We start from the raw sequence: 62,814 nt of genomic DNA, 5'->3' as shown, positions 1-62,814 counted from the left end.
ATGAGTAAAAAAAAAAAAGATGAGTGTAGCAAGATGAAAGGAAAAAGCAGGACGAAGAGGGAGGGAGAGAACGAGATGCTGAGTCCAACATGCCTCGGTTGATAAGCAGCTGGACTGGCGCCAGAATACTCCCCCCAAAACACACTCACAAACACCCCACCCAGTGGCCAGCTTGACCCCCTCCTCACCACGTACACACACACACACACACACACACACACACACACACACACACACACACCACCACCACTCCAGTGACGTCTGCCGCTCGCTATTCCTCTTCATTAGTGTTCCAGAACGAGATGCTTGTCATGTAATTAGCAGAGGAGGTTTTCTGAATGCCTGTGTAACACACGCTCTCATTAGAGGAGTGAGAGAAGGCTGGAGTGAGAGCGGAGAGGTGGAGAGGCAGGCCTGGGAGGCAAGTCGAGGGAGAGCAATCAGTGAGACAGATGGGGAGAGAGAAAGACGGGGGGTGGACACAGAGAGGGAGCATGCCAGAGAAAAGTGTTGATACCAGCAGAAAAAACTGACATGATGAGGGGCGAGATTTTTGAGTTGAGTGCGCCAACTAGGGACGTGAGTGACAACTACTTGGTCTGGACAAAATTATAACGACTTACCTCAGTCAGCTGGCACGCTCATCAATATTCAGAAAATCTGGAACAGGCATTCAAGCTAGCCTTCGCCCGGTTTTCCTGCAGTGTCATCAGATTTAAATGTGATGATTAATGAGAAAAGTGAACGGAGATAAAAGGACATAATAAATATAATGCATCTGCTGTAATACTCAGGCTATTTTCTACAAAGAGCTGAAGATGATTTTAGTAGTTTTCATCCATTAGGCGGCATACACCTCTTACACTCACAATGATTACAGCTCTTTAATCTGAGTTCACTTTATGTGAGAAATAATTAAGGACCTGTTTGAGGACCTTGTAGTATCTCAGTATTTCCCCAGTCACTTGTTGTGAGAAAGAGGTATCATTAGCTCCACTTCACCCCCGTTGTGTTCACACTGATAACAACATCAGCGCGCTAGTAGACCTGTCGGCTTTGTTCAGTTCATCCAGCCGGTGATGAGGTGTGTGGTTCAGGCAGCAGAGGAGGGCTTATCAGGGTGATGAGAGGGAAGAAGGAGCTGCTTGTCAGTGACTGGTTTTCAACAGAGCCTGCGTTGTGTCCAGTGTCTGGTCTCCTTCCCTGCCTTACATACTTCTATTTCAACATTACCTCCCTACCGCCAGACCTGGATCATTAAATGTCTAAAAATATATCTTATGCTTTGTTTTTTAACCCACCAAGGTGACAGATGGGTGGCACTAACTTTGAGTAAATCTAAAGAAAATATTACGAAGTCCAAGTTCCAATTCTGAAACAAATGCTACAAGCTGTGTTTACCTGACCCACGTCTGCACATGGTGCCACGCTATTGTTCCGACAGCCCAAAATTCTGAAGCCCCATTTGTCTGAAAAATGTTCCATTGGACTGAAAGACCATTTGTCTAAAAGCCCATTATCCCCAAAACAAACTGCCATTTCTCTGAAGTCCCGTTTCTCCAAAACATACACACACCCTGCATTTAGTCTTAGAGTGGCATTTGAGCCCCTGATCCCAGCTCTTTTCGCCGACCCTTCAGGCTGTTTGCCAGCAGCGTTAGAGCCACCAAAACCATATGTTTTTCACTGCCCCGTCCCTGTTTTTACAGCAACTTCTGTGCCACCAAATGTGGGTGTTTAAAGCCAAAACATGATCTTTTCCTAACCATGACCAAGTGGATTTTGTACCTTAACCTTACCACACATCTATCACAGTGTTGTTGACAAATGTAGAGTATTTGTGATTTACAGAAGTGTACAATTCAAGCATGTTTTTCTGGTGGTTTTTCAGTTCAATGGGACTTGCAGGAATAGGGCCTTCAGAACTTTGGGTCAGCACAACGGGCAGTACCTGTATTCCCAGCAGTTTAGAAAAAATATTCTCACACAGCGACACCCCAAGATGTTTCTAAGACACTTTTACATATAAGTAAACGTTTCCTCCAAAATTGCATGACTGGCATTTAGTACAAACTTGTTGGTAACTTTTTATTTAATGTAACCTGTGTCTTTAAAGTCTTGTCATGCCATCATATAGCCTACTATTTACAAAAAATGTCTCTCCCCTAGATCATCTAACATGGTCCATATAATGTGTGATTCTACTCACCATAAATCCAGCAGTATGTGGTTGTTGCTCACTGGCATCCTTTCTCAGTAGTCAGATGCCACTGGTAGCTGTTTAACTTCCCCAGTTTATCAAAGAAGTTTAGCTCAGCATTTTGCACAAATGTACCAAATTCATGAGCATGCTACAAACATTATGTCCTCTGCACGAGCATGTTTGTGTAACAAGAAGAAACAGCAACCTGGAGACTTCTGACTTTCTTTAGCAGTTCTTTTCTTTTCTCTACACCTCATCAGCTTCACAACAACACTTCCCCATCTTAACTCACATGTGACTGAAGTAACCAATCACAAGCTAGGAGGACTTATGGTGCGTTCGTTTTGTACTCGGAGGTCGGAAATTCCCAGTTCCCACTCGGAAGTTTAAACTCGAACGCACCCTGAGATCGGATTTCCAACTCGGAAATTCAAGATGGCTGCCGGTCACATACATAGTGAGTAACTACTCTGCTAAAGTACTGTTTATAGCAATTTTATCTTATTTGTTTTACATTAGGTCAGCCTCATCTGCGGCTTTCATCAGTTGGAGTGCATGATGGTTTTGAAGCTGTCTATACTCCAAAAGTGCAAGGGCAGCAAAGGCTTTCTTGCGGGCGTCCATGTTTTTTTCCGACTTTTCCACCGTCGTCAACTAGAACGCAAAAACTGTTGTCAACTCGGAGGTGATGTCATTCCCACTTCTGACCTCCGAGTACAAAAGGAACGCAGCATTAGACTGAGGTGACTGTGAGGAAAACCACAAAGGTAGATTCAGCCTGTTATTGTAACTGTTTTAAACTTGCTGCTGAAAATATTTAAACATGTAAATATGTAAATAGTTAACTGTATAAACATTGTACATGTGTTTTACTGCATTAACTCAAATATATGAATTAACTTTACATCAAAAGTTCCATGAGAGCATGTCGAGGTCTGAAGGCCCTGCCACACCAAGCTGACGGTCGCCATCGGTCAAAGTTGGGCAATTGGTGAGCGTCTGCTGACCTGGATGGTGCGGTGTGTTCCCCTTGTTGACCCCTGTAAGCTTTTTGTTGGCTGAATCAACATGTTGAATTGCTGTTGGCAATAGCTGAGCCCGTCGGTGAATGAAATCTCTCTGATTTGCAGTTCAGCTCAGTGCGTGAGACAAGAAATGGAAGTAAGGAAAGTAATCAAAGGGCTAAAGTGAAGTCAAGGTAAGGCTCTTCTTCTTTAGCCACTGAGCTCTTAAGCAGAAACATTTCATGATGGTTTGTGTGACTGTTCACTGGCGCACAGAAAATACGCTACATTCTTTCAGTATTGTGATTGTGTTGTTGATGTGCTAACTGGCTAACTAACGTCAAGATGGTTTTCCGGTTTCCTTTTTTGAATGAGGATCACAGACTTCCGCTATCTGCTGGTGTGGACAGATATTTCCTCTCATGCATGCACAGAACGTATACTGGTTGACCGCTGGCTGTAATCTTTGTGGTGTGTTCATGGGCACCTTTTTTGGCTGAGACACTGCTATGTCACGCAACGCAGCAAGGGGCCGTTATCGCTAGTTCTCTGGTTTGGTGCGTCTGGGCCTTGAAAGTACTGGAGAGGACAATCACAGACTCCAGGGAAATCCATATCAGATCCAAGGGACTCAGGCCTTCCCAGTGAAGAGAAAGTTTTTGTTTTGATGTATTAGATAAATTTAATCATGCAAGTTCTCCAGAAACATAGGAAAATATGCTGGACACATTTTGTCACACTGTTGTTTCTGCTGATTGTGGGCACAGTTTCTGTTCTATGCAGCAGAGCTGAGGGCTGACCAAAATTTCTGGGTCATCAGAAGACCCTGAAATATAAAATAAAGATAAAGATCAAGGATTGAAGCCCTCTGGTGATGTGAGCGTCTGTCTTGAAATTCTAGTTTCAGGACTTTATCTGCAGATGGATGACCAGCTACTGAACCTCTGTGCAGCAGATGTGTTTTACAGCATGAGATACAACAAGTTGATGCAGCACTGATGTAGAAGATGGGTTAAAAACAAAGTCTACTGCCATTTGCTGTTTTTTTTTGTCTCCCATGGACTTTCTCTTCTAGTATGACTTGCCAGTAGCTACACTGAAGGTCTCAGAATTAGCGCAGGAGGAGGAGGTGTAGCTCGAAGTGGTTTAAAGTAGTTCCCTTTAGGATTCTTCCACCAGTTATGTGTCATCAGTGTAGGGTATTGCACAACCAAAGTAAACTCAAGTGGTGGCAGATCACACTGACTACTTCCTAGCTTTTGTTCTAGTGTTACGGATATTCGGTTTAAACCAAAAAAACTAGCATTGGCCAGCTATTAATTAGACAACTGCACGCTCTTTTATTCTGATGAGTTCTCACTTGACTTCTCCATTGTTGCCTTCTCAGTCCTCTCTGTCCAGCCCGTAGAGTATGAGACAAATACTAATATGGTCACAGTTTTACACTTCAAACCTGCTACTTTGTGGTTCCAGCTGGAAACCAACTTTTCAGGTTGCGAACCAATTTAATTAACTCGTTCCATGTTGGTGGAAATGGGGTATCACTGTTAGTTAGCAAAGACACATCACAGCAGGCGGCCACCTCATGTCCTTTTGGGTAATAGAGGAATTTTCATGTCCCACAGTTGCAATATTTTGTTTTTGGGAATAGAGAGGGCATGGTGTTTTCCCAGAAAATCCCAACGTAATATGAATATCTGGCAAGCACCTCTGAGAACTTCCTGCTGCCACACATGTTTTTCCGAGTCTGATTCAAATGGGTTACTTGCTTAGTATGTCCAGGCACTGTGAATCAACTGAACGAGCTGGCACAGAGGAGACAGGCGGTCATGGGGTGTTTTTTTTTCAAGGCTGGATGAGGGTTTTGAAAATCTTTGCATAAAAATGAAGCCAGAGTGAGGAGCTTGACATCAGTTGGCCTAGGACCAATCATGGCTATTTTCTCAGTAGGTAGACCCCATGTTCTCTTTACCCATCTTATCAATTTTTGATTGTATGGTTGGGTCCAAGCTGGCAGCAAAGCATCAGAATTTTCACCATCTAATGCATTGTGGTCACATTTGGGGAATGACTTCTACAAGATGGGTGATGTCTGCACTCTACACATCCAAACTTTACAAGGGCAAGCATTTATAAGGAAGGAAAGTCAGGGTGTACTTTGGCCCAAAAGGTTCTCTGATATTCTACTTTACTAAATCATAGTCTCTCTGGGCTAAAGGAGAGGAAAGCTGTGCCAAAACAGAAATGCAGCTTCAAGTAGGCAAGTAGGGAGGATGGAGTCCATCAACGCAGACAAATCTGCATCAGGTCAAGTCATAGCCTGCACTGCCACGTCAATACACAGTGATAACTGTCTCTTTGGGGTCTAGATTGAGATTCTGTCTCCTCCACTTTCACTCCCTCTCTATCTTCCACCATCTTTGTCTCTGTCTCACACACATGCGCAAGCAGCCACGCAATCTCTTGCCTATCTCTCATCACCACTGCCTGGCAGGGTGGTGTTTCTTTGTTTCTCCTCAACTTTTCACTCCAGGTCTCATGCACCGATTCCCATTTCCAATCGCCAGCTGCCCCAACTCACCCACACCTCACTCACCTCTACTCCCACTCCCACCTCTTACTGTGCAGATACAGGGTTATTTTTAGAGCTCAGTTGATGGTTTAAGGATGTTAAGTCCACATTGTACCATGGACTTTCGGGGAGGAAACAGGCTGTTTCTCTTTTTGCCCCCTATAACCTCCATTTCATTTCCTTCCCTGCATCCTCTCTTTCCTTCTCCGAAGCCCTCTCTGCAAAACACCCCCTTTCTAACACACTTTTTTTTCTCCCATACCCTAGCCTCAGCCTCTCTCTAACCACCCGATCATCGACACAACACCACACCACCGCCATGCTCTCACCTCCCTCCTCACACCTACACAATTCTCTAATTTTCTCGTTCGCCTTCTCGTCTTCTTTCTCTCACTTCCTAGCAGTGAGCTGTTTTTCTTCCTCTACATGCAATCTGGGCCTGTCATCATTCAGAATGCTCACCCACTCCACTGTCTGTCTATGGATGGAAGATGCTTTCAGTATGGCACCTCACAGTGCTGTGTTACCGAGCATTGCATTATACAGTTTGTGATGTACAGAACAGAACATCCCCGCCAAAAAAGAGTGCACGCACAATACTGTATACAAGAGTGGTTAAATTTAGATTTGACTTCCAGGCTGTAAATGCAACTCTGGTTTTGCACAATTTTCACTTGGATGTGCTAATTTCTGCCAAGTTTTAAATAGCTTGAATTAAAGATATGTATTAGAAGGTCTCAATACATGAATTCTAAAGGTCCAAATCAAATGACCTCATGGGAACTATTATTTTGTTTAACTTGGGACTGTTACAGTCAGTGTAAAGGCTCCAGGGAACTGATACAGTAAAGATGACGATGCCCAAATTTCATATTTTAGCAAGTTTTCGTCATTGATTCACTCAGAGGTTTGAAACTTACTGAGAAAAGTTTCAAGCACAAGCCTGACATGACACACTTCTGCTATCACACTTGTTTCACAGCTCAACTCTGCCCTCTATCACTGGATCTCTGCAATGCAGATACAGTACATTATAAAGCATCATTTTTAGCAGTAGCATGACAGAAGCCAAAACTAAATGTCTGCTTGGCTTTGAATTAAAAAACATAATCCTGTTGTGAAATTTTGATGGGATTTTTGGACATTTTTCAGTTTCTGTCACTTTGCCAAATTGAAAGACAAATCTCTTTGCATTCTTTCCCCAAAACACTACCTGACATAGTTTAATCTGTTAAGGTCTCCTGTCAGAATGCAGTCAGAGAGCTGGCACGGCCACCTACTGGCTTCTGTGCGTCTCACCAGCCATCTCAAATAGCCTTCACCATATGTTAACACTTTACTCCCCAAATATACCCATGATGACAGCGTCGCTCTGTCTCTTTAAGACCCGGCGTGGAATGCTGTGGTTTTGCCTAGGCGTTTGGGGTAGTGCCCTCACCCACACATAAACACAACCCTAAAAGTGACTGTGACTCACTCTCCTTCTCACTGCTCTTCCCTACTTTCATTCTCAGATGCCTCCTTATCCTCGTCCGCTCGTGTGAGGATGTTTCTTGTGTTGTTTTGGCAGCTTGGACTTACATTCTGCTTCAATTGAGCATTTAAAAAAAAAAAAAACAATGTCCTATCCTCATCTGGCTGGCTCTGAGTCAGAGCACGGCAGCATGCGTATGTTTCCTGTTTCACATGTTTGTTTGTGCCACAGGTGAAATGGGAGGGTGCTGTTGTTGTCTTTGGCCTCAGTAACCCCACAAAGCTTTTTTAAGCTTCAGATGGTCCAGAATAGCAAACAAACATCTTATCTCAAAGATATTTGTATACAGTATGTCTTTGGATGAATCACAGCTACAGGTATCCTAATGCAAACTAATGCAAACTAATGTTGAAAAATGGTTTCTCTATAGTCTTAAACACTTATTAAAAATGAATCACCTTAGCTAATTTACACAAAAAAAGGTTGATGATCACAGCCTGTTCATAATGTCTCCCATTCTAAACAAAAGGGTACCAGAGTCCTCAATGAGCCGCTTCTAGCTTGAGCCAGAGAGCCCTCAAGTGGTAAGAGTTGGCATTAGCTTTCCCTATGAATAGGATCAATAGGCAAGCTCCCTTTATTAGATCCAGATTTGACCGTCTGAAGGCACAGATGAATGATTTTTGTAGTCTGGTGAGCAGCCCACATCGAGTTCAGCCTGTCAGACATGTCTGGGGGGACGTGGGGGAGGAAAGAGAGACGCGGGCCTCAAAAGCCTTGAGAATGCGGGACAGGGGTAAACCCTAAACCTGAGAGCTCAGCCCGGGCTAGCAGCCTTCCAGGGAACAACACTTTTCTTATTGAGCCAGCGGGCCAGACCCAAATGAGAGGTGACAGCATATTCATTTCACTCAGTGTTTTTCTTTAAGGGCTTTTTAAAATGCTGCTGAATGATGAGCGGTCAGTGGATTTATAGTTCAGGGGATGATTTAGGCTTTCTAAATGGCACTGCTTTCCTCCTGCTCTGCTTTTTTTCCACGGGAGCAGTCATTTTCAGGGGCTTTATTTCAGCTCCATGTTGTTCATGTAGGGATGACTCCCCCTGGCAACCGAGATTGATTTAAAATGTAAAGTGAGCACCTTGTTTCCCATGCCCAGTCTGGACTACAGGCAGGGTGTGTCCACACTTACAGCTGAATTGACACAAGATAAGTGGTCTGGGAAATCCATGTATACACCCTGCAGAAAAGAGATATTCACAGTATTTTGTAGCGTTGTGAAAAGTGAATATACGGCCACACACTGTAGATGCATAAAGCACAGACACGCACACTAACCACTGACCTAAATACACTCTTTGCACTTGATTAACTGCATACCAGAACATATTATATATAATGATAACATGCATTTTGTCTCGACACCACATGTCCCTTCCACAAACATCCACTCTCCCAAGCTCTCATCTCCCCACAACCCCTGAGGGCAAGAATACCAAGACTGAACAGATGAGGTCACACAGTGGACGTATCAGTGGTTGGCTCTGGACCTGATGAGTGGCAACACATCAGGAGGCATTGGGAGGTCGTTAATTTATAGGGATGCTATTACCTTCATAAATGCTTGCCTCATAAAATGACTGCCTTGCTTTAATTTAATACTTCCCCTTGCTAATTATCACCACACACACAAGTGGACTGCTGTCTGCACTCTGTGTGAGCTATTTTCAATGGACAGGCAGAGTTGTGGTAAGTTTCTTTGAATTTTGTTGTTGGGAAGTGTTAAGTAAAGTTGGGAAAACCATTCCAAAACCCTTTTTATTATTCTCCTTGCAACAAAATAAGTTTGTCATATGTGTCAAGAGGGGTGTCACAGTTGTGTTATTATGACTATCATGGGATACATCTCCTTGGTTACAAATATTAAAGTGAGAAAACTTCTTTTGAACATGAGCCCTGTTCTTACATGCTGTTCCATGTCTGCCCCATGACTGCCTGGAAGCTTGCGTGAAAAGATTTGATACTCTGCCCTGCCTTCCCTGGTGCCACACTGCCATTTTCTCTCTCCCTAAGGAGTAACAAAAAAAGCGGGGTTGGAATGGGACCGATCTCCATCTCCAGATCATCTCTCGGTAGCCCCTTCGACTAAATAAATAACTCATTACAGTTCAGAGTAAGGAGCTTCATTTACTCTAGGCGATGTAATCGCAGATGTCTGTATGTTGCCCACATCATCTCAAATACAAGTGTTTTTGGTAGAGTCCCAAGAGAAGGAGCTCTGAAATGTTAACATACCAGCGAGGAAAGACTGGCAGAGGACTGCATATGGGAAGCTGTTGATGGCAGATTGTTTGGCCTCGCTGCGTAGGAGGATTAAGTTTGCTTTATAAGTACAGAAGGAGATTCTGTTTGCGACAAAATAAAAGCAAATGCATGCTAAATAATCATGCAAAACAATTGTTAGGGATTCTGGTGTAAGCCGTTTGCAAGACACATTATCACCTCACAGCCACATTCCACATTTTAATGTCAATACCATGGCAAAAAACAAGAAGTCCTGGATGGTGCAAGGCTTGATGAAACAACCAGACAGAGGCATTTGCAAATATATTGTTTTTTTTCACCACATTAAAAAGCACAAGACAGAGTGTTACCACACAGGACAAAGCAATCAGGGCCAGAACATTTAGACAGTTACAGCAGATCTATCCAGCGACATCTGATAACTGACATGCTATTGACGGGGTTCACATTGGTCCTTTGTGAATTTGAGGGCAAAAAAAAAAGGCCTTGATTGTTTTTGAAAACAGAAAAAACAGACATGGGTCACTGAAAGTGCTTAAATTAATATTTTTTTGTCAATTAGAAATTCAAGTTATTATGCAGCACAGTTAAGAAGTGTTTATACAAACAAACCTATCTATTTTTTAATTATTGTGAGCGTCTGTAAAGCACTCTCTCAGCGATTAACCTTGATCCATGTCTCAAAGTGTGCAGTGTTTGGTCCTGGAATTTGGAAGAATTAGGCCTGGAAAGTCATTAAAAAGCCATGGAACTAGGTGTGTAAGATGGTTGCTGCTATCTGAGGTTACACAAGTGCTAATAATGAAACTGCAAATATTAATTAACTTAGTTTAGGTCTAGTACTGTAGCCACACAACAGTGGATGCTATTTTCAAACAGTTATATCCAAATGCCTGACTCTTCTTTGTCTTGTCAGTGCTGATTTTAACAACCCCTGATTTCCTCTCATTCTTAATTCCTTCCACTGAAATAGATCTAACCTAATAAGTGATGCCGTCAATGCTTATGGCACATTTAAGAGTGAATTCTGGTGGAAAATCTTGTGAGGTTCCCCTTTAAAAGCTGGCTTTGGGTAAATGGTGACACTTAACTTTGTCTGTGTCCCTTTAAAAAATAGTTTTAATATCAGCTAATATGATACAACATAATATATTTCTTTTCTTTTTTTTTTTCTCGAGCATTTAATAGTTGCTGTTCAAATGTGTTAGAAAACTTCTTCTACTGTATCCTGAGGAAGGCAACACAGCAGGCGCATGAATGCCATTTTTCAGTAAAACGGATGTTGGGATTTCCGTCCATTGTTTCGTGCTGGGAACACTATTATCAATGTTGTTGTTTTTAATCATTGCATTAGGAAGCCGTGCCACAAACAGAAGGTCTAGCCGGTGATGAAAGACGACATTTTTACCAGATTACCCCCCCCCCCCCCCCCCCCAAAACACTGTAAAAAAAAAAGTGAAGTCAGTCAGTGTAATATTTCTTCTTAGGGCTGTGCTGTTTTTATAAGTGATTGTTTTACATAATGGAGTGTCGTTAGGCTATTTGATTTCTCCCAAACGTTTCCAGACCTTTTTGTTATGGCTTTACCTCAGTGCTTGACAGAAAATATCACATGATACAAAGTAATCATGTGCAAGAAAAATGCATCTTTTTTTTATAGTGGATCCTTGCTACAATAGGCCTAAACCTCTCACTCATCTCCTGCATGTCTTGTAGGCTCTCCAATGCAAAGAGAAAAAGTTCCAGGGGCTACTTCTCTGTTTCACTTTGGTTGCTCTGCGTGAAATAGCGACCTTGATGAGGCTATAAAACGCCATGGTTGGGCGACTTTCCTCACCGTGAATTGCCCCACATCCTTTGAGGGCGACTCTTGGTCGAAGATGAGGGCGAGCAATGTAAAGGAAATGAAGTTAGTGAAGTGAGTGGGGTCAACTGAGCAGGAAAAGGCAGAGGAACTCGTGCTGCTGGTTGTATTCCTGCGGGAACTGTCACCATGAGGACAGACAGGAACACGAGTGAACATTGCAGAGAGTCCTGAGTGGATGCTGCTGGTGACTATTAAAATGTATTGTGCTGGGTTAAAGTCACTACAAATGTGTGTTTTCATCATCAGTGTAACCGACGGAAATGATGGTTTATTGTGCATGTGGAGGTGTGAATATTATGGAGACGTGTTTTCTAGAAACACCCCACATCAAGCTAGATCTTTATTAATGATATGGTATTTGTCAGTTACAGTGTTTTCTGTAAGGGCTCATTTGCAGAAGGAAAGTGAGAGAAAGTGCAATCACATTTATTGGATCAAAATTTGTTTTGCAATAATGTTTGGGGTGCATTTGAGGTTCTCTTACTGTACACAGAGCAGTCCACCCACATACACCACCGTTGCTAAGATTTTTTTTTTTTTTTTTTTTTTGCAGTGTTGCGCATGAACTTAATCACAAATTAAAGTTAGTAACTGTTTTTTTAAAAATGTGCAAAAAAAATCTGAAAATCTATTTTACTTTTTTCCACGCACTGTCCTCCACCAAAAAAACTTTTAAAAGCAGATTTATGACGCTCCTTCTCTCTCTCTGCTTTCCCCTATTTCATGCTTCAGTGGCCTCACACGGCAGGCAAGGGGAGGTTTTCTCTCGCTGCTCATTGGTCGCAGGTCTCCCCATCTCAGCCAACATTTCCATTCATACACCCGGCGCTCCTTTTCAGCCCCTTTTCAAAATAACTCACTGTCATCATCATTGGAAAACGGCGTTGCTTGGACGGGACTAATTATTTAGAAACTGACGGAGGGGTGATTAGATCGAAAATTAAAGACCAAACAACCGACACACGAACGACAGGTGAGTGAGAAAAATACCGTCGTGTTTGCTCAGGATCCTGCTCAGGCAAACTCTGCAGGGTTTGGTGTGCATGCAGGAGGACAATAAATCATTTCCACTTGTTTTATTGCTTTTGTTTATGCGCAGTCACATTGTAAAAAAAAAAAAAAAAAACCTATTTGCACCTCAATCGTTTCGGAATGACTCCGATGGTGAAATGAAACTGCAGCCTCCATCTCAGTCAGTCTTGCTGTTAATGTTTGTCTTATTGCATCAGACTTGTTTTGTGAAGTTTTACTTTATTTAAGGTGAGTTATGTGTGAGTTTTGCAATCGAAAATACTGCACTTTTGTCAGCTCACCTCTGCAGAATGGCTATCCATGTAGGAGCTTAAGGGTATATGTGAGGAGAAAAAAATGCAATGCGTATTAGCAGAAAATCAGTTGGCTCTCGTTTATGATGGATAACAGCAAGGTAAGATGCTTAAAATGTAACACTAGAGGGGTCCCGGCCCACGGGGCTGTCTCGGAGGGAGGTTCACGCCGTTATTCACCAGTCCTCCTCTGCTTAATTGGCTGCAGATGCGGTATCCTATGCTCCTTCTACCGCGTAAGAAATTGGATGCATTTGGGGAACTTTATGAGGCGAGCCCTGCGTTTGCTGCCTGCAGGAGCCGAGAAGACAAAAAAAAAAAAAAAACATTGGTCCTCTACAAGTATTTAAACCGTGCCACGTTCATATATAACCCCCTCTTCCTTGGCTAATTTATCATGGGGCAGGAATTTAGTGAAAAAAATGCGCTGCAAAAAATCGTAGTGCTATTAAAGTCTTAATCGTGTGTAGGAAGGTAGAAGTCCCTCTGTGTTTTTTAATGTTTCATTTTTCCTTTTTTTTTTTTTGTTGAATTCCCCTGTCAGGTATTGGCTTCAGATCACAAGAACGCGTGATCTGCATCCGCCACTAATTACGCTCAAATGCAGAGTGAGCTCATGATTGTATATTTATAATCCTAACAGGTCAGAGCACACATGCTACTGAGCAGGAGAATGATGTCCCGTGGGCACTGTTAAGATATGTTGAACTTTAAGTGATGCGTCCTCATTGCCAATATAGAGGTCCATATACGCTCATGTGCTTTATCACAGCCATTTGTGATGGTATATACCACCGCCTTCCTAATAATTGCACAGGGAGGGAAGGGCTAAAGACACCGTCCTCTAAGTGCCCTTTCACCCCAGACTTTGTAAGCTGCACTTATTAAAGCGAAAAGTGTTTCAATATGTGGTAAGCTTTAGGGGAAAACGTGATGGGGGTTGGGATGGGGCCCTCTTCTTCTTCTTCTTCTTCTTCTTCTTCTTCTTCTGCGTCTTGCTGCCCAGCTCCTATTGGGCGACTTGGAGTCATTCATCCATGTTGCCAGTAGGTTAGTAGTGGTGTAGAAGTTGGTGTTGTTAATGTACTGACAACAGTAATTAAAACCTACCCGTATCAAATACCTCTGACCACTCTGGAGAAAAATGAGGCCGCTATGGATGAATCAAAGGATCATGTGTGCAGTCAGACATACAGGAGGGGGGCATTAAGCAAATTTGACTTGCCCTTTATTTTGGTGGAAGTGGTAACCCATATGTGGAAGTTCACAAAACCCGCGGTTGGCTACTTTGTGGGTGTTTGCTGTGCGGCAGGTAGCTGTCAGGTGTTAATTGAGGTCTTGATGACAACAAGGAAATGTATTTAACAGGTATTTTACGCATACAATTTAAGCAGACTTTCATTATAATAATACATGTACAAATTAAATTACATAGGCTATAATAATAATAATAATAATAATAATAATAATAATAATAATAGTATTTTTTTCTTTTCTCAGGGCCCATTGGACACTGAGCACCCTTGGGCCTGTCTGTCAAGTAGACATGTTTCAAACTGTCCCTGACACGTCGTCTTACGTCAAGGTAAGACACCACCGTCTCTTCGATCAGGTAATGTTGGAGGGACAAACTTTGGGGTCCTTTCATTATTTTTTCAATCAGGTTGTGAGTGTCAAGTGCAACAATTCAGTTTCATTCTGAGTGTTTAAAGCAGTTATAAGTGTATTTTATTATTTGCATTAGACTCAAGTTGAATTAAATGTTTGGGTGATTTTATAAAAGAAAAAGAAAAAGGATTTGCTTCTTGCAAAATTATAATACAAGTTCAACACCTGTAGCTTTACGCAGATGCCAGGCTTGTTGCATTTGATTACCACCGTCTTACTTTCTCCTCTAGTTGAGAATGTCTGCATGTTTATGCTGTAAAATTACTTGCTGAAATGTGGCTCTGCTGTGGTCGACCTGAGGTGCCAAACTCGACTTCGATCTCTTTGTCTTCAAAAAATGCTGCTGTTATGGCTCATTATTATGTCTGACGTCATGAATCTGTCCCTCTGTCTCTCCTCTCCCTCTCCCTCTCTGCAGTCCAGAGAATGTAAATAAAGCAAACAGCGCACATCTGGTTTTCACATTAAAAAAAAAAAACTGCATCGCGTCACATGGCGCAGCGTGAATACCTGCAACTGCTACATATCACAGGCACTGAAACCATTAAATATTTTATATAAAACCATATATGACTACACGGTGTGTAATGTCAAGTTCAATGTGCACTTTTCTCGCAGTTGTGTCAGTTAATTTGGCTGCATGACGTTTACTCACATCCATCATCATAATGCTCTGACTGCTCGGATTGTGCCTCATTAAAATGAGCCATTGTGCAGAGGCGGGCTTTGGTAATATCTTCATAATCAAGGTATTTTTCCAGGGGGTGACTTGTTAATGTTTTGAAGACTTATTTGCCCTTTGAATAAGGGCTCTTTTCATCCAGCCACAGCGTTTGTGCCATTGCAGAGAGACTCGGCGTTTCAGGGGCTCAGAACAATTCCTGATTTGTTGTGAGAGAGTTGAATAGCGCGGAATGTTTGAGGAGAAAATATGCTTTTCAATGCGTCTTTCTGCTCCCTAAAGAAAGTCAAGAGGCCAGTGAGGGACAAACAGAGGTATGGAAGGAGTTAACCTTTAATTTGACCGTGTTTGCATCTCACAGCTGCTTTGACTTGCTCGGGAGAGGCACACTAACTTATTTCTGTTTCTTCTGATTCCAATAATGTTATTATTATTTTTTTTTTATTATTATGCCCGGATTCGGGGTTAGCGTGTATGTTTTGCGTGCAAGTGCTGCACTCACTGGCTCACTCACACTCAGGGAGATATTGGTCAGAATGTGGCACGCCTCAATACAAAATTTAAAGAAATATTCCTCATTCAAGCGAATCCACGGCCCAACATTTGGTTTTGTTTGGTTAAGGCCAGGCGAGACTGGAACTCTCCAATAAAAATAAATCTCAAATTAATTATGGCCTAGAGCGAGGGGCCAGACAGTTCGTGCTTATATGTGCTGCAGACTCCACTTTTTGCCCTCAGTATTTTGACTCGGGCTGTCTTTTAGCCGAGGGAGTAGGGATGATGTGAATACAAGTCTGCTGTCTAATAAACAGAGAAGTTAGCAGGCTCATGTTGACTGGGACTATTTCTTTTTTGGAATAACATTCCGCTGAAAAGTTTCTCACAACACTCACTGGAGCAATTTCCCACCTCAGCTCTGATCACATGGATTGCTCATGTGCAGCCTTAAAGACTGCACTATAAAAATATTTTTTAGAAAGTGCAAGGAAAATATCACATGCTTGTTTACCTGTTTTAAGAAAGTGTCAGCACCTTGGCATGAAACAATGCACTCAACACACTGTTAAGATAAAGTGCCTGATTAAAGAAGCCTCTTAAAGTTTATGCCCCCCTTTATATCCCCCCATTTGACAGATTGTTTTCACTTGTTAGGCCTTAAAATGCTTCACTTTATCTCATTATCCATATACACTGAATCTTTGCGATCTTCCTATATGCTAAGAAAGAAAGGCTGGGCCTAACAATTGCAATGCTGCTGAACATAAACTCTGTATAGTGTCCGCCCACCTCTGGCTGGTTGCCCCAGCGGAGAGACAGAGGAGCTACTGGCTCGTGGTGTAAGGAAGAAATGTCTGGCTGTCTAGTTCCAGCGTCAAGCCAGATGTTCTGTGGTTCACTGTGTAAACCAACTTGCATCTGTTTATTGGCCTTCCAAAATGTTTGTTACCGCTGTATTCATTATGGTCTTGGTAGGTCCTGGACCCCCAGTCTTCCTAATGCGCTCTGTGAGTGGGGTGGCAGGTATTTTAATGCAGAGAGGCAGAGATCTTGTCTGAGGCGAGCTGCTGGCGAGATGGTGTTTAATTAGAAAATCAGACTTCTCGGGGAAAAACATGAGGGTTTTGTGTAATTTGAAAAGCATCCTGGAAATTTGCAGGAGTGTTTCGTAACACTGCATTTAAATTATTTACTCAACCAAAACTAATTTTGGAAGTTAAAACCTGATGACATAAATCCAAAGACGCACATCATGGTATATAACTAAGAAAGAATGGGGTGTTTTTAAGAGATGTGGTTCTATTACTGGTCATAAATCCCTGTATGGTGAATCACCAGCTTGAGGGCACATCTTAAACACCTCTTTAATTTGCCACCAGTTTCCCTAAAATAAAATGCATGTATGAAAACCTCAGACACTGGAATGTATAGAGAGAGAGAAGGAGAAAAAAAAGAAACCAAACCAGTCACTGAAGAGTTAAACAAGGTGTCTCCCTTAATTACACGAGTCTGAACTGGCCTCAGGCAGGAGAAGCCTTGACCCTTAGCAGGATCCAGATGTGGTGGTCCCTAGGGTGGGGGCTCTCAGCCCCACCAGACCCCCAAGTCGAAAGCAGACAGGCCGGCCCTGCTGTCAGTTGCTGCAGCGGCGCAGTCTCTGTTTGGCCACTTTCATGACAGAACTTCAACACTGCAAGAAATATTCATCATCACCAAGAGCGTAGGTTTTGATTCAACATTTGGGGGGGACACAGAAGAATTTGGGAGTTTTGGGGGTCCTCCTCCAAGAAATCATGAGAACAACACTAAATTTCCTGCAATCTGGTGAATTTTTTACTCATCATATTTTGCATTTTCTACATTAATTTATCATGTAAATGTCTTTAATTTCATCTGTAATCATCACGTTTTCATGGGGGTACATGTTCTAAATATATTGAGGGGTGCATGTCCCCTGCCTTCTCCAGAAATCCTCATCTATTGTCATCGCCATTTCAATTAAGTTCTAAACATGACAAATACTGGTAGTATCATGCAAAGTAAAGTCGTTTCTGATCAAATGATTTTCTCAATACCGCTGGAATGATCAGTATTACTCTGAGGAAGGCTACTCAAGCTTGATAAAAATCTTTGAAACAATTGACATAATACAATCTGGGTTAAAGTGGATTTCCTTCAAATCTCTAAATCTAACTTGATAACCAGATTTGTTTTATTTGTCTTCAAGAAAAAATGACGCTGAAATGCAGAGTGTGCTGTAAAAAAAAAAAATGGAAGTTTCTTGCAGTGTTATTGGTCTGCTCACGTTCAGAGCTGGCTCCATGTCCCGCATCTGCACTGAAATTATGCTTGAATTGATGAGGGCAATTTCATAGGGCAGACGAAAAGAAAAAAACTATGTGGGGGTGGGGATTAGGGGGTTTCTTTCTTTCTTTTCTTTTTTTTTTAAAGCTCGAGCGAGTAGGAGGAAAGGAGTGAATAACAATAGCAAACTCAATAATGAAACCGATAACAAAAATAATAATATTTATTTTCTGCAGTCCTCCTTTTCAAATGTGTCTTTGTTGACGCAGGCTGCGTTTCATCCATTCAGTCCTGCGCGGAAGAGCAGACGCACACGTGTAGAGCAGACCCTCAGACTGTAGTGCGGTTAGGAGCTGAATGCTTGGCTTTTATTAATGGTGTCTCAGGAAAACTTCACAGAGAGCTGTAACAAAAAAGACAAGGTTGCAACAGCTCCTGCCATAGGTGTTCAGGCTTCTCTCCTGCTCTGATTTAGAGCTCCATCAGCAAGTCCGAGAGAAACATCTGTCCGTATTCAAAGATAAACTTTATTTCACGTATCACTTTCACTATGAAATATAGGATAAAACAGAGAATAGGCTGATTTACAGAGTGATGGAGGCATGGCCAGATGCAAGCCCGAAGTGTGTAGGCGTGAACCAAAAGCGCTCTAAAACACTGGATCACATAACTTTAGAGTGTCCTGCGACAAAGCTCAGACCCGAAAACCCTCAGTTAAATGTGTGCAGAAATATTCATAAGTCGGACAAATAGTAAACTCTTCCACGCAATCTGTGACACTACTGGGAAAGCAAAACACACAAGCCTATTCTACAACAGGCTACACAGCAATGGCTGTGCACAACGCAGGCAGTCATCCTGTAAATATTTCCGAGCAGAAAAACATAACAGTGGAGCGAACACTCAATTGTTTTCCCTGCTTATCTCTCTGGGACAGTATCCTGCTTTTTTGAAGGCAGGGCTTTCGGTGACACACAGCTTCCTTCGCAACCTTCTCAACAGTGGTGACTTCACTTCCCAAATTTAGAGGAAAGAAAAAACTCAATCCGGTAAAAGTGTCTCTTTCTCTCCGCCACATACCGGGGGCTGGAATTAATTCAGGAGCGTGTCATGTTTGGGATATTGTCGGGGTCCGCTGAAAATTGCGCAAAATGGACGGAACTATTAAGGTAAGGGTGGAGAACGGGGTGTATGAGTTTGTGGGAGACTGCTTTTTCGGAGTTGCGCCTCCTTTTTTTAAGCAATGGGTTGAAATGCCCCTGTGTGTCGGTCTGTGAGCTGGGACCTCCAATCTGACGACGATGAGCGGCTTTTTTCTTTCGGTCTGAACGCGGTAACCAGATTTCCTTCTTTTTTCCCCTTTCTTTGAAAGTATCCACTCTCTTTTTTTTTTCAATAAGCCGCCTGGTTGTGAGGACACGCTTCGGTGTGGATTCAAGGCTAAATCAGAGTCACGCTTTGGATTTTGTGGACCAAGCGCACAATTACGCACGTCTGGAAAGGCAAAAAGGAGTGGCTTTTTATTTCAAAAAACCGGCTGTTAACTTGTATATAGGTATAGGTAATCCACGAGTTCAACGTTTTTGGTTTAGTCTGGGCAGCGGGGATTGAGCAATAGCCCATGACTGGATGTACCGCTGGATACGATGTGTCGAGCTGCGCAACAGCGGTGTGGCACATCGCCCGGCTCGGTCCGAAGATCCTGTCGTGGGTCAGAAAGTGTGGTGGTTTTGTATTTACACAAGAAATGATATCTCTGTCTTTCATCGTTGCTGTTGGTTATCGTAACGTCTCTCCCTCCGTCGCACAGAGAGTTTTGTGAAAGTGTAAGGAAAGCTGTCATTTGGTAACTTCATGCGGTAACTGCTCAGTTTGCAACACTTAAAACCCACAGGCTTCACAATGATACCTTGGCTCGCTTTTTGTGTAGTTACACAACTATTTTGAAACGGTATGTTGGTAGTCAAGAGCGCTGGTCTACATTAACTTTGGCTACTGGCCCCCGACAGTCAAATTCCAGATGCATTATGGCTGCAGCCACCAGATGTTGAATGGCAAGTCCCTGTTAGTTCACCCTGCGACGCGTTCAGTCTGTGTCCTCCGGTTAACAAGTGTAAGCTCGGAACAATGCAGCGTCTGCATTTGCTCTTATTGTTGCTGAAAAGTAAAACGACGTGTTTTCTTTTGGAAATTTAAAGTGGCGGGTTTGTGGCGGCTGGGTGTGGTGTGAGTTTGGGGAGAGTGTAAACGTTGGCCAGACTAAAAAATGTCAGGCTGCATATAGTCACTTAAATCCCGTCATTCAGCGCTCACAGCGCTGTGATTGTTTTGCTATATGTCGGGGATGAAAGCCACGCTGCAGGAGGACATTAATGTCCCAGCCTGGATGTTTGTAACAAAGCAAGAAGTTTTGACAATTAATGTAATCATAATTGAATCCTTGGGTGTAAATGACTGGCTGCTAGCTGCATTCATGCTCGCTAAAAGAAAGGAAGGGCTCTCTAGCCATGAGAGCTTCCTGCTGCACACAATCTTTTCCTGACAGGTTTCCTCTTCCTCCTTAAACAAAAGACAGGAATGCCCCCCTCTGGGTGGCTCCTGATGGCTGTGTGTGAACGCCAAACAATCACACGTGTAGTCTGGATGTGGAGCTATTGCATGAATCCAGTGTACTCCAGACGCGTCGTGACGCATTTGGAGAGATAGACGTGGTTGATGTAAACAGAACAGAGGTGGCTCCCAGCAGGTGTCACACTCACACAATGCTTATAATAGTGCCTGTAGTTTAACAGCTGAGTTATGTTTTAATTGATGTTTTTTCCCCTTGGCTGTACAGAAAGATATATTACAAAAATAGAATTTGGATCCTCCTTATGCTTCCAAAAATGTTTTTAAAAACTAAATGATGTTTTTTTTAGGCAGAATTTTCAGAGTGTATGTTCAGATATGGTCCTCTGGGGGGAATTAATCTAGATTGTTTAAGAGTGGAGAGTTATCTGTGGACATTGTGAGACAGACAGAAAACAGAGAGACAGAGTGTAACTGTGTAGCTCTCGCGGGCAGCATGTGTGTGTTCCCTGCAGATACTGGAAAGAAAACATAGGCAGTGGTCTGTCATCCTTTCAGCTTCTCTCCACGAGAGTGGTGTGATCCTATTTTTAAAAACCCTCTGCAATCTTGATAGGCACACACCACTTGCCAATCATGGTTTCTATTGCACAGGCTGATATGTCACTGTAAATATAACGTGCAACAGTCTTAATAGCTCTGTAAGTCCTTATCGGGCTGTAATGAGACATTCCCTCACTCTTCTACACTTTATCATCCGCAGACGAGCTGGTGTGCTCTGCTCAGATAGTGAGTCCCGCTGCCAAATTTCAGACTATGATGGATCCACTGATGAAATCACTGGAAAATCTAATTCTGGCGAGATGGTTAAATGCTCTGGAGAGGTTCAGCTTCTTTTTTTTTATCCACCCATTAACCTGAGGAGTAGTGCCTTATTGAAGTGGTACATATAAAAGTTGTTAAAAGACAAAGCTGACTAACTGAAGACAAATTAAACAAGATAGTCCTCTCGTTTAAGAATAAGTTTGGCTTCTCAATCCATTCTTCATATTAACACAGTTAAACAGAAGGTGCCTTTTATTCCAGGGTGTCTGTAAGCTGTCACACTTTTTAACTCTTTGTATCTACACTTTATGTTGTGTGGACACAGACAGTAGTGGGTCTGTGGTATTACAACAGAGGGCACTATAGTGCAACTACAAATTAAAACCTTTTTTTTCCACTGCAAAGGTCGCCATAACCTGAGATGATACACAGCAAAGGCCTCACATGCCACTTTCTTACATCAGTTTTAATGCACAGCATCTGCGATGGTTTCAAATATTATTTAGAGTGATTTCAACTTTAGTAATTAAGGAAATGTGCAGATTGAGTGGCTGCTAATCAGCACCAAAGTATGCATGGTTCAATATTAGATCAATTCCTGCCATAGAGATTATTTATAATGAAATAAATGTATATGCAATTCTATTCATATTTCTTGTTTGAGAACTCAGATTTACTCAAAGCATGCAGCATCATTTCTTCTCTTTACATAGATAAGTTCAAAGTTAAATCAAGAGTCATTTAGTTTGTGTTTATAGTGTATGAAGCAGCTATATCTGCTGTAAAGATAGCCAGGCTGTGATTATTGTATTTAAAGGAAATTAAATGTTAACTTAAAAGAAAGTCAGTCAAAATGGAGTTGGTGAAAGAGCATCCTTGCCGTTCACAGTCACCGTATTGTTTTAAGGTATGCGCACATTGTCACAGTCAACCTCTAGCTGTATAAATGAAACCTTGTGCCACAACAGAGACATTTATCATCCAAATAGGGATAAGTGAAAATGCTCAACTTGCATGAAATGTCTTTGAATGGAATGATACTGAAGTTATGTGAGATCACAAGGATTTAGCTTTCATAAAAGCTACATTCTAGAGAATGCAAACGGCTACATGTTGGAAATACTGATCAATGAATATCAAGTAGCATTTTCCCCCTGAAGCAGATATGTGGCATTTTGGAATGAAATAATTCAGTCCTGGGGAATTAGACACGTCTCGGTCTAAGCTGTGCCATCAGATCCTATCAGATCCAGATGTGCATCAGACCCGAGCCTAATCCCCAGCAGAAGCATATGACTGTAATGATTTCACTTGATATTCTGACTTGCTTATTGTTTTTTTCTTTATTTGTTTGTTTGATTGTTGTTCGCAATGATGGATGGAGCAATTATAACAAAGCCTGACTGCCATTGTGTGCCAGCTGAACGTTGCCTGGCAGCGCTCTGAGATGGTGACATTGCCCGACTCTGTTCACTGTCCAACACTAAGCTGTGACATCTGTGAACATAACTCACCGGGTACACAACCCGTCCTTTACTTTCAAGACATTACACGTGGAGCATGTTGGAAAGCACGTAATATCTTGGCCAGCCGCGAGTTTCTGCGTTTGTTTTCTTTAATAAACTTACATTGCTCCAGCTGAGCCACAGCAGAGGGGTCAGTGTAGCCGTGACCCCCCCTGCTTCTGTTGAGTCTTCAGCTGTGGAGGGAAGCCTGACGCTCAGACAAGACAGACACATCAGGGCATGACGGTGGACTTTTAGGTCTAATGAAGGAAGATGATAGATGAGAGAAAATCATCACACAAGCAGGAATATGGAAAATTTAGTGCAGAATATTTTCATTACAGTCAACGAGAGAATCTGAGACGCTATTTTCAGTTTTATTTGTGAACCTGTGGGTCATTACTGGTGGAACCGCTGTGCGTGTTGACTGATAATGTCAGTAACCTAGTGCCCTGTTGGCGCCCAAGCCTTCAACTCTGTCTTACTCCACTGTGGGCATGTTTGAAGTCACCCTAACATCAACAGGAAGCTACAGTTGCTACGTGGGCTGTGTACACAAACTACTTAGGATGCCAGACTGCGATATAACCCATAACTGCACATAATTGCTGTAAACAAAAAAATACACAAGAGATTGAAAATTTGACATCACAAGTTTCCGGGTAGTGTCAAATGAAAGACTGGAGTTGCATCTGCTCATGTCTGAGCGTTTGTTTTTATCATTCTTTATACAATGACTATGTCTCACCACTTGAAACGGTTTGGACATTTTGGAGAATACGCCTTTTTGCTTTCTTGCCAAGAGTCTGTAAAATATTAAACTACAGCCACCAGATGGTTAGCTTAGCATAGGGAAACAGCCCTGTGTTGATATAATATGATAATGTGTTAATTAGTGAGTTTTAGAGCTGTTGGTAGGTGTATTTTGTTCCAGTTGGATGGAGCCAGGTTAGCTGTTTCCACCTGCCTCCAGGCTTTAAGCTAAGCTAAGCTAACCATTTGCCAGCTGTAGTCTTACTTGAAAGGAATGACCTACCCTCCCAAATAGCCACTTGTATATCAGATTCTCACCCCTCGTTATGTTAAAGAAAACTTTGTGAGAAAGTTTTCAATGAATTAAATATCACGAACTCTCAAAGTACTCCTGCAGTATAATCTCATTTATCTAGTTGTATGCTCAGTGCTTCCTAAACAGGCGACTATTTCTGATGGCAAACTGAATGGAAAGTGAAACTTCATCTATGCTGTCTTCAGAGCCAGACTCCATTGACGAAAACAGTAATTTTAACTCACTGAAGACAGGAGCTGCCGGTGTACCTCTGCCTCAATCAGCCAATTTATTTCTGCTACTGTGTGACTTCGGCGTTTTAAAGGGTGCGTTCAGATTCATCAAAGTCACACAATAGCACCAACAAACCACTGATGGAGGCACTGGTAAACCAGCAGGTCCTGTGTTTTAATGAGGTAAAATTGATGTTTTTGTCAGTGGAGTCTGGCTCTGGCTGTAGATTATACTTTACACGTTGTGTGAGAGTGTTTTGATATATTTTTACTGTTGTTAAAAGTGGTAGTGTATGAATTAAAGTTATCAAGGACAAGGACTCACAAATCTAGCATAATACAGGCTGAGTAATTGAAATACAAACGGTCATTTGGGGGGTGAAGTGCTCCTTTAAAGGGACACTTAAGTGTGGTATGAATCTTCTTATCTAACTCTCTGAAACAAAGCAAATAAGCCTATTTCCCAAAATATCAAATTTCTTGAAAATGTTTTTTAGTTAGGATGGCCTATATACGATTTATTCGGAGTTTGCTCGCATTACCAGTTCGCATACCAATTATTCGCTCCTTCCACCTACAGGAGGCGCTATCAGTGGTGAGTGAAGACCAGTCCCTATTTGAGCCTCCGTACGCTGCTGCTGCCCCTCTCCCCAAGACAGATATGACTGCATCTGGCACACAGGACTACGGCCAGACCCACAAAATCAACCCCTTGCCCCCACAGCAGGAGTGGATCAACCAACCAGTGCGGGTCAACGTCAAGAGAGAATATGAGCACATGAATGGATCCAGGTATGGCATGACAACCACTTCCTGTTTCTTGTATTTTTTTTAGTGTTCAGTCAGTTTTTTATGCATCTTTTTTAGGTGTATTAGACATTTAGTGTTTATCACTACAGCTTCTGCTATAAATGCTGTCATTTGTCTTTCAACAAAATGTTTCTCTACCACATCTGACTTTCACTTTTTGCCTGTAATGCTAGATAAACTTGGCCAGCGCAGGGCTTGAAAATCCCCTGCCAAAGTCAATGAGTGGAAAAGAAAACCAACAACACCCAATTTATCTGCTGATAATATTTTTACAACTTTCTTGTATGTGTGTGTTTGTGCAGCAGGGAGTCTCCAGTGGACTGCAGTGTGGGTAAATGCAATAAGCTTGTGGGGGGTACCGACGGGTCTCAGATGAACTATGGAACCTACATGGATGAGAAGAATGCCCCTCCCCCAAACATGACCACCAATGAGCGTAGAGTCATTGTACCAGCAGGTATGTAATAATAATGAGCAAACATATCTGACATGAAATGGAGGAGGTGGATAAGGTTGAGTGTGTCGTAAAACAGTGTATCTGAATATTTACTGCATATTTATACAGGTGCTAATTGTCCTAGGTGTTTCTCTGTGCTGCTGCTGCTGCGATTACAGACGGAATCACTGTTCTGTTTTGGTATAATTTTGCCAGTGCTGTAAATTTTTTATGAGTCCCATTTCTATTTAGCTGGTTTGTGGGGTAAAGCATTGTTCCAACATTTTACATCTCTCAAGGGAGCACAGCTGAATGCGTGCAGGTAGAGATGTCTGTTTTCCTGCCAGACCTTTATATTTCTTCACTGTTTACACAATTCTGAACTTTCAGAATGTGAAATAACACAGTTCACAGACTAACAAGTGCAGTTTCGGGGTTAGAGCCTTTAGAAAAGCAATTTTAACACGTAAGTTGATTACGTTGTTACACGTAAGCCAGAGAGCCAAAGAGAATGACTGTACTTTCCCAAAAATGAGCACATGTAACTCATTTAATTAAAATTGAATGGAGCCTTGGTGAAGTTTCCATTTTAAAGGCTATTCAAGTGTTAGCTAAACTGGTGCAAATGTCCACTCATCTATTAACCTAATGGAGCTCCACACTGAGGCCACTCCTTAACCACAAGCGGTAAGTTTAGGGTTTGGTTTCCAGATTGGCTATGCAGTGTATTAGACTTGTGTCAAGTAGTACTTTCAAATACAATGCAAAATAAACTACACTGTTTGAATCACAGGGAGGAATTTCAGAGTGAATTCTCTCTGAATGATAACACGAGTCATCTGGTAAATCCTATTCATGTGGTTAAAACAAAACAAAGAATATTTACGAGTAGCTGAAAGAAGTCTGCCACTGAAACAAAATTCTGTTTCCAATTTGTTCACTACCCCCCTCCTTTTACCTGAGTCAGATACAAGGCTCTCCCAGCCATCGTCCCTGCGTCTTTCCAGAAGCTATTCTTATGGAGTCAATAAACTTCCTCTCTCTTACTCTTCTATCTTCCTTCAGACCCCTCATTGTGGACCCAGGACCATGTGCGCCAGTGGCTAGAGTGGGCCATCAAGGAGTACGGCCTGTTAGAGATTGACACGGCCATGTTTCAGAACACAGACGGCAAAGAGCTCTGCAAGATGGGCAAGGACGACTTCCTCCGGCTCACCACCATGTACAACGCCGAAGTGCTTCTCTCTCATCTCAATTACCTCAGGGAAAGTGAGTACACTTTTTTTTTTGCAATTTTAAGGATTAACAGAGCAGTGTGTGTAAGATTTAGGGGGATTTAGTGGCATCTAGTGATGAGTATTGCACATTGCAACCAGCTGAAACTTCTCCCAGTTAGAATTCTTTCAGAGTTCATTGTTCGGGAGGTTTTTACTGGAGGTCTCCTCATCTCCAAAACAAATGGACCAGGTGGTTGAAATAGTAAAAACACACAAAATAAAGCAATTTCACATTACAAATCCAACACTGCTCAACTCATCAGAGACTGTTAGCATAGCATCTGCTAATGTGTGCTCACCTTTTGCCTCTGATAACTTAAGATCCAGGTGTTCCACGGAGGTCTCCTCCTGTCTAAAACAAATGAACCTGGTGATTTAAACTGATTTAAACACTGAATGATAATAATAATAATCCTTCTGATGCTGCTCATTGTGTAAGGTAACATAAACATGGCGATCCTTATATTCTGGTGATTATACACAAAAGGAAACATACATATATTCTCATATTTAATTCCATTTCTGCCAGTATATCCCCTTAAACTCTACGTACTGGTTCTGTAATGAACAAAAAGGTGAATCAGCTGGGTTAGTGGATGAAAATTAATTAATGGGTTATTTGAACAAATTGCCAGCCATGCAATTGTTTTTTGAATTGTCAAAAAAATCCCACCTTCCCGGTTCCAAATGTCTAGAATATTGGTTGGATTTGGATTTTTTTACATTAAAATGACAGTACGAGGAACATAATTTTAGTGAAGTGCACTCTTGTTGAACATCCTGCTGTTTGTGCTTAAGTCAAAGTCTGCACTGGCTTCCATCTGTGCCAAAGAATGGAAGTGAAAATCAACTTTCAGTCGAGACACAAGCCTCTTTTCATATACTTTTCTCTACTTCTGGATGAGAAGTGCGAGTGAAAAAATGCCAAACCCGGGCAAACAACATGACACTTTCTTTTTTGTCACCGCACTATACTCATATTACTGTCAATAAACAATGAAATTGCTTTTACTGGAAACTCATTTCTCCATAATGGCTACCCAGCTTGAAGCAGAGCTGTGGAAACCGAGGGGGTTTCTCTCCCTCCTCGAGATAACCATCGACTACATCCCCCCACTTGACTTTGCTGCGCCTTATACCACATGGTCCAGAAAGATGAAGCCCAGGTGCATTGCCTCAGGAATCACGCTAGGCCCGTGTGTTCAGCACAGCAAAGAAAGTTGATCTGCAATTTGCAATGGAGGCAACTAAATTTGAGCCTCTTACCTTTGAAGAGTTCCTCGGCGCAATCCTGCTTCATATGTTTCGGCGGGGAAACAAAGCCAGTTTTCTGAGACAGTATGCAAATTACATTTTGATATAAGATGTAACATCTGGCATGGCTGCTGCTCTGAATACACAGTGAGCGTCTGGTTCAGACAATAGGTACGTCTACTGTTTACTGTAAGGAACAGCGGATCAGGAGCAATGTGATTGTTTGCATACGGAGAACAGTTTGTCCCTTCTTTGAATTCTTTGCATTCTGTACTTTAAAATAGTTAGAGCTGCTTCTGCTGCGGCTGCAGAATATCATGACACCACGTTGGGTGGAGTGACTGATGGCTCAACTAAATTTAACATTACTCCCAAAAAGTTGCGATGGGCCTCCGCGTGATGTAATGGGAACTGTATTTTGTGGGTGTCAACAGTTTTCTCTGAGCACGGCGTCTGGGCAGAGAGAGATGCTTGTCATGAGTATAACAGCCTCATTGTGCAGCGCTGCAGCGGGTGGATCTGTCTGACCGCCACTGGGCACACTCCGCAGAGCAGTTTTCATTATGGCCACTGGCTGCGCGACTTAGCCACGGCTTAGGCGTGCTGCACCGCGACTCTGCCCATTGCTGCCCTTTTTTTGATTTAGACCTTGTGTGTTTTGGAGACAGAGGAGATGTCTCGGGAATCCTCTCCACTTGCCAGTTGAAATTGCTTTGGATCCGTTCCCGACAATCAAAAAGATGAATGCTACCGTCCCGTGCCTGGACTGACTGACCTGTTTCAGCTCTCTGAGAAGCGAGCAGTATGCGATATTGACACTGGGAGCCTAAGGGCAAGAGGAACCATGTTAGTAAATGAACGTCTAAGGAAGACTGAGAAGGAGGAGGAAGAAGGTTGAGGCTTTATGCAGACCCTGCAGGGTTGATGATTTGGAAACTAAAGCCGCTCTTTCGTTTCCCCCTGCAGCACAAACAAACACAATCATAGACGAAGAGTAACCCCGTCCAGAAAATAGACCTCTGGCTTCACTCACGAGAGTTGGAGCTGAGCCGAGCTTCCAGAATACAGAAAAAGAGAGAGCAAGGGAAAGACTGAGCCAAGCCCTGGAAGTATTAGTGATTACAGGTCATGTGATGTCTTCCTCCAACCCCATTCACCACTCTTATTACCCCCCATTCTTCTCCAAAAAAACAAGACGGTCCAAGGGGCTACTGCAATCATTTCATACACATCTGTGTGCATCATGTGTGTGCTTGGTTCTGTTTATTGAACCTCTGATTAACATTCCTCAGAGTCATTAAGCCCTGTACGTACACTCGGCACGGGGCAGGGACACACTTCCCCACCCTACAGCCATACCATAACAAAACATTCCTGCCACGTCATGCGCAGAAATATCACTCAGACACCCACAATGGTGAAACCGCGGGCACAATCTGAACATCTGTCTGGCTACCCAGCTGTTTGCAGTAACAAGGGTAGTTGCCCATGCATTATTTTGGCCTCATTGCTGGTCACTTATCCAGATTTTTATAAGTAATGGCCGCCCGCACCCCAATGTGCTTTCAATTTGGGGTGCAATTTGAGAATTTGTTCAAATTAGTCTGTCAGGGAGGGACCACGGACTGTTTGCTTTATCGCACCCATGTAGGTCGGTTTGATACCACATGTGCTGGAAACGGAGCGGAGCAAGAAACCTCAGACAACGAGAGGCTGTATCCTCCGACACACAGAGATGTGAGAACAGACAGGAAAAAATGAAAGGGGAGTTAGGAGGGAAAGAGCACAGAGAACTGAGAGCATGTCTGCTGTGGATCGAAAGAAACATAACAGTAGAACGTGGATGAGGACGTATATCCTTGACTGATAGATTTTACAGTAGTTATTTGAGGACATGGGCAAGAGGGTGTGAGCAAGAGAAACAATTAAAGACAGCGAGTGTGAGGTTGAAAAAAGAAGTCGGAGGGGGTGAACTACTTTTTAAAAGTGCGTGGAAACGGTCAGAGGCAGTCATGATTGAGTGTCGTTGGAGAATAGCAATACTTCTGTTTCCCAGCTGTCGCCGTTGCTTGTGTGTCTGGATGGATTTACAGTGAGGGAGTCAAGACAGAGAAAGAGAGAGGGAGAGAGTGATAAGTCTGGGCTTCTGCACTGCTGCTGCTCGCTCCAGAGTGGGGGACATTCTCGAGCCCTCAATAGTTTATACAGACCATAAACATCTGGGCTCGAAGGCTGAGTAGGGAAAAAGGAGGTCTGGAGAGTTCGCTCTCTCTCTCTCTCTCTCTGTCTCCCTCTCGCTTTTCTTCCCTCACAACATTTTTATTGAGCTCCCCTTGCATTAGTTCCTTCTATTGGCAGATTATCACTGGTGCACAGGGGCTCAACAGTCTGGCTCTACGCCCTTTACTGTTAGCCGTCTGCTGTTAGCCACCATTACGGAGCAGTCTGTGGCTGCTTATGTGACTGCTGGGGTTCAGGCACTTAGCACTACAGGAATTTATGTACATATCACATTAGCATAAGTGGAGGTGGATAATAAGCGGTTGCTATTCATGTAAACACTGAGATGAGCTCAGCTGTAATTGAAGATTCTGTAGCTGCTCAGAGGTGCATAATGACTGTACTCGCAACCCAAACGCTAGTTAAGAATGTTGACATGGGGCAATTCTGCGAAATGTTGAAGTTCAGTCAGTCAGCCAATTCTCACTCCCAGGGCATCAAAATACGCCACCCCCGTGTCACTATAAAGATGGACTATTTAGCGTCATTATTACACATTCAGAGGAACGGGCATAGATTTAAGAGGACAAAAGTCCAACAAGGAGCTCAGTGGACTGGTGTTTGTGTGCTGTGTGAAACTAAAAGTAAACAATGATTTATTTTGTTGCATCGGTCGTTAGTCACAAGAGCTGACTCACCGAGTAACATCAACAACGATCTTTATCTCGCCCTACATAAGTAGTTATGTTGGCTGAACCCAACCGTCGACCCCCTCTGAGTCAAGATCTGCTGACCTTCTGCATCAAAAAACAATGCAAAAACTGCCCCTGCCAACATTATAGTAACGCTGGAGGCTTCTGCCCAACTGTCAGAATGTGAGGAGTAAGACGAGATCACATTGTTTTAGCGTTAATCCCAAAGTTTTGTGAAAATTCTCTCTACACACCATTCAAACGTTCGATTTTGGAGTGCTGCGTCCAAACATTTGTGTAACTTTAGGATACTGACAATCTGAAATTTACACCCACTTCATGCAGCGATTAGTCTTAGCCTACTTTTTGAGGTGGGAGAGGCAGCAGGGTTTGGCCTCTTTTTTCATTCTTCAAATAACTATTTCTGGGACTTTCCTGAGCATTAGCTTAGACAGTAAAACACACTTGGCCAGAGTTAGGGAGATTTCAATTATGGTCCTTATTAGATCATCAAAAACAACGTTGAACATTGGTAGGGGGTGGCATGTGTACAGAAACCTTCATGTCAAGTTCACACACATTGCTGATCGACCCTCCGCCACAGCTTCCCCACTAAAAGGCTTTGTTGAGCTCTAACGTCATCACTCTACTTTGTCCTGTCATTTTAGGAATAGAAACAAACAATCCATAATGTCGTTCTCTGGTGCGGGCGAAGAAGAATGAGAAGAATTAAAATACGTATTGGACAGCTCTGCGCAGCAAGATTTATGTCCAATGCCAACATTCGGTGCCAATGCAGGAAGTAGTGTACCCTTTATGTAGCAAGGCAGGAGGCAAAGTAAAGGTCATGGTGTGAGACAAGTGTGTAGCGTCCAGTCTAAATGAATATTTGCTTTAAAGCCAACAAACACTCAAACAAATCACAGCCTTTCCTTAACCTTACCACCTTACTAAAGTTTTGTGCCAAAACAAAACCAAACCTTAACTATGATGGTGGCAGATTAGAGTGTAAGGGATTCTGGCTCTGAACTCTGAAACGTTTTGATACTTTGGAATTTTGTGGGTCGGTGTGTTCGCTGTCTTACTGGGTGTTTATTTAGGGATGGATACCAGTTTGATCCCCCCTGAGTTCATTGGATATTTCAGCCTAGCACAGGGACTGGAGGTAACCTTTGTAGCTGGTCTGCTAACATGGAGGTGGTACGCCTACATTTACCCTAGGGGTCGACATTAGCAAAGGCATGTTCAGTGGTAGCTGATGAGGTGTATCTACTACTAGGATAATGGGTGGCTTATAGAGGAGGAAGTGGGTGTATTATCCTATATATTCCAATGGCTATTTGGCTTATAGGTGGGTATACTGTAAATGGCCAGAACAAAAGAAGTGGGTATACCCCATATACCTGCACATACCCTCCACTACTGAGGATAATCAATGTTTAAATCTATTTCCCTGGTCTGCACTTGTAGACGAAGCTCACAGTTCGTACAGCAAAGAAGACAACAAGCTGCTGAAACACAGCTGGACACAGTCTGTGGAAATACTGGATTTAAATGTTTGTATCACCCGGGCAAAGATTTACTCATTTGAGTTATTCGTAAAGTAGTGTAAGTTCAAAACAAATAATCAATTCAGTTTTTAAGTAACTTCCCCAACGCTGCTGACAAACAGTGTCGCTTTGACAGCAGGGGCGTCAGCTGAAATGCTCATGGGTTGTGTTGGAAGGCAGTGACAAATAATCATCTTTGGTTTGGATGACTTGTTGGAAATATCACTCGTGCGTTATGAAAGGCAGGCGGTGGTGCTACTAAGTGCAGCTTTATCCTATAGAGCTAAAAGGATGACTTGCTGTTGGCTGGAGCCTGTTTGCCCCCCTTTAAGGTGGCACGATGCCCGAAACTGTGTGACTGGGACCCTCAGTTTGTTGACAAAGCCCAGACCACATGTTTGAGGCAATGGTATCATATAGCTCTGCAGAATAAACAGCAGGGGCCCGACGGAGGTCAATCACAATGCTGAACAAGCCCTTAAAGATCTCACTATTATGGGCGGGCAAAAACTGGAGGACAGGGCCTTTTGAAATAGCCATCAGTCATAGGAAGGGGAGAAAAGAAAATTGTTTGTGGAGGTTATGTAATCTAACAGACTCTGAGCAGATGTGACTAGAGAGGGAGAGAGAAAGTGAGGGTCTTAAAGACTGAACACTGGCCAGTCCTCCCACTGTGCTGTCAGATTACCGGGACATGTTTGTTTTCTGCAAGAGGAAGAAGCCGTCCAAATAAATAGGCACCAGAGCCAAGACTCCCTCCACGAAACTGTCAGCTGTGGTGTCTCTCCCTCTCTGCACTGCTCCCTCACTAACTCTCACTCTCTGTCGTACAGCAGCCCTGAATTTCTCTGTGGGATGGTTTGAGGTTTTCTCAGCAATGCTGCCTGTTTGCCTGTCTGGGTCAGCCCACATATGTGGCACACAGCAGGAAAAGGGTTAACAGCCCCTTCCTCCTCCCTGCTTTCCCTCTCCTTCTTTTTTCTGTCTGTCTGTTCATCTTTCTCTTACACGTTCTCCCTCATTCCAAAGCGTTTGGTGGCTCGCTTGCCCCCGTGCGCTTACACTCTGCGTGTGGAATTATTTTTGTACGGGGAGCTGCGTTTGATTGCTGCGCAGGGACCCTGCCTCATACAATGGCTCCCCTGTTCTGAGGCCCCCAGGTTTCTAAACTAGACCCAGAGCCTTGGGGGTGCCGTGGAGTAGGTAGAACCAGGAGGGGTGGGGTGTTGGGAGGTTAGAATACCCCCCCCAGCCACCCCCTAAAAAAACAGACCCCTAGTCTGCCACCATGGGCCCCTTCATCCCCCCCAACCCCTACACTAGCAGCACAGCCAGTTAGGTAGAGATCTTGCATCCAATCTTAAGAAAAGCACATCGCAAACTTAATTCTGCTTTGGAGTTTTTCTGTTATTTTGCCTCATTCAGAAAAGCTATCTTCCTTACTCAGCAGCTCTCCACAGCCATCTTAGCGCTAAATCTTAACGCTCCCCGTGCAGTAGCCGCTCTTGTGTTTTCTCTGTGCATTTTTGGCTCTGTTTTTCCACTCGCTGATTTATGCCTGGGGGCAGCTAAAATTAAGAGAGCATTTTGGTGCCGCCCAGGGTGCCTGTGTAAGTGGAGGAATGCAGCACAGAGTTCTGCTCCATAAGGTGAAATGAATAGGCGGCCATATGCAGACTCTTGCCTCTCTGACTTTATTATTCAGGAATTGGGTTTGCAGTTAAAATGCTGACAGGCTACGGGTTGTTTTCCTCTTACATTTAAAAGACTGACCGTGTGCTGAATTTAGTTTATTTCAGACTAGATTTATGTGTCATGAATTATTTTCCTTCTGAGGTGATTTTTTTTTAGGACAAAACATGAATACAATTCAAGAAATGAAAAGGGCTCTGTTGTGCTGCCTCACAGTAAATGAGCTGAGCCTTTTACTGCCACCTGGTGGCCAGTGTTACATCCTTTGAGCTTGTTCACAGGGTCCAGGGTAGAGGTGCACTAGGGTTACTCTGAATTACAATTACAGCTAATTTATCATGATTAATATGCAAAGTAACACCTATAAATATTCTGCAAGATCTCTTATTCTAAACAAAACACTAATGTGAATCCAAACACTGATGCTGATCCCTATAAGTGCAGTCTTGTATAATGTGTACTGGACGCAATCTATGAAAATGAGCATACCTCTTATCCAGGTTTTTATATACTGGTTTTGGGTGTATTATTGTGTTTATGCATTACAGGGCTGTTGGATGAGATATTGTTTTACCTTACTATGCTTTCTTTTGTGTCATTTTATTACAGGTAGCTCATCATTATCCTACAACACACCATCTCACACAGACCCATCCCCACGCCTGGCTGCCAAAGAGGGTAGGGACACTTGTTTAAACTTCTCTGTGCTTCATCCTAATATCTATCTGTGTATGTGTCTGTTTATTTTGTATTAAGGGAGCAACAAAACACCTAAGACAAAGAGACGAATGGAAGGCAAAAACAAAGAAAAACAGACAAGAATTTAAAGACCATAAAATGACTGCGCCACAGTACCTGTCAGCTTCAGACGAGCAGATACGCACAGATCTAGCACACACACACATCCAAAGCACATGCAGTCACTGAGTGCCTCTGACAAAGCTCTGTGCAGGTGCACCTTTTGTGTGGTTGAAATAATATGAGCCAATCTGCTACAGCAGGCCGGGCTATTCAGAGCTGCTACCTGAATGCTGTGACGACACGTAGTAGCTCAGAGGGGTGGTGTCAGAATAGAGGCGTATTAATAACAAGACAAAAGCGGCAGCAGGGGCGAGAACAGATAGTGAATGTGGCGATTGTGGGAAAGAAGTGGGATGTAAGACGTGTTCGTTAGAGCGACAGAAATCAGGGACAGGTGCTGAAGCAAGTACGTGTACGGTAGACGTGGCAGAAGAGCTTGACTGGCTACTTCAGACCAGACTGGAGTGGAAAAAAATGTGTGTGTGGGTCTCTTCTGTGTATAGTGGCTGTATAGTGTATGCTAGATGAACTTTTGTCATTGTATTGAACTTGCCACCTCTGTTCAGTTTGTCCTTTTAGATATTTTGCACTATAAAAACCATCTTTAGGAGTTACACTGTTTTTATGTGATAAATGTCACTGTACATTTATGAAATTTGGTTATGAAATAAGCAATGTAGTATACAAAATATTCTATTTTTCAAACAGGAGGAAAAATGTGTGGATTAGTTATGGTTATTTCATTTGTTTTAAACATAAATCAAATACTCAAAAAATTAATTGAATGTATTTTTTTATTTTAGCCATTTTATTTTATTTTTAATTTAATTTAATTTATTGTATTTCTTTTTTTTAAAATTGTATTTATTTCTTTATTTGATTTTATTCATTTATTTATTTATTATTTCTTTCTCAAAAGGCACAAATAGGAAGAATAGGTACCAGCTGACCTTATCTTGAGTTTTGTCATGGTTGATGAGAGCATAAAAGCACCATTAAAATGGACTATTTCTTTGTGTTGTTATCACGTGAGCTGCATGCTGATTGTTTCTCAGAAGGACCTTACCATTACCAGATCAAATTTGCTTGTTCAGTCTATGTTTTCAGAGAGAAATCTGTAGTAAAGTGTAAATACAGCGGTCAAATGAGACCTGTTGCAGTGTTGATGATGTTGTACCAGTAGAATTTGTGCAAAAGCAAAGCTGAGTTTCTAAGAACAACGCCCACTGCAGCTCTGGATGATTGCCTCTTTCCTCTGGATACCTTTTCACTCTACAAACATTATTTTGTGCTGACACAACACCAGCAAGGCGAAGGCTGCAGTGTGCATCTGTATCGCAAAAAAAAGTTAGACATCCTTTACATCGGCTATACGGTGTCACCACCACAGACGGGAGAAAGGACTGCAATAACAGTGATAGCCGCGCTCACAGGATGGGGGGCCCTATCAAGGCAGGAGGAGAGGAAACACAATGTCTGATAAGTGTCCGAGAATGCCCTCTGCCTCTCTCTATCTGCCACAGTGGTGAGCGTTAGCAGGCCGCGTACTTGTTCTCGCCCTGGCTTCAATACCAATAGACCAATGGGCAGGCCAGATAAGATTCTGCTCAGTCACCCCCGACCCCGGTCTTCCTGGTTCTCAGGGCCAGGTATTTGGACTGGCAGGAATACAGGGTCACTCCCTTCAACAGTATTTCCCTTTCACAAGAGGTGACTTCTATTATGGGCTCCTGTAACACTGGCTGTGCCTCTAGTCTTGTCCCATGATCGCAGTCAATGAACGGCGGGGTGACTTTTGAAGAATTGGGAGGTGAGACTGATTGAAATTAATCACTTTGTTGTGAAATATTTGTTTTTGCCCATAAGTGTAGATTTCAAGGGGGATGCAGGGGACCACCCCCCACCCATTAAAGTAGCAAGGGTCTTTTATTTTGATAAAATTTTGACATATCCATCATAAATAAATGTAGAAAAGGCACAAATTAAGGCACAAAAAAAAAAAAACCTGAATGCAGGAAAATAAGCGTTTCACATACACCCACATGCATGCACCCCCTTTGTTTGCACTCTAAAATGCTAACCCCGTTAAATGTAACTTTGATGCAAAACAATATGAACAGGTGAGACAAGATGAAAAGGAAACACATCAGAGTTGGAGCTGGTAGTTTATGACTCAACAATAAAAACAGTCTTGCTTCAGGAGAAGCCTTTATCAACATTTTCCCAGATCCACACCGCCAGATGTTCAAGTTCATATTGCCTTTCGAGAACAGTCAAATACCGTACAGGCTCTTTGGGGTAGAGTAAGCACGAGCATGCAGCAGGAGACAACCCTTAATCTGCTCCAGACTCTGTGGTGTAAAATGCAATGTTATGAATAAAAGAGAGCATATAAAACACGGAATGCAGCAGCTATGAAAGGATGTGTGTATGTGTGTGTGTGTGTGTCTGTGTGTATTTAAAGTCTGTGTCTAGTATTTGCCTGTGGATAGGCATGTCTGTGTGTGTGGGCGGGTTCCTGCATGTGTATATGTGTATTGTTTGAGGTATTATCTTGGTGTTAGTTTGCACATGATACAACTTTTTTCCCTTGTGCTGACTCTTGGTAGCTTTTTCAGTTTTTAGTGTCGCTGCTATGAAATTTTGGAATTTTATAATGCGCAGGAAGGACACTCATATTCTCCGCCACCTCTCAGTTACCGTAGCGAGGTGATGATTCACCTCTATGAATACACTTATTTGCAGCCAAGTCAAAGTTGCAACACAACTTGTACAAACTCTGCTGCATTTACGGTTTTAATTGTTCTTTTTCCATTTTGAAATTCAAGAAAATAAGTAGATTAAAGATGCAGTAATGCTAATGACATTGCACATAGCTGTGTGAATATGTTTATGTGCAGCAGCGTTGCAGTCCCCCTGTTGCTCCGAGCATTTTTCCATAGATGCTTCTCTGTTCTGGTGCACCCACTGTCTCCTCACTGTGTCTAACTCCTGTACTTTGCCATCATTCTCCTCCTCTTATGGCTCCTTCCTCACACAGATGGCTTTTAAAGCACCTGTATTACGGGTATTAAAAAAAGTTTGCCCTGTCTGGGTCTCGCTCCCTGGCTCAGACTCTAGGTTAAAAACAGTCCACAGCTCCACTCTCTCACCCTCTCCCCTCTTTTCTCTGTCTATCTCACCCTCTCTGCACAGTTGTTCTTTCTCTCCCACTCTTGTCTCCCGCTGCCTTTCTCCGTCACTCTCTATGTCTCTCTGCCTCTCTCTCCTCTCTATGTCTAGCTCTCGGGCCTTGTTTTGACTAACTGGTCCTGCAGTCTAAGTCTCCCAGGAGCGTGCACCACACCCCAGACCAGAGTGGAAACTGGCTCAAGTCGCAGCCGAGCGAGGCCTGGAAAAATGAAGGAGGGAGGGTTGGGGGGAGGCAGTTCTGTGTGTGCACATTCAGGTCTGTGTCTGCATTTGCGTGGCTGGATCATCCTGTGTACCCCCGACCACTTGGGCTTTGTGCATTTTACATCTGCTGCTTCTTCCGTCTTCTGCAGGACCGCTTCCCTACCTCTCACTCACTCTGATTAAACCCAAAACAAAGTGATTATTATTACTGGTGAAAACTTTGACTTGTCCATATTCAGGCTTATAGCTGGTGAAAGGAAAATTGTTTCGGAGGTTAATGTCATCTGCTGCCAACAACAACACCAAGGGTAAAAGATGTGGATGAGCCCTTATTACTGGGCATGTCCTCCAGCCCATACCAGACAGTAGCTGGGTTTGCTGCCATTGTTTTCTTTTCAAATTCCAAAGTTGTGTTTCGTCTGACTTTTTTTTTTTTTCATTATTTTTTCTCCTCATTTTCTCTTCTCTCTCTTTCAAGCCTTTCTCATGCACTTGGTCACTCTGTCTCCATCCTCATCTGTCTACTTCTCAATAATCTTTTTTTTCCAGTGACTCCCTCACCTTTTCTCTCATCTCTCCTTCATCCATCTCTGCTCCCCCCCCCCGCCAGCCCCTCTCCTGTTTGCAACCCCTCTCTGCACGTATGGAGGTAGCCCCGTTGTGTTTTTTTCAGGGTGGTGGAGAGTGGATGGAGGTGGGGTGGGGGAGACTGGCGGTGAGCAGAGGGGAAAAAAGGGCCAGTAAAACAAAGAGAGGTTGTCTGCAGGCGAGGCAGGCAGGAAACGCAAGTCTCCCAGGACTCTCCCCCAGTCGCTGCTCCTTGGCTATCCTGCCGGCCCACACCAGATTGAACCTGACAGCCCCGCTGAGCCACGGCAGCCCGCTTGTTATTTGTCCCTCTTCTCCCTCTTTTTGTCTTTCCCACTATTACGCTCTCCTTTCTTTCACTCTTTTGATCATATTCTAATTTATTCACTTTTCTTTTGCTTTGTCGCAAGCCCACATCTTTCATTTCACCTCATCCATATGCCTTTGCACCATCACTTGAATATCCTTCTTTTCAGTCACCAGTTTCAGTCACCAGACCAGTACCTTTCTTGTGGGCTGCAGACAGGAATGGCCCCTTTGCTGAAACGTTGGGGGTTAAAAGTTGAAAAGTTAAAAATTAGTGAAGAGATCAAGAGGTCCCTTAGCAGCGGGAAAACAAGGCAACAAAACATCCTTTGAAAGTAGCACATGAAGTGTTTTTACATTTTCATTTGAAGATTATGAAATGAGCAAAACAATGAAGCACTTGTGTGGGAGGTTACCAAGCAAACTTTAGTTTCATGGGTGCACAGAGATTGTTATCTAGAGTTTAGCTGTGCTGAAAAAAAAAGAGAGTTTGTATAATTTATTATTTGTGGTTTATTTCAGGAAAACCAAGCTGTCAATTTGTCCTGAACCACAGGAGGGCAGTGTTGCACAGTGTTTAGAGTCGGCCTTACATGAAGTAGGAGCTGATGATGAATGCTGGTTGATGTCAAATGGAAGTTCCTCTGGTGTGGCTGTATGAGCTTATTTGGGTCAAGATGACACACAATGTCCAAATGTGTTGCTGCAGTAAGATGATCATTTTGTGTCTGACACATTAAGGCGGAACAAGCATGCTGCTCTCACAATAAGTCATCTTTAAATTTTGTTTTGCACACCAAACTGATGGGCTTTTCAAATAATGAACATAAACAAGATCAACAAAGTTTAGACAAATACAGGGACATACATTAGAGTGAATTTGCTGCTGTTTTATTCAATGATTGATAGCTTATCAGCATGTGAGTTATTTGCACCAGTGGAGAATAATTTGCAAACACATAAATATTAATGTCTGGCAAACACCTACACACACACACACAAATACACACGGAATGCATTCAAAGTCTGAGATCAACACACTCACTCGCTTCTGAAATGTCAAAACATATTCTAATAATCTATTCAGATTGATAATCACGCATATTGTTAAAAAACAATGCTGCAGTCCACACTTTTTTCCATGTTTGAGATCCTGTTGTGCTTCGTATTTGTACTGGTTGTACACTGGCCAGTTACCAGTAATTAGTAATTTCCACTTTGTCACAGCAGGATTGAGCCTCACTCTTTCTCCTTATCTGGATTTTCGGATCTAGGGATTCACACTGAAGCTTGCTTCTCAAAAATTCAGCCAACGCTGATGGGAAATGGGATTGCCTCTTGACCTTCTAGCTTGCTTATCCCAGCAACAACCTCTGTCATCACCATTACACTGTCTGCCCTCTGGGAGAAACTGCTGAGAAAAGATTTGCAGGTCATGATAACACTGGGAATAGCATGTTGCACACAGCATATCTGGCTACAAGATGCGTCATATTTGCCTGGATTCTGGCAACTGATGGAGTGGTTTTAGCCCGCAATAATACAAACCATCAAGGGTGCTGGCCAGGTGCACTGTGAGTGTACCTGGGTGTTTTTGAGACATTGCCAGGGGAAGAATACATCCTGTGTTTTATCTGGTCGTGTCAGAGTGATTGATTGTTACTGGAAGCTGTCCAGCTTCACACTCTGTCAGGTTTGAAACGCAGACACACAGCAGGTAGAACTCATGCAAACTGGGCCAATTTGGCTGTTTGTCAAGGTTTCATAAAAGCCGCTTGTGCGGGGAGAGGGCTGAGGGTGAATATCATGTGCATGTATTGTCTATGTGTGTGTGTGTGTGTGTGTGTCTCTGTTGTTGGTTAATTTGCATCAGTCCCTTTATTTGTGGTCAGATTGTTGCAAGCTGCTGTGCCAACTGTACTCTGTTAAAGATTGTGCCATCTACATTTAAACCATCACAGTGAGCCAAACAAAACCACACTGCCATGTCCAGATATCCTGTGAAGAGCATCTAGAGCCATGAATGAATGATTTATTGATGCCGTTTGGCACTTCTCCCCATGTCTTTGCTTTGACAGTTGCAGCCCTGCGATAGGTTAGTACACAGTTAGACAAGACTCCTACTGTTATGACAAACAGATAGGACAAAATAATAGATTTGGGATAGGGTTAGGGTTAGGGTTAAATATGAAGAACTTGGGTCAGACAACTGCAGATGTAGATCCACCGGTGGATGCGCTAAAATACACTCAAACATCCCCTCTTTTCTGTCTCTTTGTCAGACCCTTCATATGATGCTGTACGGCGGACAGGATGGTCAAACAGCATGCACAGTGGCAAAGGTGAGAACACAGAAATCATTATGCACTGACTAGACAATGCTCATAGGGACGTATGCCTCTAACCTACTGAGAGGGAGCATGGCTCTACAGCATAATGTGTCAGAACTTTATCATCTGTGCAGGTTAAAACACCCAGATTATTTGCAAAGGCCGTTTAACCAAAGTCTGCATCACATTAGAACCGTTTCCAACATCCACAGAGTCTAGACGTGTAGGTCAGACTCCTAAAGATTACAGCTTCTGTTGTCAGAACAGGATCACACAGTCAAAAGAAATCAGTCCAGCCATTGACTACTGCCTTATTTACCTTGGCCCTCAAGATCTGTAGCCTGGTTACAGGGCTGTAATCACCTATTGAACATTGGGGGAGCGACCGTTTCCAATCGACGACTTCTGCAACCCAACCCGCAAGGGAGGCCTGGGCGGGAAGTCTCCCCTGAAGATATTTTTAGAAACTTAACAGCTAAACAGACCATTATAGTGTTTTGAGCAAAAGTTTTAGATCAGGAGTACCATGAGTGCACACACTATGATTTGTTTATGACCATTTTCAGTGCCGTGTTATCATATCATTAATTACGTTTTTTCGTAAATAATGAAACAGCACTGTAATTGACATTGATTGTACCTACCCACAGCAGTCGAGCAATGACTTCTGCCGGGGTACAGTAACGCCACTTGCACAAACTACACACAGAGCTGCAGCACACTGTAGTATAAGAACCAGTAGTTATAATCATGACAAGTTGTTAAGTCTGTTTATGTTTATGATTACATTTGCTAATGATATTAATCAGTGCATTGATGGCCTTATCTGTAGCCACCCTGCTTTTTATGTCTGCCTGTTGACTTCCACTGATTGCTGCTCTCTCTGTAGGTTCACCGGTGGTTACTCAGAATGTGACCAAGTCCACTGAGCAGCCCAGAGCTCAGCCAGGTAATGGCGTGCAGTATAAACACGGGATAAAAGCTAGTTTGTCAGCATGGATATCAGCTTCCCTTTGTGCGAGTTAGCTTGCTGAAATAAATCTCTGACGTAATTATTCTATGTCCACAAGAAAGCGTATTCTCTAAGATCCTGAAATGTTGCAGGTTTTACTATTGTGTTGTTATAAATTGGTTGTAGTTAAAAGCCTAATGTGTGAAAGCAAGTAAGCACAAAACCAAGACCAAGTTGTCACAGTTCAGAAAAACACAAAGCCATCATTTACAAGTGGTACGCCAATAATTTAATAATGGACTCTTTGGAGTGCAGTCTACCACTAAGCTGTGAGTGTCTACGAGTGTTTCTCGGCCACACATCTATTAGCATGTGTAATTGGTTTTCCTGGCCAGCTAATTATCTGGAGGAGCACAATAATCCAAACATGTGAATACATAATGCTCTCTTTTTGTCATTGTTGTGCATATTTTGCTTTACTTACTCAACCCTGAAATGTGATATTAATAAGAAAAGTAATAAACAGGAATTTTTAGATGACAATTATGTTAAATCATTAGCTATTGCTTCGTGATGTGTCTATTTTGATACTAATTAGTGTGGGTTACATACCGTTATATCACCACAGTGATCAGCATGTAGACTAACAAAGCTCTCCTTTTGTCAACAGATCCTTACCAGATTCTGGGTCCCACCAGTAGTCGCCTAGCCAATCCAGGTGAGATTTTGAGCTCGTTCTTTGTAGTGTATCTGCCATGAAAAGGCAGTTTTCATGGAAGCTTCTTAAAGTTGTTGGGTAGCTAATGAGAGGTGGCGGTGAGAATGATGATGCTCGTGGATGATCATTGTTTGTGTGTGTCCACCATCAGGTTCAGGCCAGATCCAACTGTGGCAGTTCCTCCTAGAGCTCCTGTCTGACAGTGCCAACGCTGGCTGCATCACCTGGGAGGGCACCAATGGCGAGTTCAAGATGACGGACCCAGACGAGGTGGCGCGGCGCTGGGGCGAGCGTAAGAGCAAGCCCAACATGAACTACGACAAGCTGAGCCGTGCGCTGCGCTATTACTATGACAAAAATATCATGACCAAGGTGCACGGCAAGCGCTACGCCTACAAGTTTGACTTCCACGGCATCGCTCAGGCACTGCAGCCACACCCCACTGAGTCCTCCATGTATAAGTACCCTTCGGACCTAGCCTATGTGCCTTCCTACCACGCCCACCAGCAGAAGGTCAACTTTGTATCCCCGCACCCACCGTCAATGCCCGTCACCTCCTCCAATTTCTTTGGACCCACCGCTCCGTACTGGAGCTCGCCCACTGCAGGCATCTACCCTAACCCAAATGTTCCCCGCCACCCTAACACCCATGTGCCGTCCCACCTGGGTAGCTACTATTAAACACCCTACTCTGACCATCCACCACCCTTTAAAACCTCCCTACTCCCACAACAAAGTCCAAATTTGCTGACCTGCACTCCCAAAGACGCCGAACCGATGAAGACTGAGTTGACAGAGGCATTTGTTCTCTGAAGAAATTGTGCTCCTATATCAAGGATGATAAATTTGAAGGAGATTTTGTTTTTGTTTTTTGTAAGAATCTATAAACAACTGGATGCTACGGTCCATAATGGAATACTACTTACCTTTACCAGACTAGCAACTGTTTATGCTTTTTGGACGTGAGTTTCCTGTGCCTTTCTCTTTCCCATCCTCCCCGAAAGCTGCACTTACAGGTGTCCTTTCCAAAATCTCCCCAAACCAAAGCAGGGCAGGAGAACAACTCAAGTCTGTCTCCCTCTTCACCATGCTACAATACCAGACATGGGCCTATTATTTATGGGTCTCAATCTACATTCTCCTCAGTACATTATGTACATTACCTTTTAAAGCATCTGCCTTTTCTGCTTGTCTACGGCCTTGCTGGGGTTTCTTATTCCCACCACTAGCCTCGTATTTCCACTGTGTCTGTCTGCTTGTCTGTCCATCTGCATCTTTTTATGTGTGTGTGGAGAGTCTTCTGGAATTCGCTGGACAAGGAGGAGCTCTCAAAGAGATGGACTTTTCTCAGCACTGAATGAAATTTGGCAACTGGAATATGCCATTCACAATTTTATTTATCCTCCAAACTGGAAGGCTAGAGAAGAGTTAAATGCCGGAGAAGGAAGCGCTGTATGTTTTGCTGACCTGGGTCAACTCAGTTACTCAAAATGCTTTCTGTGTGTTGCGTGCGGGGGTTCAAGATGGGCAACGTGTACAGTTGACTCGACCGTGCTGGGGAAGCTGAGTCAAGATGTAATTGAAGTAATTTGCAGCAATAATTCAACCCAGGTCAGATGTTTTCAGGGGGCCACACACTAGGCTATTAAATGTTCGCCATGTTGTTGCCTTTCAGCCATGCCATTTCCAGATGTTTTGTTGCTCGACCATGTCAGTATTAATGTGAATGTCGTCTGGTTTGTGAAACACCCGTAAAAAAGGGATACCCTGCAGCAAAGTCAAAATTTGTCAGATGTTTTCATTTTGTTTAATGAAAAAAAATCTTTATTTTAAACACCATGGTTGCTGCACACGTCTGTGTCGAAAACACGACAGTACCTTTTTTATTTGCAGATGTGATGATGTAGATGATACCTACACAATAAGACTGTATGTTGCTTGGATGTTATTTTTATCCAAAGTGCCTTACAGTGTATCCAGTTTTAGTACACAGCATAATGAGGAGCCTGACCCTCAAAGTGCCTTAACTGCTGTTTTATACCATATGTTTCCTATTCATTATACACAAAACAGAATTACATCTTAAAATGCATACAAATTTACGTAACCACCATCTCCATGCTTTACCATAAATCTGACAATTTTTGATTTTGAAGTGCACTCTGTCAATAATGACTGCCACAGTGTCTCCTTCCTCTTTGTAGGCCAGTCAGGACCGTATAGGTCGGCACAGAGAAGTGACTTAGCAGTAGGTCATGTTGATAGACAGTTAAGTTGCATTTCACAAGGGCTGGATCCTAGTTTGAGAGCAGCATGTGTGTTTGAATGTTAGTTTCTCACTGATCTGAAGCCCAGCAAAATGCACATGAATCTCAAGTCAGGATTTCGTCATCGTGTAACAGTATCATGTCAAAACATATCCATCTTCAGGTGTTCAAAGCTGTTCATAGCAAAAGTATTCCTTTAGAGTAACTGAAAATGGACACTTGAAAATAAATTACTTGGAACTGAGTAGTTTATCAGAGAACAAAACCAATAAAGTATGACGAGATGAAACAAAGAAATCCTCAGATTCGCAAACGCTGTGCGTTTGTCAGACCTATTTTTTATTATTTTATAAGCATCAGTCAACTAGGCATTAAAGCAACTTACTGTATAAATTATGCAGAGTTATTTTCATATGTGACACAGTATAAAAAGTCAAGAGAATTAATACGAGTTGACCTCGGTCAAAAATGCAAACCTTTTAAGTCCATTTCTGCTAAGTAGTTTGTTCAGCATTTTAAGCGTTTTTATATCTGTACATTTGGGCAATACATTTTAACATTTTTTTTTTGTTTTCTTGTTATTGTTATTATTTCTGAATAAGTGCCTAAGTGCCTTTATGTGCACAAGGTATTTTCTTTGTATTCCCAAAACCACAAATGCCTGCTTGAATCATAATCCACAGCCAGGGGATTCCTTTATTCTATATGCAACATGTGATTACGATGGATCTCTTCCATCGCGAATCATGTTTTATGCCAAATAACCCTGAAATTGATAGCTTTTCCTGTGCATAAAATAATTTCAGGTATTTTAGGCAAAACAATACAAACAGTATTAATATCCACAACCAGCTTCTCCTGAAAGTTTATAGCTTTAAAAGAACAATAAAAAGGGAACTTGTAATTTGTAGCATAAAGAAATTATTCTATTGTACCCTTAACTGTTTCACAAGCATTATTAATGAAAAGGGATCTGTGCTACTTCGTATATGCAATGTATTTTGGATATCAAATATATATATATAGATATATATATTGTGTATAATTTTACAATTAACCAATGTATTATTATTATTGTCATTCCTGCAATGTATGAAGTAATACCTTTTGAAAAAGGGCTTTTGTATAGGAAAATGTGACAAAATAAATGTTTTTACCTCTCAAGTCATCTTCCATTGCCTGCCTGTGGCTCCAAAACAACACAGAGAAACAGTCTTCTTATTTATTGTGGGTAAAATGAGCGCGTCTCGGTTAGAAGCCATGCCTGTGGCTTCACCAGATGAAAAAAACACAGTCGCTCTTTTTTTTTCGAGGCATTTTGAGAAGCCAGATGTACCAAAGTAGTACACTCATGACAGTGACCTGCACATTGTGCACGATACTTGTCTCCACTGTGTCAAGGTTTGGAATTTCTTGTGCCTAAACTTTGTGACAGATTACTACACATTTCCAAAGGGTATAAATTACGTTTGTTAATTACACATACTTTTGTGCATAGCTTGCGTTTAGCTGGAAATATTTATACCTGCAGGTAGAAAACAGCTCTTCTGCCCCTCCTCATTTAAGGCAGCTGAAATGTGCCTTTTCACCAGGAGTCACATGTGTTTTACTGAGACATTAAGAGGCTGTCACAGTTTAGGCAACTTAATCTTGATCATCCTGGAAAGGTGTCTTATCAGATTGGAATATAATCGAATTTATGCACAAACTAACCATGACAAGGTACTACAGAAATGTTGTGTCCAATTAAGAGAGCATACACTCAGTTGCTGGTTTATTAGGTACGCCTAATGCAGTCTAATGCAACAATATACTGCAATAAATCAAACCTTCATGAGGGGTGTAATGTTCTTTTTTTATTTTTAATTCTTTATTTAACTTTACGATCATCGAAGGCTGGAGTTTGTGGCGCTGATGAATTATATTGTGCTATACTTGGAGCAATTATTTTTTCCCACCCCAATTATAGCATATTGATGATGACAGAATTAGACTGTGTTAGTTGTAGCTGGCTATACATGAGAAACTTGCAACTGAGTTTAATTTAATTTAATTCAAATTATCATTTCCAGTGGGAAGACAAGAGTGGAAGGGATAAGAGGGTCAGGAAGCTGCACTGCTTTTACAGGCTCTCTTTTTGCCATAATATTAACATTTTGTCACTGCAAAAAAAAACAAAAACAAAAAAACAGAGATAAACTGTTAGCACTTTTTTCAGTTCTGTCAGGTTTTAAATCAGGAGATCATACAAGGCTGCAAGCTGTGCATGAGTTGAGAGTATAAAATTACTTTAAAGTAGTGTATGTATTTGAAAGTCTCCTCAGTGTTTGTCTCTCTGCGTCATTTAAGTCTCTCTTTGTACGTTTCAAATGATGGGTGTTGGTAATTTAACAACCAGTGTGTACGCATACAGCTACAGCCTTGCAAAGGGCTCTACTTTGCATGAACCATGTGGACAAAAATATGCATCACAGACTCAGTGAACAGCCATAAGGGGACAGTTACATACTTTTTTTTTTTTTAATCAGAATATATCTGTGATGCATGTATCAGCTTTATGCTGCTTAGTCATTTCACATATTTCTCAATAATTCTCACCCTATCCCTGTGTTACTTGCCACAGTAACATCCCTGGGTGCAGACACACACACACATAAGCATATGTAATTCATCAGAGAGGTCATAGCGGGAGGTCGGCCTTAACAAAACCTGTTAAAGCTCCATGCTAGCGTACAGTATGTGCTGTTATTTCTTCAAATGGAGAGTTCTGGTTTCATGTTCAGAACCTGCAGGCAAAATACTGGGCAGCAAGCAACAGCGCTTATCTCCAAAGCACTTCCACTCTGTTGTGTTTGGATCCCTGTTTGCTGTCAAAACTTCACTTTGTTTACAGATGAAGAGCTGTGATAGGGGTTGGCACCTGTCATTACGGCGCTTTGACCTTTTTGATCACAGTCCTTATACGACATTCGGGCTCGGTTAAGGTGGAGAATAATGAGGTGACACAGACATTTTGTGAATGCAAAAATAGCCTTTATTTCAGTGTGTTTTTCCCCTGAGATCAAATACAAAAAAGACCTAACAAAGAGAATTGATTTCCATACTATAGTCAGTGCTGCATGCAGCCATAATTTAAGTGTTTCCTGAGAGCTTTGTTCTCTCACAATGTCCTCACTCAAGAAGAAAACCACAACAGTGTTTGAAGAGAGCGGCCCCTGAGCCCAACCCTTTGCTAGTGCCTCAGTGTCTGAATAGTTAAGCATACTAATTGTTCAAGTCCAAGTGTCTCTTTTTGTACAGCAGCCTATAACAGCATGAATTATTTAATGAACCTCTTAATCTTTTTTTTCACCCATGACTAAAGCATGGCCCTCAACACTGGTTCCAAGTAACTGCAAGATTTATACACAGGACAATACATTTGCTTCGTTTTTCTGCCTCTTAGTAAACCTGATGTGCAAAGCCAGAGGTACATTAGAACCACTCATCTTCATTTAAAAGCAAAGGCACATATGTACCTACCACCCATGTGTGCATGTGTGAGTGACTGGGAAAACTTTCTGTTTCTGTTGTTGAATTTTAGCCTCACCATCTTGCATGACCTGACCTCCCTTTAGAAAACAGGTTTTATTCTCGTCAGCAGACAGTGGCAGGTGTGGTTTTACATACAAATTGCTCACAATAAGTGTCCTGACCCACAGACTGTTTTATCTGTGTTAAATACAATAGAATAACAAATAAGTAGGTTTTCTTTACTTCATATTTAAATGCTACACAATGCGCTGTCTGCCATTAGGTAACCCCACCTGCCTCCAGCACCTGTTTGTCCATTAAAGACTTTGTCAACGAGAGACATACGCCTCTACCAGTCTCAGTTTCTACTGTTCATTACAATGTACCAATGATCTCACATCTTGGTGACATTGGGAGGGTCACTGATATCGATCACCTCAAAACCGTGGTTGTCACGTCCATCTCTTGAGTGATGATGATGACCCTTGATGTTGTGGAAACAGTAGGCACAGTGTGCAGTGGCCACTGGCACCACCTTGGAGAAGTTGGAGAAATCTACTCTGTACTTGCCCTCTTTGCTTCTGGAGATGATGGGCAAGAAGTTGTAGCCCCACATGATCTCCTGAGGAATAAAGGATGTCCGGACTTGGCAGGAAGAGCTGGTGGACTCTGCGGTGCCATCTAGGAAGACGACCAGCTCAAACTCTTGCTTGTGGAGCGTGTCCACTGCCATCTCAAAGAAAGGGCTGCTCTTGTCGATGATGTGGTAGAGCGTTAGAGGACACACGAAGAAGAGGTTGTCCTTCCCATTATCCACCATGAAGTCAATGTTCACCTGGTCCATGATGATTGTCTCCCCATCAGGTGTGTTTGTTGTCCTCAACAGCTTGCCATAGATCTGGCTTCCAATCATCAGGGTCTTGCGCAGGTTGGCCACTCTGATTGACAGGGCGAGTGAGCCATTTTTGGGGCTGATGACAGCCATGTCACTGAATGTGATGGTCTTAGCCCTCTTTTTGGGTAGAGAAATTTTTGACAGGATGACTCCACACATGAAGCAGTTGATGATGGCTCCAAGGAGGGATTGGATGATGAGAAGGGCCACAGCGCCTGGGCAGAGAGGAGTGAGCGCTCGTCCACCATACCCAATAGTTGTCTGGGTTTCGAGGGAGTAGAGAAACGCTGTGGTCAGTCCTACGACGTTATCAACACATGAAAGGTGGTCATCTGAAGGGTTTTGCCACGTCAGGTCTCCATTGCTGCGGGCAATCCAATACCACAGCAGGCCAAAAATGAACCAGCTTAGGGTGAAAGAGGTGATGAAGATGAAGAGGACAAAACGCCACCGGATCTCTACGAAGGTGGTCCAGAAGTCAGCCAAGAAGGATAAGTGTTTGCTGTACTTGATGTTTCCGTATTCAATGTTGCAGCGGCCATCTTTGGTCACTAGCCTGGTCCTGCGGCTTTTTCGCTCCACCAGATAATCCTGCATACGTTTGTGCAGATATCCAAACATTTTCTACAAGCTCACAACCTGTAAGACAATAAAAAAGGAACAACATGTGACAACAGAGCAGAAAACTTGTCATTAAGCTGTGTGAAACTACAAACAGCTACTGTACACTACTTCTTAAAAGCAATAACAGTCTGCTCAGAGCTGACCTTGCAGATCTGACACCGCACATGGGATCCCACTAAATTTTTCCAGTCAAAACAATGGCACAAAATGCCTATTTATAGATCTGCAAGTGAAATCAGAGGCAAAAATGCTGATAACAATCATACTTGACAAGGCTTTTTACCACAGTCGCCGTCCCATTTAACCAGTCAGCCAGTCACAGGACCTCTCAAACTATCAATCATCCTTAAAGACTGTAATTCACCACAATCAAATAGCAAAATGTCAAGATGACATTGGCAGCCTGATGCTGAAAAGGAGGTGTAAAAAGGGGAATATGCAAGCACATATTGTTCTGAGGACAAATGATGTCCAAGCGCTGTTGGTGGTGTACATGCAACAACATTAAAGTTGTTCAATTATTTAATTTGGGGTAATTTTGAGTATCAAGACAGCTAATTTCCAGTAAGCATGTCCACCATCTCTACACTGTGTTTCCTGTTTTCCTGCTCCAAATGTTTTCTCTCCTTCCTGTGGTTACTTAGCTGACTGTCACTGCGGACTGCGCATGTACAGTCTCACATGTTCCAAGCAGCTCTGTCCCACTGCAGCTTTAATCCTCACTGAAAGGCTATAATCCTGGATGGCTGCAGCACTGCAGTGAGACTTGAAGTTAATGAGAGAAAAAAAAGTTTCCAATGAAGTGTAACACACAAGTGCTCCAAATAAACTAAATCATTTTGTTCCCGTGCAAGTGTCTCAACACAAGGATCCGCTTTGTTTGCAAGGTTTCAATGCTGCAAAAATAAATGTGGCATTAAAATAATTTGGGCAAAGCCATACCAGAGGGCCAGCTGCTCACACATAACATAACAATCTTTGACTTTATACAAGCTCTGAGTTCTCATAACTCCAGTGCTTGATGGATGGTAACTGGCAGTATTGGCTTTACAGAGGTTTCCAAATAAGTATGGCCTCTGTTCTTGACAAGTCATGCAAACTACCCATTTGGATCATGGCGTGCTTGTTAGTGAGTGTGAAGTAGTACAAAACGATCAGTGCAGCGAGTTTATGTTTTTGTTTTCAACTCCTGAAACCTCACATCCAGCAATTTTGCCAAAAAGAAATCTGATAATCGCACTGTGTAGCATGTTTGCAAGCTTTGATCATTTTGGAAACAAACCTAGTCATTCCACACCTAATCATTAGGTCAGCATGTTTTCAAACCGTAACAAGATACATGCTGAAATAATTTCAGGTATTTCGTATTTTAATTGTATGTTTGACAAGGTGCTCTAAATTATTGCTTTGCATCAGAAAACAACTGCCTTTGGGAGTGGAAATGACAAATGGGAAGAAAGTAGGGTCCTGTGAGTGTTCATAATGTAGTGGACTCACAGCTTTAACTCAAAAAGGGATTAACTGTCATGACTCAGAGTCAAAGCACTTCAACCATAAAAATAATCACAGTTAAAATCACAGTGTACTTTTAATAAGTCAATCAAAGACTAGCAATGACTGTACTGTGTATGCAAAGGGTCCTTGTGATAAATGTTCTGCTCTATTTGACTTTGATTTTTCCCTTACACAGACATTTTAAATGTGCCTTTAATGCTACTCATTGACTAACTGTATTGAGCCATTTCTTTCTGAGGTTGAGATGTCACAGTCAAAATAGACTAGCTCAAAGCAGAATTTTTCATAGGGGTGGCCAGATGGGGTGACTGATGATCTTTGGGTGGCACACCAAAACCAAAAGCCATAACTGTATTTCAGGTTAGCTGAAAACTATGTCAGTATGAGAGGTAAGGAATCACATTCTGATATACTTTGGTTCCTTATTTTACAATTAATGTCACAAATTATCTGTTGTACATATTCCGGCACACTTAACATTTTGAGATCCACAACAATCCTTTTTTTTTTTTTTTAAGATATTTTTGGGGGCATTTTAGCCTTTAATGGACAAGACAGACAAGTGTGGAAGGGGGAGAGAGAGAGGGAGTGACATGCAGCAAAGGGCCACAGGCTGGAGTCGAACCTGGGCCGCTGCAGCAACAGCCTTGTACATGGGGCGCCTGCTCTACCATTAAGCCACTGACACCCCAATCCACAGCAATCCTGTTTTAATGTGTTTATGTATCTATGCATGTTTGGTGATTCAATGTCCCTCGGATAGGCTAGATGTCATTTTCTTAAAAAGACAATTATACAGCTTTAATTTGAAGGGGTACATTGGTTGTAAGGAACAAAACACTTACTAGGACTTCTACTTCTCGAGTTTAGAGGAGAATCGTGAGGACGAGAGACGCATTTGCATTCAGATATCTTGAGGCAAGAGTTCAAGTGGCTCCTTCGAAAATGGTCACGCCAATTGTTCCTTAACCAGAATCTGGCCTAAATTTGTAGCGTTATTTAACTGTCTTCACAAGAAGCTATGCCAAAATGGTTGATACCAATAGATGTAACTTGTCTAGTTTAACATAACACCACTACCTTCACACTCAAATTATTTTTGGTATAATGGAGCAGAAACAAGTAAACCAATAGCCAAATGGTGAAGTAATGGTGCTGCCTCTGTTGCATTAATTGCACCTATGATCCACAGATGATCAATATTTGATTTTACTACTTTTTACAACCTGCCTACAGTACTTCTTTTGATTCTAATGTTGCAAATATTTCAGGCTCATCCTAATATCAGTTAATGAATATCCACTTTCATTATTAGAATATTAAAAGTGGCTTGTGACTGTTACGTAATGGCAGCTACAGCAGGGGTTAGGCAATACTCTGGATTTTAAAGGGAGATTATTGGCATAAGTCTCTAATGAGCCTTAATGCTTTATTTCTAGTCAAAGTTTTCCTTTCTCAGTAAGGTACAAACCGGCTTTATTAGCTAATAAAGCATAAAGGAAATCAAAGGGATCAGTTCATTTGCAGACCCTTTCCTTTATTCATTACTTATTTATTTTAGAAAACAGTCACAGTGACTATCCTATGCATCAGAAATACTCACTGCAATATTTTAATGCTCAGCATATTCAATAATGTGTTACAGCTGAAATGAAATATACATGAAAGTGAACTTCAAGATTTCAAACTCACCTCTGATTTAAAGCAAAGTACTCTGATGCACATCCGAGATTGATGAATGGCAAAATCCAGCTCGCTCTTCCCTCCTCTCCCTCTGTGTCTTTCTTGTTCACAGTCAGTTGAGACAGTTTAGGTGTGTCCTGCTCTAATGCCTGCTCACCAACACCTGTTTACATTTATACTGTCCTGTCTCAGTGTGCTGGAATCATTCAGGTGATGTATACGCCCACAGACACATCAGGTGCCCCTCCGCCCCCAAACACACACAAAGACACACACGCATACCCTTCCCCCGGCTCTAATGAGATGTTTACCCCACAGATGCCTGGCACTAAGGGCCAAGCTGACCTCTGTCAGCCACACACTCCCAGTGCAACAGATTTGCTCTGGCTTTACTGGATTTACTGATCTATTGGTTGTTTCTTTTTTTGTGATTTCTTCTTTTAAGCTTTTTCATCATTGCACCTGCTCCAGAAAAAAAAGTGAATGTTGACAATGTAAATGCAAAACCTGTATGAGATGTGTCTGTATATGGTTCCGCTCCTCTGTGTCTCTGTGACGAACACACTGTGTGTTATTATTTACTGTAGATACACTTTTATTGGCACGTGTGGCAGAAATCTTTTTTTTTTCCCAGCACATATCTGCACGTGAGCTGCAAGAATGATTAAAATCCTCTCTGTTCAACACCTGATATAAAGTTATAATAATCACAATGTCCCTGGAACACTGTATGTTCATGATAAAGAAAAAAATAGGCATATAACTGCATGTGTTCCTCCACGTCTCTGAAAATGAACTCTATAAAAAATATGTTGAACACATCCAGGGCACAACGTTGTCACCATGAATCAAACATCAGGGCTTCACAGCTCAGCGCAGTATAGTCGTCTACCTCCAAGCAACAAGCACTTTCCCCTCTTCCCCTCTTCCCCACAGCCACAGAGCTGTGTTGTGATGAATTGTGGGGGGCATAGAACATAAATAGGTGATGGAGTGTGTGCTGGAAATTTCTGTAACAAAAGCGTCACAGTCAGTGTCTTTCTGAGGTTTATTGCAGCACTTGCAAGCAGATAGTGTCACCCTCAACAGAGTCGCAGGCTGAATGAGCATCGTCTCATATCTCACAGAAGTTCTGTAATGCTGAATCTTAGATCCGTCTTTGGCTTACTGAGGTTATGTCTTGTCACTGTCCTTCAGATTGTTATAAACTGTCCAGGGGCACTTCTTCAACAGTTGCTTTCCTGAAAAAAGCAAGTCTAGTCACTCAGTTTCAAGCAAAGGTTACAGATTGAGAATAATCAACCACAGCAGCACATGATTGCATACTCAGGATGATCATTCGAACGATGTAATAACATTTCCAGTACAGAGTGAAGACAACAGAGGCTGCAGAGATGGAAAAAGAAGAGATCCAAACAGATATTTCTCCAGGATCGGCCAGGGAACCAAATCACTTCATGAGCCCAAGATGTTCTGAATGCTGAGGGGAGAGAAGGTTTGAATTGTGATGGGAGTCATTTTTCAACTGTATTGTTCGCAGCAAAAAGTGACAGAAAAGGCTGCAGTATTAGCTTACATGCTGCAGAATGTGCATTCTGTCGACAGCCACAATACATAACTGTTGACACACAACAAGATTTGACTCGCCTCTTTTTGTTTTGTTTTGTTTTTTTCTAAATTTGCGCTATTGTAATGGGATGACAAGCTTTTTGTGTTCAAGCTGTTTTACTCGAGAGGTGATTTGCCTGTTTGTTTAACCAACTCCCTTGTTTTTATCTCCTTTATATCAGACAAAAGGCTTGCCAATAGCCACCAGGCCACATAGCTGCACTGATTGTCGGGCTGGTTGAGCAACTTAAGAGTTGTGGAGGCTGCGTTTGATTGACAGCAATGCAATCCGAGACAATTGCTGCCACTGAATAACAATGACACAACAACTACAGACAAGGCCTACAGATGAGGTGATGCTGTTTTACTTCATAAAATTAAAATCATCACCCTCAACAGAACCAATCAGCAACACCCGACAAGTGCTCTTTTCAACAATTACAATCACTGAAAACTAATAATAACACAAAATGCTCTAAACAATGTCATAATCAGATAAATAATTGTGGTTTTATGGACATGACAAATGTATGCAGTGCCTTTTCTCTCTGACAATTTTGTGGCATTATTTTTCTTTTTATGAGGATACAAGAAAATATTATTTTAATAGTCATAATCTGTTGAAATTGCTAAAATTTAACAAGTCAAAATCTCAATTTAATGGGCAGATACTGAAATTGTTGATGACTGTACATTACCTGTTTTCATTGCCTGCTGCAACCTCGGTGACATGCTCTGTGGCATGCTAACAGATGTTTGTTTGACAAATAAGAAATGGGCCTACATGTTTTAGACATCAGCACTAAAGTGCCTCTGATAGCTAGATGTCTAACAGTGATAGTAAACAATGCTAGTTTCACTCCGCATTGGAGCACTCAAATGAATAATGCTGATTTCTGTTTCAGTCTCTGGCTATAAGCTCTGGGGCAAGAGGTCGACAGTGGTCAGTCAGTATTACCTGCTGACTTTCACTACCTGTGGGGTGATAGGTACATGACAAAAAGATAACTGTCATCTTTAGATTGTGGTAAATGTGCCATTTAAATCCTTTCAGACCTCAGTGCAGCTTATGATACTGTTGATCATTGCATTTTATTAAACCGTCTTAAAGAACTGGTTGGTATCCAGAGCTCTGCCCTCAAGGGGTTTGCCTCCTGTTAAACTGACAGGACTTTCTCTGTTAAGATTGGCAGCCTCTCCTCCTCTACTGCCCCTATCACTTGTAGTGTACCCAAGCGACAACCTCCAGGGATGACGAGTGAAGCCAATGCGGAAGTGCCAAAAACTGCAGTTCGTTGAATGGCCATTTGAGGCAGGCTCCAAAAGTGAGTCAATCCCCATAGACCCCCATGTTAAAATGCTCAACTTTACAGTAGAAATAAACATGTTTACAGCCTGGTACAAAAAACGGTTTTGGTCTCTATAGCTAATTTCTCCTTTCATGACAACTGTACTTAAATTTTATTAAGGCTTAAAGTTGCGCATAATTAAGGGCGTGGTCACTTTGAGTGACAGGTGGCTAACTAGCCGCTGGCTGTCTGCTAGGCGTCATCTCAGCTAATTCGCAAGTCATTGAACCTCACCTCTCAGCCGTGTTTGTGCCTTTTGGATATTTTGTTTCGTGAGTTAGCTGGCACCACGCCTACTTTGAGCTTCAAACCTGCTTCTCAGAAACCAATGGGTGACGTCACGGTGACTAAGTACATATTTTTATACAGTCTGTGGTTGTACCTCAGGCTCCTATCATAGGGTCAATTTTATTTGCTTTATGTACGTCCTTTAGACTCTGTCTCCTGCAAGCACAATGTCTCCTGTCATTGATATGTCGATGACACACGCATATACCTTTCATTGAATCCGGGGGATTCTAGCTCCATCACATCTATCGTTAATTACCTCCAGTTTGCAAATACATATGAGATATGCACTTCAAAGCATGTTTGTGGGAGAGAGTAGATTCAAAAGGCAGAACCATACTGCATTAACCTTGAACAGTGTGCCAGTGTGTCTATAAACAATACTAATTCTGGTTTGAATAACACGTGTTTCACTATAAGTCCCAGTCCACCAAAACCAGTGTACACAGAAGTTAGGAAAAACACTCTGTTTTCATTCAGTTGATGATTTGAATTGATAACACTTCTTAGACAGGGAAATAAAGACCAGAGATCCCTTTTTAAGAACGATAACACTTGACCGAGGGCTTCCTTTGAAGCTGTTAAACATTCAACATGTTGTCATGACCCTTGAATGCTCATATCCTGTCTCGCTTTAGCTTCTTTGTGGCTCCTTTTCCCCAAGCCATGATTATGCCTCTGCAACTTAAACACTTGCACACGACTTGGCTATGAGAGGAGTCACTTTTAATGATTTGATTGGGCTTTCTTTTTTTAAAGCCTTCTCTTGAAACTGTCATCTGACTGTTTCAAAATGGAGAAAACAATCCATTGCAGTCCGAATTAATTATGAAATGTAGCCTTGAGCACTGGACTAAAACCTTTTAATTAAATCTGGTGTGAATGGAAATGGAGCCTTTGTTTTAACTTTTTGATTAGTGATTCAGGCTTGCTATGCAACACAAAGTGTTAACCGTCGCTATGTGGCTTCATACTTAATGATTTGCTTCAGCTGACATGAATACATCTATACTTTAGGGATAATGGTTGTGTGTGTGTGTGTGTGCGTGAGCAAAAAGAGTGGGGCAAGGGGGATGGGGGATACGCTGATGGCAGACATTTTGCTGGGTCATCATGTCACTGAGCATTCATATTCCATATCCATCATTCTCAGAGTAAAAATGGCAAAGTGCTAAATGCCAAGCATTGCATCTCCAAGCTGTGCAATGTGCTTGTGAAGCATTCGCCTCTTGTGATGATATGAACATATGCTGCGAAGCATTTCTCAGAAGATGTCAATGCACTCTGCTGCGGTAATGTCAGTGTGCATTTGTTCAAGACCATCTTGTGTGGGAAATTATGAAATGTAGGCATGCAGAATAAAAGCATGCAGTAGTGATTACAATCTTAGGATTTGTGGGTCCAGTTTTGATGCCTCTGGCTATAATATGCATATGAATAGAGGTCTAAAGACGAGGACTTGGGTTGTCAGGCCTGAATGAGAAGCCTGGTCAACAGGGTTTGTGGGGATTTTCCACTAAAGGACATGCACCTGCTTGTCCACTGACTACTGGGCTTCATCGAAACAAATGGATTCTTATATCATACTTCATCCCTTTTAAAAAGGAGTATTTCCACACGGTTTAAAAAACAAATTCTTTTGAATGAAAAAATATTTCTGTACACACTACAATGCAAAAATAAATTCAGCTGCAGTCTCCTTTCGTTATGAAGATAGTTAAGTGCACAGGCTAATGTTGAGATCTCACCGCTGTTAATTCCCCTTCGATATAAGTCACTCAAAGACATGAGTGATGCTCTGGATATGCAAAATTCTTCCTTCCACTCCTCATCAACAACAATCCCACCCTGGAAACTGTCCCACCCTGTGCTGGTATGACCAGGCCTGACCCAAAACTGTGATTTCTGGCGGACCATGGACACTGGGTGTAGCAGATGGCTCTGTTTATCAATTAAGTGGTACAGCAATACTACGTTTAAGTGTAAAGTAGTGATTCGACCAAGCAGTGCTAACAAAACATAGACAAACCAGTAGTCCATCTGTGTTGTTGTTTCTGTTGCATGTTCATTACATAACCCGGAAATGGGTTAGCTTTAGAACTCTGAGTTCCTGTGTCTTGATGTCAGTGGGTGTTTTGAATGGGTATTGGGTTAGATGCCTGAAATAAGGTCTGTGGTTAATGCAAGCGTAGGAGACTATCATGTTTTGCTCTACAACATAAAACATGTCAGTAAATATGCCTCTTGTAAATTTTGCAGCTTTTATTTGTCTTATTATAAAAGGTATTTGCTAAGTGGCTAAATGAGGCTACAGAGTGTCATCACACCGATCACAGCTTCACAGCCATGCTGTGGTGGTGACGTTAAGTCATGCGACCACAGTGTAGCTCCTTTACAGCCTAACATTGGCTTTTTACTGCTGGTAATTGCATTTGTGCTTCAAAAATCATAAATGTGGTGCTCACTTGTGAAGATTACCTTGCTGAATAAAACTCACAAATTTTTCTTAGCCACAGAGCTTATTTTCTGCAGTAATCCACATTTCAAAGGAAACATCTTATTGGCTTTTTGTCATGGGAACCCGAGCGATGGAAACCTCCAAGTACAAGTAAATGTCATCTATGCAGCACTCTATAGTCATGCACAACCTGAGGAAATGATAGCATTGTTTCCCAAATGTTCTGTCCACACAGATACACAGTGACTGGAGTTTTCAAAAAAGAAACCTGCACCTTAGAGGGAGTTTTAAAAATCGTACTTTTCGTGACCTGAAACTCCATTTGCATGTGGACGAAAAGCCAAAACAAGGAGTAAAATATATGTTTTCAAAAATATTTGTATATGTGTAGACGGGGCCTGTCGTAACCTATTTTAACTTCATCAGCAGATGGCTGGGATGGGACTGCAGTATGTACAGTAGGCAGTGAAGTGTAAGATGAAAAGCATGGCATAAACACTGAAAGCGCAGCCGGGCTAGATGTCTTATGCAGGGCTGCGGGGTGATGCATTTCAGTTATTTGTCTCTTTTGTTTCTTGAACACCAGGGTGTGATTCTATCTGCCCTGTGGCTATGTGTAGAGATAACATAACAAATAAGAAGCTTGGGATTCACAATCAGGAGTGTAATTTGAAATAATCTTATTTGTATCTTATTTTTGTGACCAAATAACCTGGATTTTATTTTGATGTATGATAGCAGTTAACTGTAAAGGTGTGTGAACTCTATGTAGAGGGTCTTTGGGGAGCAATTTGGAGGTTGCCAAGGTCACACGGGGATCACACATGTATTTTTGTCCTCTGCTCAATATTCTCAGGTCACACTGTGATCTTGTCTTTCTTCTTTTTGCTATACAGACCACCACTCAAAGGATTTTCGCCTGATTAAGGAGCAACGTAGCCTGAATAAGCAACTCAATGAAACGGAAATAATACGAAACTCCTCTTAAAAGCTTAAAATCACCTCTCTCACTCGCCCTATTATTCTTTACTGCGCTGATCTGCAGCAGCCTGGTTAGCGGCATGTTTGGAATGAGCGTTAATTCAATTTTTGCACGAAGTAAAGTGACACCAGGTGACAAAATCCACAACAGCACCCTGACCTATTGTTACACTCAAGGGATTTTACCTTTTTTCAGTTGTGGATAGAGCCACTATATCACATTTCATGTATTTTCGCAGCTCTTTATCCTTCTTTTATGACTGCTTCATTATTACTTTGTGTGTGTGTGTGAGTGTGTGTGTGTGTGTGTGTATATATATTAATAACTGATATTCTCCAAAGGAAAATAAAAAAACTGGTGTCACAAAAACTAATCGCTGCTTTGCAGTGGTTATAATGATGGTCTGACAGAGATTCCCTGCATATTGAAATAACACTGTTAGAAGAGAAAGTGTCTCTAAACTTGCACTTTTACACCTCACATGAATGACTTGGAGCTGGAGGGTACAAGAGATCTCAAAGATTTTTCTGCCTGCAGGGATGCTCAGAAGGTACAAGACACTGTCTCTCACCGAGAACTCAACCTGACAGCATATTTTTTTTTAACACACAGCCATTAGAGGGAGAAGGTTGCTCCAAAGCATAAATGCCAAAGCTTTTTTTGACATTGATGGACTGAAGCACAGAATATACTATAGGAAAGGATTGGCCAGTGGGCAATGGACTGTAACAGTCAAGTGGACTATCTGATTTTATAAATAGGCATTCTAAGGCTTTACAACCTCAAAGTGTTTCCCCAAATTATTGTTTAAAAATAATTTTAGTTAGATAAATTAGTAATAAGTCTCTCGTGCAGTAATCGGCCCTGCTAAGGACTGAGAAGGAGGGCGTGCAATTCCTTGTCTCCCCAGCTGCTCATCTTTACTGTAGTGTCTGGTTTGCGTTTCATTCTCGCTACTAGTACTAGCTGCTCATTCCTGCTATCAGCTGTTTCCTTGCCGCTGGCAGTGTAAAAGGGGCTATAGGTTAGGTTTAGGAAGAGAAACATAGTTGGGCATCGTAAAATTATATAGATTAGGTTTAGGCAAGGAAAGTCATGTAGGTTAGGTTTTGGAAAGTAAGGTGACGCAGGTTAGGTTAAGGCAAGTTAAGCTGCATAGGTTAGGTTTAGGAAAAGAAACATGATTGGGTGCTAAATTTACATAAGATAGGTTTAAGGGGAAAAAAATGAGGGTTAAAGTTACATAGGTTAGGTAAAGTAAGGTTACATAGGGTAGGTTTAGGAAAAGAAACATTATATAGGTTAGGTTAAGGTAAGTCAAGTTATGTAGGTCAGGTCTGGAAAAGTAAGGTTACGTAGGTTAGGCTTTTCCTAAACTTGACCTATGTAATGTTGCATAGGTCAAGTTTAGGAAAAGAAACATAGCAACAATATATCTTAAAATATCTCAGAGTTCACTTAGTTTTACACAGTCCCAGACACCAGCTCCCTGGAGGAAAGTCCTGTGTTTGTCCCATTCAGTGTCCCAACCTGCTTTCTTACGCAGACTTTCTTCATAATGGTCATGTGAGTGCAGCCTTCACGATTATGTGGGTTACACACAGATTACTGGCTCATTATCACATGTGTTATATCAAGATTGTGGTGCATTACTTTTCATGGGTATACATTCGAACAATACATGAGAACAGCCTGACTGATGTTAGTCTGCTCTTCACCAACACACTACTAGGCACAAGACTTGAAATAAACTCCGCATATTGCAAGTGATGACTAAGATCAACAACAAAGCAAGAGAAATTAAATGTTGAGTTTTAAGTTTGAAGCTGAAAATCTACTTGGTTTTGTCAGAACTCAACATTTCTATCAGCCACTTACTGCATGTACAGTACAGCAGCTCTCACAGAGAGCGACCAACAGCGAGATGGTGCTTCAGCCTGCTTCAGACTGTCAGTAACTGATAGATTGTGACCAATAAAAAGCAGCAATCTGCTGTCACTTTTACAGCTTGTGCACCATCGCAATGATTTCCAAAATGCCTCAGATCTGGATCAGATTGGATTAGATAGTGTTTAAAGTCCCCAGGGGCAATTTGGTTCGTAAGCAGTAGTCAACACAACTAAATAGATAAAAGAAGACATAAATACATTCAACATACTTAAGATGCCATCATGATAAAATTGCATTGAGGCATTGAACTAGTCAGTCCTTTGTTTAAGTGCAATATGTTACTGTACAAGCATTCACTCCTACATTCAGAAAAGCAAAGATTTATCCATATAGTTGGTACCTTAGGTTCTATAGCCACTCATCTTGCTGGGGGTTGCAGGGGGCTGAGGCCTATCCCAGCTGACACTTGGTGAGAGGTGGGGTGCACCCTGGACAGGTCACCAGACAATCACAGGGCTAACACATAGAGACAGACAACCAGTCACACTCACAGTTTAGATAACATAACCTGCATGTCTTTGAAGTACCTGGAGGAAACCTATGGTCACATGGGGAGAACCTGCAAGAGAACCTGTGCTGCC

The 62,814-nt window shown here is 42.1% G+C and overlaps 2 protein-coding genes across 8 annotated transcripts; one reads left to right on the top strand and one right to left on the bottom strand.

The window, feature by feature from the left end:
* Positions 1 to 12,222: 12,222 nt before the first annotated feature.
* Positions 12,223 to 46,536, top strand: fli1 (Fli-1 proto-oncogene, ETS transcription factor). 7 transcript variants are annotated; one of them, XM_049576122.1, is made up of 10 exons: positions 12,223 to 12,396; positions 14,249 to 14,360; positions 24,660 to 24,871; positions 25,195 to 25,346; positions 26,391 to 26,594; positions 34,620 to 34,688; positions 41,384 to 41,443; positions 42,321 to 42,380; positions 43,054 to 43,101; positions 43,253 to 46,536. In XM_049576122.1, exons 2-10 carry the CDS (start codon positions 14,295 to 14,297, stop codon positions 43,780 to 43,782), a joined length of 1,401 nt encoding a protein of 466 aa, XP_049432079.1. In that variant the 5' UTR covers positions 12,223 to 12,396; positions 14,249 to 14,294; the 3' UTR covers positions 43,783 to 46,536. The 7 variants fall into 7 exon arrangements, with proteins under 7 accessions (XP_049432079.1, XP_049432080.1, XP_049432078.1 ...); XM_049576123.1 differs by having other exon boundaries at positions 12,226 to 12,396; positions 14,249 to 14,333; positions 25,192 to 25,346; XM_049576121.1 differs by having other exon boundaries at positions 12,226 to 12,396; positions 25,192 to 25,346.
* Positions 46,537 to 48,379: 1,843 nt separating this feature from the next.
* LOC125888854 (ATP-sensitive inward rectifier potassium channel 1-like) lies at positions 48,380 to 53,733 on the bottom strand. Its single transcript, XM_049576486.1, has 2 exons — positions 53,608 to 53,733; positions 48,380 to 50,415 (listed from the first exon to the last, which is right to left on the bottom strand). The coding sequence occupies exon 2, from the start codon at positions 50,395 to 50,397 to the stop codon at positions 49,276 to 49,278; it is 1,122 nt and encodes a 373-aa protein (XP_049432443.1). The 5' UTR covers positions 50,398 to 50,415; positions 53,608 to 53,733; the 3' UTR covers positions 48,380 to 49,275.
* Positions 53,734 to 62,814: the final 9,081 nt, after the last annotated feature.

This window comes from Epinephelus fuscoguttatus, linkage group LG5, assembly GCF_011397635.1.
Source record: "Epinephelus fuscoguttatus linkage group LG5, E.fuscoguttatus.final_Chr_v1".
Classification (NCBI taxonomy): Eukaryota; Metazoa; Chordata; class Actinopteri; order Perciformes; family Serranidae; genus Epinephelus; species Epinephelus fuscoguttatus.
This window is presented reverse-complemented; position numbering and strand designations above follow the sequence as displayed.

Excerpts from the sequence above, each read along its gene's own strand:
- LOC125888854 (XM_049576486.1), bottom strand. The coding sequence starts at position 50,397 with ATGTTTGGATATCTGCACAAACGTATGCAGGATTATCTGGTGGAGCGA.
- fli1 (XM_049576127.1), top strand. The coding sequence starts at position 19,522 with ATGACTGGATGTACCGCTGGATACGATGTGTCGAGCTGCGCAACAGCG. Across the intron at positions 24,872-25,194 it reads GAGCACATGAATGGATCCAG|GGAGTCTCCAGTGGACTGCA; the intron begins GTATGGCATGAC and ends TTTGTGCAGCAG. Across the intron at positions 34,689-41,383 it reads ACGCCTGGCTGCCAAAGAGG|ACCCTTCATATGATGCTGTA; the intron begins GTAGGGACACTT and ends TCTCTTTGTCAG.